The sequence below is a fragment of the Mizuhopecten yessoensis genome, unplaced genomic scaffold (genome assembly GCF_002113885.1).
Source record: "Mizuhopecten yessoensis strain PY_sf001 unplaced genomic scaffold, ASM211388v2 scaffold9685, whole genome shotgun sequence".
NCBI lineage: Eukaryota > Metazoa > Mollusca > Bivalvia > Pectinida > Pectinidae > Mizuhopecten > Mizuhopecten yessoensis.
Window position 1 is genome coordinate 193,538 of NW_018408171.1, and position 57,974 is coordinate 251,511.

At 36.9% G+C, this 57,974-nt stretch overlaps 3 protein-coding genes across 11 annotated transcripts in view; all 3 read left to right on the forward strand.

The window, feature by feature from the left end:
• The window catches only part of LOC110458673 (arachidonate 5-lipoxygenase-like), a 74,199-nt gene extending 67,979 nt beyond the window's left edge, over positions 1–6,220 (forward strand). For all 5 annotated transcript variants that reach the window (XM_021510509.1, XM_021510511.1, XM_021510512.1 and 2 more), the window contains exons 8-15: positions 308–425; positions 770–862; positions 1,912–1,972; positions 2,217–2,322; positions 2,947–3,038; positions 3,672–3,845; positions 5,131–5,294; positions 5,593–6,220. In XM_021510509.1, coding sequence (XP_021366184.1) covers positions 308–425; positions 770–862; positions 1,912–1,972; positions 2,217–2,322; positions 2,947–3,038; positions 3,672–3,845; positions 5,131–5,294; positions 5,593–5,707 — 923 coding nt within the window. In that variant the 3' untranslated portion in view covers positions 5,708–6,220. The remainder of the gene's footprint in view (positions 1–307; positions 426–769; positions 863–1,911; positions 1,973–2,216; positions 2,323–2,946; positions 3,039–3,671; positions 3,846–5,130; positions 5,295–5,592) is intronic.
• Positions 6,221–14,154: 7,934 nt separating this feature from the next.
• Positions 14,155–44,894, forward strand: LOC110458678 (arachidonate 5-lipoxygenase-like). 4 transcript variants are annotated; one of them, XM_021510523.1, is made up of 17 exons: positions 14,155–14,368; positions 21,248–21,447; positions 29,028–29,519; positions 29,883–29,927; positions 30,476–30,604; positions 32,198–32,295; positions 33,177–33,312; positions 33,624–33,719; positions 37,293–37,389; positions 37,709–37,826; positions 39,339–39,431; positions 39,755–39,815; positions 40,024–40,129; positions 41,233–41,324; positions 41,873–42,046; positions 42,859–43,022; positions 43,345–44,894. In XM_021510523.1, exons 3-17 carry the CDS (start codon positions 29,058–29,060, stop codon positions 43,457–43,459), a joined length of 1,986 nt encoding a protein of 661 aa, XP_021366198.1. In that variant the 5' UTR covers positions 14,155–14,368; positions 21,248–21,447; positions 29,028–29,057; the 3' UTR covers positions 43,460–44,894. The 4 variants fall into 4 exon arrangements, with proteins under 4 accessions (XP_021366198.1, XP_021366195.1, XP_021366197.1 ...); XM_021510524.1 differs by lacking the exon at positions 14,155–14,368 and adding an exon at positions 21,781–21,808 and having other exon boundaries at positions 21,428–21,447; XM_021510520.1 differs by lacking the exon at positions 21,248–21,447.
• A 9,066-nt stretch (positions 44,895–53,960) lies between these two features.
• LOC110458666 (allene oxide synthase-lipoxygenase protein-like) overlaps positions 53,961–57,974 on the forward strand; it is a 36,666-nt gene continuing 32,652 nt past the window's right edge. The window contains exons 1-2 of one of the 2 annotated variants that reach the window (XM_021510491.1): positions 53,961–54,133; positions 55,341–55,437. In XM_021510491.1, the coding sequence (XP_021366166.1) occupies positions 55,415–55,437 (23 nt within the window). In that variant the 5' untranslated portion in view covers positions 53,961–54,133; positions 55,341–55,414. The remainder of the gene's footprint in view (positions 54,134–55,340; positions 55,438–57,974) is intronic. The other variant, XM_021510492.1, reaches the window with a different exon arrangement.

Genomic DNA, 57,974 nt, shown 5'->3' on the forward strand with positions numbered 1-57,974 from the left:
TGGGGGGGGGGGGGGGGGGGGGGGGCACTTTCAGGATCACTAGGGATGACGGAGATTTGAGGGGGGATAAGCTAAGTACTCAGGAATATATTGGATGGTTGGATGGATGGGAAATTTAAATTGAACATATGATGGCAAAATCAATGTTTTTTTATTGCTGATCAGTAAACAATGAAACTTTGTGGTGATAGATGCAGACGGAACACATTTGATATGGTTTCTTAATCTGATGATATAACCCAAATTATCCCATGAAGGATTGTTGATAAATTATTTTTATTCAATATTTCCTCATTATTTGTTTTAGGGTTTACGCACCTGTTGATGGAGGGGGTGGTGGTGGTGACACACAGAAACATATCCCAGTCACACCCTCTGTTCAAACTTCTGGCTCCCCACTACCTGTACCTCATAGCCATCAACACGTAAGTACCAACCTGTTAAATGAGATTAAATCTATCTGATACATTTTATCCCCTAAGTCACATGACTATGTAGACAGGTGAGAGACCCTGTCTTATTGGACTTATATCTGTTCCAGTTTTCTGACATTAGTTTAACCACCCTGCCAAACCAATGTCCCTTATACTGTAAAATAATTAAGATAATCTCTATCCTGCATAAAAAAAAAACTATCCCATATATGTTTTGATCGGGATTGAAATGATATACATATACTGTCATGAAAAAACCATTCATTGTCTATTATGACTCTGGCTGTACTGATATTGTCTACGTGTACACTTATAGTTGAACCTGTTGTTTGTAGGCGAGGTCTGGAGTTACTGGTATCAGAAGGAGGCTGGGTGGATAAGACCATGAACATCGGCATCAAGGGCATGTTTGAACTCATCAGGCGTGGGTAGGTGATGCTTGTTAACATAATGAATACATCCCTAGTGACCATAAGCTCTGTAGTGACCTGAAGCTTTTAAGCCATGGTATGTGGGTACACAAGATGCGGTTCAAGTCTCTATGTTAAGGGCCTGTCGAACCTAGCGGATTTAGGTCGCCGGAGCTATACTTGAGCACAGATTTGGCCATTTTCCGGGGATCGATACTAGTAACCCAGCTCAACAGTATCACATCGCTAAGAGGGTAGTACATTGTCAGAACATTAAGCAACATTTAGCAACGTCCTGCCATGGTAGAAATTTTTGAACATCCTCAAACATTTCCGCTGTTACGCTGCCGGAGTGAGCAACAGGACTACAATGGTAGTACTCCCGTATGGCATCGTTGCTGTTGGTAGAGCAACAGCAGTGCCTTGTAATGGATTGGCGTCTCTCCGGTGGCCTCAATGTGTACTGTACTGGTAACAAAGTAGCACTGATGCGCCTCCGATGTACCAACGTCAGAAAAGTGGTATTCGGTAGCACTTCGGCTCTTACATCGGTAGGACAACAGAAGAACAACAATATTGCAACAGGATTGCCTGTACTACATCGGTTTTGATACGGTCATTTTTTTTTTCAAGTGCTATCTCGCCGGAGCTCTGCCGATTTTCTCGCCCTTGTTAATATTCTGCTCCAGTTTAGTCCCGGCGAGGTACATCGGTATTGTGAGATAGGTCCTTTAGGGGCAACTTGTGTCTGACAACTCCACAAACAGAAAGTTACTGTAAGGGTATTGTTATCTGGGAAGTCCTAGGTCGTGGAATGGTGTGTTTTTATCTGGTTAAATAAAATGTTGAAAAGAAGCTTTTGGAAAGAAATCTCAAGGCAGTTGACAGTTTTCTTGAAAATGGATAAACACCATAGCATTGCAAAAGTGGCATGTTACTTGAACTGATATCCAATAAAAGGATTAAGGCAATCATGTATTCAAATACCCAGGGGAAATATCAGTTATCTAGTTTATAATAAATGTGGATATAGTGTTGATAATCATACTTTTGATTGTTTTGTTAAGGATCAATGAGTGGAGGATGGACCAGCACGGCACCTTACCAGAGGACCTGAGGGCTCGCGGGGTAAGATCTTCGTCTCTCATGTCCATTATGAAACTTTGTAATGAAAAAACTTCATTGACCAAACCCCAGGCTTCAGTGTCATCAAACAGTTATTAACTCAATTCTACAATTTACTGCTCAATACAGTTAAAATTTCTCACGAAAATCAGTCTTTTGAAGGACAAACTACATATTGACATTATATTCACAGATTCCCCAGTTGATTTGAAGTAAAAGTATTGTTTATTTGTATCGTCTGTTACAGATGTTGAGTCCCAAAGTCTTGCCTGGTTACCATTTCCGTACTGATGCTCTGCCACTGTACTATGCAATCAATACATACGTCAAAAAATATGTAAAACTCTATTACGGTAAGTCAAATTATATCATACCAAACTCCTCAAATGATTTTGATGAATACTTTAGAACAATATGACAATATTTCCTTTATAATTATCCCCCTCAAAGGAGTCGGAGAAATTTACTAGAATCATGTTCTGTGCGCTGTCTGTCTGTCTGTCTGTCGACACGGCATTGTTTGCACTACACATTCTTCTCCTAAAATACTGCACCAATTGAAATGATACTAATACACACAACACTTTTATAGAAAGGATGCAAGGAAGTTGATGAAGTTGAGCTACCTCGCCCACCTAAAAAATATGCCTCTTTGTTTAAAATGTTGTTCACAATATACTCCTTCTAAAGTACAGCATTGATTTGAAAGATACTTGGTACACATAATATTGACATTAAGAGGATGTGAATAAAGTAAGCCGGTGAGGGCTTTAAGTCTGCCATTCTGGTAACAGTTCTAGATTGTTTAGTTTCTATAAATGTTATGATGATGGCATGTTTCTGTTGAAAAGTTGCCTAAACACTGGCATATGTTACAATCAGTACATGTGTACATAGGTGTAAACAGATGAAACTGATATAAATTTGTTTTTATTAACCTTTCATTAATTTGATACTTGACTCTGTGCCTGTAACAGACACACCGGAGAAGATCACCAGCGACTGGGAGATACAGAACTGGGCAGGCGAGCTGGTCAAACCACGTGAGGAGGGTGGCTGCGGACTGCTGGTCAGTACAATTCACTACTTTTTATTTGTTTACTGTGGTCAAAATATATTCATCATACATCCTGATACAGAGTTAGTCCATCCTTTTTGCCATAGTTATATTGCAAAAATAATTATATAGTTTTAGCCTGAATAGTCCAAATATAATCTACCAGCCAGATTATAACTTAACACTGTCACAAGATTTATTCTGACAGCCTGACCATCCCCTCTGTAGCCCTACATTGACCCTGTGCCCGGCCCTGTCACACCACCAGAGGTGTCCCAACATTCTCATTATGGTCTCATTTATACCTGTGTTGTACACAAACAGTGTACATACTAAACGTGTTCCAACATTTCAAGACTAACTGGTTCCTGAAGACCTTTGTCAAGATCGACTGGTCCCTTTTCCAGCTAGCTAGGGACCAGTCGATCTTGAAATGTTGTGACATGTTTAATACGTACATTGTTTGTGCATAAGCAAAACTTTGATATTGCTGTTACTTAATGTTATACACCTACAGGGCATTCCTGACAATGCTAAGAAATTGAGTACTCATGGGGTGAACCTACTGTTGTTATTTAATCTGCATGTTTTGCACCTAAAGGGTGTACCTACTACTGTGATTTTACTTATGTTTTACACCTATAGGGTGTTCCTGGTAATGGTAAGATTGAGAACCAGGAGCAGCTGATCGTCATACTGACCAGCATCATCTACACATGTAGTGTTGCCCATGCAGCCACCAACTTTCCACAGTATGATGAGTATGCTTTCCCACCAAACTACCCGGCCTCACTCGCTGGAAAACCACCCACAGACAAGGTAATTAAGTATACATCAATTTTTTTCTCCAAGCCAGTCAGAAACTGAAAAAAACATTATTCAAGCAGTTTTCAACAAAATTGTGAGATTATGTTTTTTTTAGCTCACCTGGTCCGAAGACCCATGGTGAGCTTATGCCATACCGCGTTGTCAGTCGTCTGTCGTCCGTCCGTCCATCCGTCAACTTTTCCTTTAAAACGCTACTAGTCCTGAACGGCCAAGTAGATTCTGACTAAATTTTGTCTGGAGCATCCTTAAGCCAAGGAGACTAAATTTTAGATAAATGGTGGGTTTGGCCCCCCAAGGGCCTGAGAAGTGGGGCCCAATAGGGGAAATAGAGGTAAAACCTTCAAAATCCTTCTTCTACCGTAGGGATTAAGGGATTTTATCCTAATTTAGTGTGGAGCATCCTTGGGCCAAGGGTACTCAATTTTGTATAAATGGTGGGTGTGGCGTCCCTTGGGGCAGATGGGTGGGACCGAATAGGGGAAATAGGTAAAACCTCCAAAATCCTTCTCCTACCGTAGGGATTAAGGGATTTTATCCTAATTTAGTCTGGAGCATCCTTGGGCCAAGGGGACTCAATTTTGTATAAATGGTGGGTGTTGCCCCCCTTGGGGCACAGGGCCGGGGCCGAATAGCGGAAACATAGCAAATTCTTTAAAATCTTTTTCTTCTGTAGGAATGAAAGGATTTGTTCCATATTTGGTAAGAAGCATCCTTGGGTAAAGGGAAAGCAATTTTGTATAAACCGTGGGTCTGGCCCCCCAGGGCCTGAAAGACGGGGCCAAATAGGGGAAACATAGCAAATTTTCTTCAAAATCCTTCTTCTTCTGTAGGAATGAAAGGGTTTAGTCCATATTCGGTGTGGAGCATCCTTGGATAAAGGGGAACCAATTGTGTAATAACGGTGGGTGTGCCCCCCCCCTGGGACCTGAGGGGCAGGGCCCAATAAGGGAAATAGAGGTAAAACCTTTATAATCCTTCTTCTACCATAGGAATTAAGGGTATTATCCTAATTTAGTCTGCAGCATCCTTGGGCAAAAGGGACCTGGTGCTCTGTTTGGAGTTTGTTCTTGCTATATCTCAAGTACTTGATAGATCTTTCTGAAATTTCATATGTACTTACAGCACCTACCATGGAGTGCTATATCTTTACTTCATACCAGTTATTTTAAACATATATTCTGGTGAGCGATACAGGCCCTCTGGGCCTCTTGTTTCTTAACTTCCAAGTAATCCATGAGTTGAGTGTTAATATTTTTATGAACATGTATATTTTCAGACCCCCCTAGAGGAGAAGGATATTTTGAAAGCCCTCCCTGACAAACCGACTACATTAGATGTGATGGTGGTTACTAAGATTCTCAGTGACAAAGGAACCAAGAGCCTGGGTGACTTTGAAGTCCAGTATATATTTGATCCACCAGCCAGACAAATTGTCAAAGAGTATGTTTTTTGTTTCTTTCATAACGTAGACCTGTAAAAACCCCATCAGTTATAATGTCCAGTGAGGAACTACAATGGTATAATAAAGTTGTGATTTTATGCCTATATCACGCTCTTCCTTAAGCAGTCGTTTAGGTCGGAGTAACTGTCCATGGATTTATTGTAATATTTTGTGATTTTGAGGATGGTATATTCTATGGTGTCTAAACAAAGAATGCTAGCTGTGTTAAGGTATGATATTTGTGTATAGATGCAATGTTTCGGACCTAATTCACCTGAGAAATTGTGTGTGTTGTAGGTTCCGTGAGGAACTGAAGGAGATCAGTAGACATGTGAAAGAGAAGAACAAGACGAGGAATCCGCCGTACGAGTGGCTTGACCCAGAAGTTGTCCCCAACTCCATCAGTATCTGATTGGTTCAGGGGAGACCACTCTTCCTCTTACCATGGGGAGATGCTAGAAAAAGCAATACTCAAAAGGCTGATCATTTGGTTTTGAACAGAAACAATTTCAAGAAACAGGAGGAGATAATTATCTGAATAGGAGTTGATTTTCTTCTTATTGATGCTGCTGTTGTCACCATGATAACTTGATATCATAGCTTTTCACTGTTGTACCTGCATCTTACCTTTTCTGTAAACCCTAAAACAATGGTACCGTGGAATGACTACATGCTAGTTTAAATATCATGTGATAAGTGACATATTTTATGATGAGCTTGATTAAGTACAAAATACATCCTGCTATGAGCTGTTGAGCTTAGGTAAAGTGTCATGAAATAAATTAGTATGATAATATGCCATTGAATGAACTATTTTGGGGGAGGATTGTAATGAACTAGGTGAAATGGGCAGCGATGATCTAAGGGAAGTGTAATGTAATTTGCCAGCTTAAGTGTTGTGTAATGAGTCAGGTAAAGTGTCATGTGATGACTCTGGTTTAATGTCATGTGATGAGAAAGTAAAGTGTCATGTGATGAGTCTGGTTTAATGTCATGTGATGAGAAAGGTAAAGTGTCATGTGATGAGTCTGGTTTAATGTCATGTGATGAGAAAGGCAAAGTGTCATATGCTGAGTCTGGTTTAATGTCATGTGATGAGAAAGGCGAAGTGTCATGTGATGAGTCTGGTTAAATGTCATGAGAAAGGTGAAGTGTCTTATGATAAGATAATTGAATTTCATTAGATAGGTCAGTTTGGAAATGTCATGTGATGAGACAGACAGGTCATATACAGATATGTGACCTGTCATGTGAAATGTGATGTGATTAGATAGATGATGTGTCATATAATACATGGAGTATGATATATCAAACGATTGTGTAGATGTTACGTGGTGTGACAGGTGATGTGATTGTGAAGCTAAATGAAATTTATGTATGTAGAAGTTTGGACAAGATATGACACAGAGATAATTGTCTGATGGAAAGCTTGACTACTGCTTGCTGTTTCCACCTAAACATTTACTTTATATATAAATTAGTTGTACTCCTACTTTTGAGGTACCAGAAGGCATTAAGTACTTGTTCATTCAGTAGAAAGTAGGGTTGTTATGACCACAATGCTTGTTTCTATACATAAATTCATTTGAACTATTCTATCAAAAATGGCTTCAAAGTATACTTATTTGTACAATTAAATTCATGTTATTCCTTTGATTTTCATTCATCTTTTTAACCTATCTGTCATTATCACTTGTTGCTGTTTTACTTGTGTTTGACGTTATGTACGTAATTATGATTTATTGGCCTTGTTAACTGATATTTTTACCACGTTTCTCATGCAGTTATAGTTCAGGACTTAATCACTAATAAGCTTTGTTCTGGCGTGATTCTGGGTTTTTCTGTAAATAAAATAGGAACACTATAACAAGTGTTTACTTGAATTAAAGTAAAACCTTAAAATCAAGGGAATAAAAAAAACGGTTTGGACTGGAAATAGTCTTGAATATACTTCAGAATGTAGAATATTCACTCTTACTCTCCTTCCAAATAACATAATGGTCTTTATTGAGAAATACACACTGGGTACCTATACAAAGCTGTACGATCGACCGTTAGAATCTCCCTTCTTATTCATGGTGGTGTTCTGCTGTGTATATCAGAAAAATGAAAAGGTTTTTAACTCCAGATAGCAATTCATAGGTTTAGATAGAAACATTGTTGAATGCTTCCTTAGAAATATACAAAGATCATTAATCGCTCCCAAAAATACTTGTTCTTGGGAGAATTCCAAAAGTGTATCTTGTAAAAAGAAGTGAAAGTGCATTTACATTCATCTGTTAGATTTGTTTGTGCTAACAGGGTATCAATTTAATTTTTCACTTATAAACTGTGACAACTTGTGTTTAATTTCATAATCATATTTATGTTTTCACCATTTCGTTTTAATGACTTTTTGATATGAATAATAAAATGTAGAAAATATCTGTTTTAAAGTTGGCACATTGATACCTCTTAATCTAAGAGAGATAACCTTGATGGAACTATTTTTGAAATGTACATTGCCATTGTTTTCCAACTTTGCTGAGATGTTAAAATAACTCTTATACTGACGTGGATTTCAGTAGTACACTTGTCTCAAAAACATTGTGACACTGCAGCCCACGGTACATTTTGTAATTAGTTCCAATTTGATTTAATTTCAAATTTTCTGCAAAACAAATAGATATGGTTAAGGGAAAAAAAATCAGAGCTTTTCTTGTTTCTCCTCAACTCTTTTCTTGAATAGTTAGTCATATATGTAGATAAATCAATAATTGTTGATATATATATGTATAATAAATGTACACTATCGTGGCACTCAGACCTTTTTAAGGTAAAAATAAATATTTACATATTTGATTAAGTCAAATATTAGTTATTATAAGACATCTTTATTTTTTCTAAAATATATATCTATGTTTTGTTAGTTTTTAGAAAGGTTATTTTGTTGAATATGGCTATATCTTTGTTAGTTAATATTTTATCTCTTTGTTACACATGTAAATACTATATTATCAATCCGCTACGGTTACTTCTCATTTTCTTTATTTGCATAATAAAAAACTGTGTATTTCTATGCTGCAACATTGATTAAATGTGTTCCAAATTTTACTGACGTGTCAAAATTCATAATATTAAAAACAGTAGATTACCATTTGATTATAAAATTTCATTTTTTCAATCTTAAAATTAAAATTAAAGCATAGCCAAATGTAAACCGAGTTGTGTTTGTGTGTTTATATGATTTAGTAGAGCAGTGTGTTTTTGTGTTGATACATTGTTTATCATGGCCTTTGAGCGTATAAATTGTTAAGTGTAGAAAAGAACTAATTATTTTAATATAGAAACTTGTTTAACATCCTTAACAAGCCTGGTGTACAAATTGTCCATTCACCATTATATGAATAATATATAAATATAAAATTTATTTATTTTACAACAAGTATGAAACAAGTTATGTCAACTTATATTAATCACTCTTGTTTTCCCGGATGTAAGCGTGTGGGGGTCTTAGTGTGGGAGAAAACCCACGTGATCGACCCCATATCTTTTCATGTCCGATCCGGAAAATCGAACCCCGGCCGCCTTGGTGAAAGGCAAGTGGACTATACACTGCACCACCCGACCATCCATGATATGAATAAATGTCTGAACTACTGAAAGTCATAAATAAAAAAGAATGTAAAATGAAGAAACAGAATGTGATTCATGAATTAAAACCAAAATATGCAAAAGCACCACTAATGAAGTGCAAAACTGCTGCTTATAAAATAAGCGTGAAATATGAAACATAATTGTATATTCCACTCTGGTTTTTCTTATGTATACAACTCCGTCTTTGCGTATTGCAGAGTTATCTTATCTTGGGAGCAGGTATTGATTGTTACATCACTTGTTTGGGAGAGTAACGTCATCACTTTTTGAGAAAACGACGTAATTTTCTCGCACAAACCAATGACGTAACAATCAATACCTGCTCCCAAGAGAAGATAACTCTGCAATACGCAAAGACGGAATAGCCTCCCCTTAATTTCGGTCTGGAAACATGAAAACATCGTATGTAGGGGAATCAGGGATATTACTATAAAGAAAAATCAAGTTCACTACCAGAAATTCTGAATCGTCCCGCTTATCGAATAGCTTAGTAGAAAGTAAGCCATTCCTGTTGGTACGATCGAGGGAAGCGGCTGAAGTAGTCTGCAGTGTCCTTGATTTCAGTCGATCGATGGTGTGACCAACACTTTTCTACTTATTTACAAGGACCAACTAATTAATTCTGTCAATAGAACGGACAATAAACTAGTTCAGCACATTGAATGGGTAGACTGCAGAACTGTTTAAAGAATATGCACGTGCAAAATTGTGACATCATGCGATAATTATTTAACGAGTTTTTCAGTGTTAAATGGTATGCACCCGTGACTAAAGGCTACTTTTTAATGCTAATGAAGATTGAGACTTAATCTGAATTACGCTCCGATATTAAAGCATGGTGTGCTTTACAGATACCGCCAAGTTAAAACAGATATATGGCGAGTTGTCTACCATAAAAGGCACTTCTGACGTCACACTGAACACTGTGTTAGGTTGGTGAACAAATCCAAGAAAGGTAAAGTTGACATCAAAGAGGCTTGCCGGTTGTTGCAGCATTACAGAGCAACGCTGTGCGAAAGCAATGATAAAGCATGATGGTCCATATATTGTTTCTGAGAGAGCTATACACATCACATTCTGAACAAGTGCTAGAAATTAAAGAAGCTTTGTGCCCATTAGATCCTTCAGTTGCTAACATCTGAACAAAAGGCCAAACGTTTGAAATGTGCTAAGGACATATTGAAAAAAATCATTAATTACGACTTAAGAAAGCTATCTGATTTACTTAAAGGGGAAGAGACATGGTCTATTAATTTTAACCCCAGAGGCTCATTAACAACAAACAATGGGTACCGAGAAATCAAGAAAGACTCATTAACACGAACAATGTGTACCGAGAGATCAAGGAAGACTCATTAACAACAAACAATGGGTATCATGAGATCAAGTAAGGCTCATTACCAGCAAACAATGAGTACCGAGAAATCAAGGAAGGCTCATTAACAACAAACAATGGGTATCGAGTGATCAAGGAAGGCTCATTAACAGCAAACAATGGGTACTGTGAGATCAAGGAAGACTCATTAGCAACAAACATTGGGTATCAAGAGATCAAGGAAGACTCATTAACAACAAACAATGGGTACCGAGAGATCAAGGAAGACTCATTAACAACAAACAATGGGTACTGAGAGATCAAGTAAGGCTGATAAACAACAAACAATGGGTACTGAGAGATCAAGTAAGGCTGACTAACAACAAACAATGGGTATCGAGAGATCAAGGAAGACTCATTAACAACAAACAATGGGTACCGAGAGATCAAGGAAGACTCATTAACAACAAACGATGGATATCGAGAGATCAAGGAAGGCTCATTAACAACAAAAAAATGGGTATCGAGAGATCAAGGAAGGCTCATTAACAGCAAACAAAGGGTACTGAGAGATCAAGTTAGGCTCATTAACAACAAACAATGGGTATCGAGGGATCAAGGAAGGCTGATTAACAACAAACAATGGGTACTGAGAGATCAAGTAAGGCTGATTAACAACAAACAATGGGTATCGAGAGATCAAGGAAGACTCATAAACAACAAACAATGGGTACCGAGAGATCAAGGAAGGCTCATGAACAACAAATAATTAGTACCGAAAGATCAAGTAAGGCTCATTAACACAAATAATGGGTACCGAGAGATCAAGTAAGGCTCATTAACAGCAAACAATGGGTACTGAGAGATCAAGGAAGGCTCATTAACAGCAAACAATGGGTACCGACAGATCAAGGAAGGCCAGTGATAATAAGACGTATGACCATTTTTTTCCACTCTCGAATTCAGTGCACGAGAGGGAAAACTATCAATGCAAAAATGTACAGAGACAAAGTTCTGAAGCATGTCGAAACATTCTAAACGAAAAAGCGTCTAAGAAAAGGGTTGAATGGCATCCAGCTTTTTCACGACAATACCTTATCCCACAAAAGCAATATTGTACAGGCATATTTGAAGCAATAGAAGGTAGCAACAGATTGACCACCATCCTTTTCACCAGAGCTAGGTTGTTCAGAACTCGTTAAGTCCATGTGGCTTCTGCCTGTTTTCTGTAAACGTAACGGAGTGTTCTGGGTAGTGCGCATGCTATGTCCATGGTCTCGACATGGAACTGAGAATGGCAATGAGACATTTGGATAATAGCTTGGTTGAACAACTAGACGAACCAGCAACGGAACGTTAGATTTGAGGATTCTTGTGAAATTTCGGAATCTATCAGTATCTTCAAATTCCCATTCCAATTGATAGTAGGAGCCCCTCGATGCTAAGGACCATTCAAGGGAAGTGTTTGTATCTTTGCACTATGGATAGTATTTGGCCAGTAGCTAGATGTCCGGTCGGACCATAGTTGTATGGGGGGTGTAGAGCAAAAACATGCTCAAGGAGGAGTTATTCAAAGGTCATCTTAATGCATCAGTTTTAGCGTTTGCATATAGTTAAAAAGAATAGAAGCAATGTGCTAAGGATAAGAATGTAAGACATATTTGGTGTACTGTTACATATACAGTACACTGGTATGCGATATCCAATCGACTTTTGATGTTGGCAAATGCCAGGAAAAACAGACCTATCAAAACATCAAGAACGGTAGACATACCGAAATAACAGGAACAGTGGACCTACCTAAACAAATCAAAGACATCACATGAGCCCTGCAAAAACAGATTTTGTGGAAAATGTTTTCTTATGTATGGCAACCCGTTGTGATGTCTTCTGTTAAATCCTAGGAAATCATGTACTAGTTATGAAGACCCGATAAGTCTTTAAATATGTCAGACACTGAAGTATTACCGGCCGGTAACCAGGTTATAATGACAAAACTGCCTCAGCGGTACAATAAAGGATAAAACATATCTGCAATATGGCTACAACTGGCCCCGAGACGAATTGTCATTTCGTTTAAATTTCCTCGCTATCTTTTCAGACTTTTCTTTAGTTTTATTACATAACATACAGCTTTTCTGATATCAAACTTTGGATCCTTATACAATTTCTTGGTTTTAATTGCTGAATATTCGTAACGCTCAACTATATACACTGTGTTAACTTCGATACCTGGTCACGTGAAAGGCGCCCGAACGTATTAGCTGGGTAATTTTCATTTCAGTTGCATTTACGAGTGAGTGAGTAAGTAATTGTTATATCATTTAAAGATATTTCGCTTATAGAGGTTCTGTCGGTGCAGTGGGTAATGATCTTGTAAGTGATTTCATTGACTACGAAAACAGTTTTGTATCCTTTTTTAATAATAAATAGAACTGGACAGACAGACATCTATTTCATTAAGAAAACACTGCAACAAACTTAATCACTCCTAATCACTCCGAACAAGAAACATCTTTTTCAATAAAATAAACACCAGAAACTTCATTGCATGTGATTATAAATCTGTATTTGTTTAAATATATATGAACAGTCACAGTGGCATTAAATACTACACGTTATTATTTCGGGTGGGAAAACCGATTTGTATTACTAGAGGAAATGGTAAATAAACATAAGAAGTGTGGAAATGTACTAATCGATGATATTAACAGGCATGTGTTGCATATATAGCTATAGATGATACTGCCTTTGACGAAATGAGCGATGTGTAACCTGTGTATTATCTAACATATCCTAATATCTTCCAGATTTCAGTGTTGGATTTATAGATCTAGGTACTGTAAAGCGCTTTAGAGTGGCTTATGTTACCTTGATAGGGTGCCATGTCAAATGTTGTATATTGTATATTATTTGGTTAAAGATCAAATTTAGACTCCATGTTAATGTATTACGCATGTACTTTTTGTGTTTGTGTAACAGTTTAGAATTATTATGCTTGTGACAAGAACTGTTTTATGTGTTGTTTTACAGTAATTACGCGGAGAGTCCTGACAATACATCAAACACCACGTCACATATCGCGCCTGGTGTTTTAATTACATTCTAATCACTCTCTTCGTATTATTTTTACAACTATGGCTTTGCTTCGTTGTCTACCATAGAATCTGCTAATGTAGAAATGTAAAAACAATTTATTTGGAATGAAAATGGCAAAAACATCAATCTAGAAAAAATGTTAACTTACACTGTTAATTTACTTGAACTATGCAATAACCCAGATCGACGGGAAATGGTAGTAGCAATACCGTAGAACTTCGTGTCAACATATTGTTCTAAAACTGTTACGGGGCGTGTCAGAGAAAAGAAAACAGAGGATATATAGTCTATTAGTCACTGTGAGCGCAGATTCATGGAAACATATTTTTCTCGCTTTTTCTAATTTAAGCAAAGCTGTTAAAAAACCCGGGAAAATTTCTCCAAACGTAATAAGAGTTGCCATATCCTAAGCAAAATCGCAAATATAAGAAACACTAAGGAACAACATTGTACGTGTGTTTTAGAATATCGCAAGAAGCATATTTCAAAACGTTTTAATTCAATGGAAGGAAGACTGTTGTCAGTGAACATTTTCATTTTGAATTTTCGACTGTCTGAAACATGATCTATTTAAAGTTTAATTGCAATTTCTGAAATGTTGATGTTTTCATTAGTATATGTTATTTTTATGATAAGAACTTAACACCTGTATTAGGATAAGGCAACCTTTTAAATGTTTGGTTTTAGTATAACTACGTGTTAAATACAAACAAACAACATCTCAGTCAAATGTCAATCGGATGTTATAAGTGTCGTATAATTGATGTGTGCAGTTTTGTATAATCTCATTGACATACCGGTCACGGAGTGGTGCAGGTAAACACGTCTCCATTTTGCTACCCTATTCACGTTCACGTGGAGCGTGACAGATATTTTGCTTTCTGATGTCCTTGATGTGTTTATAGGTAATATACGTCAATACCTGACGGTACACCAGCTACTTTTAGTTATAGCACCCGGCTCTCCTTTGATCTAGTGAAAAAATCAACGGCACCTCGGCACAAAACACGCCAGATTGAACAGGTGAGTGAATACAAATTTGCATTTTTATTAGCACGTGTTACGTCTAGGTAGAGTGATCTCCCATAGAAATCGGCAGATTGATGCAGTAAGAGTGATTTGGGATTAAGATTAATGCTGAAATGAACAATTGAATTGACTCTTTTGTATATTTAGTTTTGGTCGATTTGTGAAAACATTTTTTTTTTGTATGAACGACTGACAAATAAGAAGTGCAAACATGACTATGGAGTATATGATGTGTCACCTATTTGGTTTTAAGATATACATGACAAATTTACATGTTTTTCAGACAAACTGTCATCATTCATTTTATGTATAAGCGCCTACATTACTAGGCAAATAACTGTCGACAATAACCGTATTTTGATGTATTGTACAGATTCGGTAATATAACTGTAACTGAAGTCGTATATGACTTGAGTAAGGTACGTTAACAGAATGCCGGTATTATATAGTCAACTTAACCGTGGACAAAAACAGTGTTCATTGTTTCATGAATACTCTGAAATAATAACAAAAACCGCAAGTTCAAATTAAATGTGGTCACATCTCGAGGACATAACTCACACATGTCTAAACTGTTTACAATTACTACTGTACGATGTTATAAGTATGTTGTTAAGGTGATGGCCTCATTAACGGTTGCCTGGACCAGATTGTACAGCGCATGGTTTGCTTAATGATTCCTTCGGTAATGCTTTTAAAAATGTCTTTGAATTTACAAATCTCATTTAAAATGCCTTGTCACCACTGCTCCTTCTGAACCTAGATCTAGGCCATTTTAGTGATGAGTTTCGAAAAATGGAAATGAATCAGATTTTAAAATGGCGTTTACTATGTTGAATTAATCAAGCTTTAAACAGCTATCTTCCGGTGTTTGTCGGTCATTCAAAGTTGGAGTGTTTTATGTGGCACAGAATTACATTGTTGCACCATTAAGGATAACTGATTTTCTCCTGAAAAGAAAAAGAAGGTAAAATGATTCTCATAACATGATCTTGCTATCAAAAGGGAAAGAGAGGGCATTTCCATTTATAAGTAAGAAGTTGTATCTGATATACTGAATCCATTGTTATCAACCCTTTACTGAATCCATTGTTATCAACCCTATACTGAATCCATTGTTATCAACCCTATACTGAACCCATTGTTATCAACCCTATACTGAATCCATTGTAATCAACCCTATACTGAATCCATTGTTATCAACCCTATATTGAATCCATTGTTATCAACCCTATACTGAATCCATTGTTATCAACCCCATACTGAATCCATTGTTATCAACCCTATACTGAATCCATTGTTATCAACCCTATACTGAGTCCATTGTTATCAACCCTATACTGAATCCATTGTTATCAACTCTATACTGGGTCCATTGTTATCAACCCTATACTGAATCCATTGTTATCAACCCTATACTGAATCCATTGTTATCAACCCTATACTGAATCCATTGTTATCAACCCTATACTGAACCCATTGTTATCTTTGTTGTGCGTTATTAACAACGTGATTGGATAAATTCCATTCCATTCATCATTTTATCAATTTGATATTTGTTCTGTGGTTTCTAATGACCCCTAAAGACATTTTGAAATGTAAGAATTGGATGGAACCCTAATTCATTTCAAGATTACAGCGTATTTTGTTAGGTTTATGAAGTATAAAACTTCATTGGGTCTTGGGACAGATTTAATGAAACATACCAACATTTTGATTAATTCAAATGAAGATCAAAACTGTAATTTGCAAGAATCTGTTGTCACCTGATGTGTACCATCTGGGATTGTATAGGACCTTTCCACGTTTGTTTACCATCTGGGATTGTACAGGACCTTTCCACGTTTGCCGTAGTTTGGAACATTCGGCTTAGACTTGGAATTTGCCGTATTTCGATCTTTAGTACCACCGGTGAATCCTCAATGGTCATGGTGACCATAAGGTGCAGTAAAACATTCACTTTGTTTGACTTTCTACACTCAGAAACATTTCCAAATATTGTAATGGGTGCTTCGTTATTTTGAATTCGAGCACTTTCTTTTTAAAACAATACTTGCATTCAGAACTCAAGTATTATGAACAAGGATTCCAAATTATCTTGAGCAGGAAACACAAAATATTTGTAAATCATCTGCTATTTCTGTTGTATCTTGTGTTTAAGTTATAAGTGTTTCCGTCACCACATGTCGTACCTGTCATGCTTCCTTTCTTCCACCAAATCTAGGAATGTCTGTAGGTCGCCAACTGTCTGCGACACATCGAACAAATCCTTGAGCGCCCAGTGCAATATCATCTCGATCAATAAGTATTACAGAAACTATCACGTTCTGTGTGGCGAGAATTAGAAATCTCAACCCGAGCTGAATTTCAGAAATATTGCTCGAAGCTTTGCAGAGTGGTAAACTTCCAAACTGTGATCGTGCACTTGTTCTGTTTACAAACACAGAAATGATTGATTGTCTTTCTGTCACTTTGTCAAGATGGAGTGGTGAATCCTATACACGAAGCGTCATTATCAAGGGGATATGAAATATGTGACTAAATTGATGACGTGACTATGGCAACCTTATTTATTATGACGACATGATGGTGATATTAATGTAATAATAATCCGTGTAATCTGTCTTTTTTCCTAGGTAGACAAAGACAGGTAGAGTAAACGAACTAATTTTAGCCCACTCATATTTTACTGCATTATAGAAATTCAATCAGATAAGCGCATTGATGAATTGGCGCGCTTACAATATATGTAACAAAAACATTTATAGAAATAATCATTTATAATTGCAATCATAATGAACCTGAATAGTTTAAATGCTATTAACGCTAAAATACGATTGCCGCTAAAATATGTTCGCTTACAGTATAATTTCCCTAGTAAAAGTAACTGCACTGATATCAGTCGACCCTGTACAATGGTGTACACTCATAGTGCTACATACATCTAACCAGTAGGGGGTGAAGTCCTAACAACAAACACCAACAACCCGTGTCTAATTGCCAGTAAGAATTTAAACTCTGTACAAACATATTGATCCATGATTCTGACACGGAACTGTTACTACGGTTTGAAATCGAACTGGTTCCACTCAAGCAAATTCTGTTCACTGGAATGGAACGAGGCTGCTTTTAGTAATTGCTTTGACCCGTACACTACCAGTGTATTGACGTCCTTGTCGTTTGAAGAACTCGACTAGTTGCCTTGTACATTATTGATGAATAAATGGAATAGATATCACGTTCTTAAATCCTAGTACAAACACATAGAGGGACCAACTTTCAAACAGAAAAGAAATAATTGCCTTCTAATAATCAAAAAGGGTTATATACAAATAAAGCAAAACGAAAAACGTTTCAAAGCGAAGGTATATTAATTCATAATAAGTTTAAAAGTCAGTATAACGAAAAAAAGTATTCATAACGCACTAATTCGTTATAACGTCATTCCAGATTTGTGACAGCAATAACATGTCATGATAACGCCCCTTTCTTTGTGATATCAAGAATATGTCATGATAAGGCCCCTTTCTTTATGACAGCAAGAATATGTCATGATGACGCCCGGCCCTTTCTTTCTTATAACAAAAATATGTCATGATAACGCCCCTTTCTTTGTGATAGCAAGAATATGACATGATAACGCCCCATTCTTTATGATAGCAAGAATATGTCATGATAACGCCCATTTCTTTATGCTAGCAAGAATATGTCATGATAACGTCCCTTTCTTTGTGACAGCAAGAATATGACATGATAACGCCCTTTTCTTTGTGATAGCAAGAGCATGTCATGATAACGCCCCTTTCTTTGTGATAGGAAGAATATGTCATGATAACCCCCCTTTCTTTGTGATAGGAAGAATATGACATGATAACGTCTCTTTCTTTGGTATAGCAAGAATATGACATGATAACGCCCCTTTCTTTGTGATAGCAAGAATATGAGATGATAACGCCCTTTTCTTTGTGATAGCAAGAATATGTCATGATAACGCCCATTTCTTTATGCTAGCAAGAATATGTCATGATAACGTCCCTTTCTTTTTGATAGCAAGAATATGACATGATAACGCCCCTTTCTTTGTGATAGGAAGAATATGTCATGATAACGTCTCTTTCTTTGTGATAGCAAGAATATGACATGATAACGCCCCTTTCTTTGTGATAGCAAGAATATGTCATGATAACGCCCCTTTCTTTATGATAGCAAGAATATGTCATGATAACGTCCCTTTCTTTGTGATAGCAAGAATATGACATGATAACGCCCCTTTCTTTGTGATAGCAAGAATATGTCATGATAACGCCCCTTTCTTTATGATAGCAAGAATATGTCATGATAACGTCCCTTTCTTTGTGATAGCAAGAATATGACATGATAACGCCCCTTTCTTTGTGATAGCAAGAATATGTCATGATAACGCCCCTTTCTTTATGATAGCAAGAATATGTCATGATAACGTCCCTTTCTTTGTGATAGCAAGAATATGACATGATAACGCCCCTTTCTTTGTGATAGCAAGAATATGTCATGATAACGCCCCTTTCTTTGTGATAGGAAGAATATGTCATGATAACACCCCTTTCTTTGTGACAGCAAGAATATGTCATGATAACACCCCTTTCTTTGTGACAGGAAGAATATGTCACGATAACGCCCGGCCCTTTCTTTCTTATAACAAAAATATGTCATGATAACGCCCCTTTCTTTATGATAGCAAGAATATGTCATGATAACGTCCCTTTCTTTGTGAAAGCAAGAATATGTCATGATAACGCCCCTTTTTTTGTGATAGCAAGAATATGTCATGATAACGCCCCTTTCTTTGTGATAGCAAGAATATGACATGATAACGCCCCTTTCTTTGTGATAGCAAGAATATGTCATGATAACGCCCATTTCTTTATGCTAGCAAGAATATGTCATGATAACGTCCCTTTCTTTGTGATAGCAAGAATATGAAATGATAACGCCCCTTTCTTTGTGACAGCAAGACTATGTCATGATAAAGCCCTTTCTTTGTGACAGCAAGAATATGTCATGATGATGCCCCTTTCTTTGTGACAGCAAGAATATGTCATGATGACGCCCCTTTCTTTGTAATAGCAAGAATATGTCATGATAAAGTCCCTTTCTTTATGATAACAAGAATATGTCATGATAACGCCCCTTTCTTTGTAATAGCAAGAATATGAAATGATAACGCCCCTTTCTTTGTGATAGCAAGAATATGTCATGATAACGCCGCTTTCTTTTGTACTACATCAATTGAGAAAATGAATATTACATAGGAACTTCACACCGAAAGCAGTAACAGGCAGGTAAATACATCTGTCAACATAATTTTATGATAAAACAATACGTAGAGTGAATGTCACAAGACCAAACGTCAAGTGATAAAATGATGCTGTGAAAACTCTAGGTAAAATATTAAGATTGAAGAATCATTTCATATACATTGTTGTATAACCAAACATAAGGAGGCAACCAGACAGTAAATGATGAGATATGTGCATGAACATTAACAATACGTTCACCCCAGCAGTGTCATATGGCAGGCTGGTCCGCCTGTTAACGGATAGACTTGTTGCTGTATCTGGTTGATCCGTCTGTTAACGGAGAGACTTGTTGCTGTATCTGGTTGACTTTACCTGGGTTTTATGACTGTGATGTCTTTTCCTTTCCATCAAAACAGCAAAAATATAAACCTGTGATTGCCCAAGGCCATCAACCAGTCGGCCAAAAAATCACCATGAAAGCAGCCGTATAAGAATAAAAATAAAATGGAAATTTAATATCTAGTTGTTTTTATCTGGAAATGCGTTACATTTAAGCATTGGCCTGCTTTCATTTAGCACTCGTTTTGAATACCATCTGAAAGCAGATAAATACTTTTATTTACAATCTTAAAATCATTCATTTCCTTAAAATATTTAATCAATTTAGAAAAAAAGCACCATTAAGTTCACAGGTGAATATATCCTAAACGTGTGTTTAATAAATGAAACAGCCATCTTTCAGGGAGGGCCATATGAATCCAACGTTACAACTTAAACGTCATAATAATGATGATGTCAACAATTAGTCGACGACTTTCAATGTCAATTGGATTTGTTAGTCTTATATATAGTGGCTATAACAAAGCGTGAATAGATATACAACCGTAATCTAAACCGAGATTGTTTTGATCTCAGCAGTTACCGTTATCACAAGGTTTTGATATTTCAACAGGTGCTACACCATTTTATTTCTTCTCTGGTATATATATATAAACAACTGGCCTTTAGCGCTTTCATCTCTTCAATGAGATTTTTCAAGCTGTTTATTTGAAGCAGACAGTATGACGCCATCTTATTATGCATAAATAAAACAGGTTTTGAAGTAACTTTTTAACCGAGAGAGACAAAAGTTATGCTCGGCGATAACAGCGGCATTTTTTTGTGTGATGCCAGAAACTGCTGTTACGGCAGCGATACTTATCTCGTGACCTTGTTGCGTGACGTAGTGATGGATGACGGTAACTTAGTGCTTTTGTTGAAGGCTGCATGTTATATTTAGAAATACTTGTGCTAGGTTTAAAAGAGTTAAAATTAACTTCGCTTTTTTGGTCACGATTCCCAGGTCTGAGATGTGATACCTTTGAATCAAATATGTCTTGTGTGTTCTTGGGTATTGTGTTTTGAGAGGTGAGCACACTTACTAATGGAGATGTTTAAACGAATGCTAATTCAATGTTGTTAACATCACCAGCCCCCAGTGTTTCGGTATAAACGTGGCTAATGTTTCAGACTTATGTTAACAACATAATGATGGAGCAACAGATATTCTTTACTGTTTTTTTTTATTACAACTCCCCTTGTGCTGCGAAAATAGACCAACATAGTTCACAAAGACTGTTTGCCATTCAATTCGTCACTGATCAAACAACGTTAACGGAGCATGGAATCCCTGGGTATAAAAACGGTAAAAATAGAATCTATAACGTATGGCTGTACCCCTTGTGATCACTCCAGGTTATGTGAGTACTGAAGGTTAAAACGCCTCCTACAGCTGTCAGGACAGGACCAACACAGGTAACATAACAAATTACTTACTTAGTCTGGTAAAGGTCGGGATAACAATTTTATAATATGCTGAAACTGTCTCTGAATTTATTAATGATACTAATGGACAATAATACCAAATCATGTTTTGTGAAACATCATTTTAAATACAATTTGGTGTATGTTTTAACTCTTCCCTTTGCTTGTGTCCGATAAATAACACATATTCTGCCAGAATAAAAGGTATGGATAATAGTAAAACTATTGTAACTGATGAAATGTAATTGATACAAGTTTTGTATTTATGTGTTTATAAGAAAGATTTGTATTTCTCATCTACAGCGTAAAGTGTTTCAATTTCAGCCTGATCCACTGAATTAATACACATATGGTTGGTAAATAACGATGACAAACATATCTATATACATATACTAAATAGATGTAAAGCATAATTGTACAAAATACTAATACAGCTTATTCTATTATTTCTAGCTAGCCTTGTATTTAAATTAATTATTATAATAAACTACCTTTATAAGTACGTAGATATACAACACACATTATGTGTCCTTTCATTTGTTTTTTTTGACTGCTCAATTCTTTTAATATGTGTGGCTATCTTTTGTTGCTCCGTTGGCAAAAATATTCTTTATTTGTCGTCACATATTTGTCGTCACATATTATAATACACAATACGTGATTGTATTGTCTGACCTATCCCCCTTTAGTTTTGTATTGCATGTACCTTATATTTAACAGTCTCTATATAAGATTATTTGTAACGGTCTCCATTCATATTTGCTTGTTTATCATACAACGGGTATGTGAGCTATAATTAATGTGTTTGGTTGATAAGTCCATTCGAGCGATATTGGACACCTATGGATTTTTTTTACTTATATTTTGCCTAGAATTACCTACGACACTATCCTCTGTCAATACTGGCTTTATTGTACCGATAAAGGAGACTTACTGATAGATTAGTCGGTAAGAAAATAAACAACGTGTTAATTTACATTATTATAATTCAATCGTGCTTGTAACAAGCATTTGCGTTGGCTTAAAAATTTATGTTATCAGCCCATAACGTTGTAACGTCGCTTTGTATTGGCTTATACAGCCGCGCAATAATTTCTAAGAGAAAAGAGTCCATCAATAAAAGTGTATTTCCACAGGGATTGTGTATAGTAGATTAAAGTATAAGGATTAACTTGAATATATTTTTAATGTTATGGAGCTATAACACAAAAAAACGGAGTGTATTCTAAATAAACTGCGAAGCTGTTCATGATGAGAGTACACTCCGTGTTTTTGTGTTATAGCTCCATAACATGAAAAACATATTCAAGTTAATCCTGAAATAACGAAATGCCTTTGCTATCAAGTAGACTTCATTCAAGTATTCTGTGAGCGAAAAATGTCTATCTGCAATACAATGTCAATTTAATAGTCTATCACATGAACGTTTACCACTTAAAACATTCCACACATTTCATTCACTGGTGAAAAAACTATTTACCATAAAGTACAGCTGGGACAATTATATTACTACAGTGGCGTATATAAATCGAACTATCTATCCTAAAATGAGTCATTCCTGAACTTTGCCTTAAACCTCTTCTTTTAGCAAACTTGTGTAAAAAGTATGTTTTTCTACCAACGCATATAAGCAGGTAGCTGTATAAGTTATGATATTGATCCTAATGTACTGTATATCATGTGATTACTTTAGCTGTTTTAATTAATTACATATGGCAATTTGTATAAAGCTTTATCGATATATGCCCCCTCACTAAATAGTGTGTATATAACTGCCCTGGGGTGTTCACTGTGTAAGTGGTTTTTTCTACTGTGTTTGTGAATATGTGAGGGTTTCTATGGCGGCTCATAGTGGCTATATCTCCCGGTAGTAACCTTTGGTGTTACTGAATAGGAGCAACGTCTGCTGTTTGAATACGAGAGTTACTTCCCTTAAAGTTTCCAATTTTTGTGTGTGATATGTACATGTATGTATGTGACCCGTTTCAGTAATTGAAAATCAAACATGATTACAAGGTCAGAGGGCATATAACATTTTCTGACGAGAATCCCTTACCAATAACACAAGACATATACCATTTTTTTTAAGGCTTCTAATAGTTCATGCACTGGAACAATTGACTTTAATTACTTTTCATATCATTTCTATTAATAATTCGATAGACGATTATATTCTCGTTTTATAACACACTGACCTATATGTAAGAATACCGCTTACACTCACCACACGCATTACACTTCGCCTTCAACATGAACCAAGAATGTCATACGTCTTTTTAAGTATCGCAGTAACTTAAAGTGTTGACGAAAATGTTAAGTTGTCAGGTGCTTTATCTTAGATTATATGTTGTCATAGAATGTTTCGACCTGCGGTGTTGTCTGGATTACAGCTTTTCCCGTCTGTCCGTTTGGCGTGACTTTGAATTTCCAATTGACAAAATAAGATACCTGTATGGCCACAATGGGCCACCATAAATATATATATCTTTGATCATCATCATGGCGTATTGACTTGTCAGTAATGTTAATTATATTCATAACCCACTCTAATGTGTGTTACGCTAGAGTTGCTGTGGATAGACTCATTAACTGTACAGTCATGGTTGACTTTTCGACCTAAACATCACAAATATTCAGCGTTTAATCTACTTTAGACTTGTTCAAGTCCGTACATCTGATATATATTTTTTCCAGTCATTAACGAAGTTACACTGCAGAAGATTCTGTCAGTGCAACAATCATAGCATTTTATTATAAGTTATCAGTTAAGTATAAGTTATCAGTTAAGTATATGTTATCAGTTAATTATAAGTTATCAGTTAAGTATAAGTTATCAGTTAAGTATAAGTTATCAGTTAAGTATATGTTGTCAGTTAAGTATAAGTTATCAGTTAAGTATAAGTTATCAGTTAAGTATAGGGTTTTTTAATCAAACGAGAACGTTTTTATTACCTGCAGTGATACTTTTCACAAATGAATGAGACATATTGAAATGTTCAGTAATGTTCTTTAATATGGCGTCATGGAAGTCGGAGGTCATGAACTCGGGTGCCATCAAACAGTGTATAGAGATTGTAACTTAAAATCAACTGGAAAAGCTATACAATTTAATATTTGATGTTTCCCGTTGTAGAATCTTGTGGTAAACTACTGCAAGACTTATTCGTAAAAATAGTTCACGTATTCTGCTTCATTCGATACTATAAAAGGAAGTTTTTAACGAAAACCCCATGGACATCTTCAATGGTTCTTCATCGATCATTTATTAAGAGACGCTGTTTGGACTTTAACGACGTTATCAGTAGTACACATTATTCCTACCGAGACATTACATACAGATACACTAATGCATAAAGCTAAGGTTTTAAAACCCTCTTTATCTTAGGTCCTGTTACATGTATAGTTTGCACGTTTACACACATTACAAAACTAGTCAAACATTCATAAGTACAGTAAATGTTGGTTTTAGAATATATATCGTTAGAATTACTATAATCAGACCAATCTCGTGTTAGTCAGAACGGATGAGTCTAAATGTCGTATAATTTCAAAATGCCAGAATATTTCTGTTATAGATAATCATACAAAGGTGTGGGCGTAATGGTTGTTGTTATAACGTGTCTGCAATTGAAAAAAAATCTACTGTTTAAGATGCATAATGCATCATCCATTTTTTACAGATAATCCCCAGAGATAATTGGAAGTCGTTATCTCAAAATGCCATACATCAAAATCGTTGATAATTCAGTACCTTAGTACCTATCTATTCAGATGAGTTTTAATTTCTAGATCCATCTCATCTAAATATCTAAATACATTGATGTTTCATGTGTTGATCATGACGTTAAAATATATTTGGAATCTGTTTGTGATGTATATCTTAAACTGGTCACAATGTCTTTTCTCTGGTATACGTTTTGGGAATTGTTCTAATCTAATTATATGAAAAACTGATGCAGACGTAGAAGTATTTTTAGGTTATCGTTGTTAGTTCTATAGCACATTATTTACTGTTTATTAATTGTGTAATTAAGTTTTCTATTTCAGAATATTTCATTGTCTATTCTTACACAGAGCGGGACTTGGGCTCCAGACAAAGCTTATGGGAGCCCCCTCCTTTAACGATAAGCTAAGCATACTCATCATATTGATAGTCAACACTGACAAACGTACAGATAAAAACATCTGACATTTTTATGTTATTTTTGAACAAAATGGCTACCAGTTGTTGCAACTATATTACTAAACGAGGGTTGCAACAAATATAGGCAGCCACACATGTACTTCTAACCAGCTCTGTCAAATCGTCCATACAATTACACTCTGTCAAATCGTCCATACAATTACACTCTGCTGTGTCGGAATGAGTTAGACAGATGCCAAGCCGACAAGCATCCACCAATATCCATGAATATTCATATCAGTTAATTATCGGATAGCATTGTTAACAACAGACAGATAAGAAACTAATGTTTAAATTTGAAATAAGTTTCGGGGGAAAAACTAGTATTACAGTCAAATTCTTGATATTGGCACACCAAATAGTATACTGTTACGAAAATGATAATTTGCTATGTTGTTAAAATCGTATGGTTTGATTTACTCATACACATTAAATACTGGGATTTATTTCGTTTTAAAAGCAAATCTTTAAAAAAATTGATCGAAATTTGAAGCATCAATGCATAATGGGCCAAATATTGAATATAACGACTTGTTCTCCGTCCTGAAACCTGTTATAACACGTACTGCTTCAACCTGTTATAACACGTACTGCTTCAACCTGGTATAACACGTACTGCTTCAGCCTGTTATAACACGTCCTGCTTCAACCTGTTAGAACACGTACTGCTTCAACCTGTTATAACCCGTACTGCTTCAACCTGTTATAACACGTTCTGCTTCAGCCTGTTATAACACGTAATGCTTCAACCTGTTATAACACGTACTACTTCAACCTGTTATAACACGTACTGATTCAGCCTGTTATAACACGTACTGCTTCAGTCTGTTATAACACGTACTGCTTCAACATGTTATAACACGTACTGCTTCAACCTATATTAACACGTACTGCTTCAACCTGTTATAACCCGTACTGCTTCAACCTGTTATAACACGAACTGCTTCAGCCTGTTATAACACGTCCTGCTTCAACCTGTTAGAACACGTACTGCTTCAACCTGTTATAACAGGTTGAAGCAGTACGGGTTATAACAGGTTGAAGCAGTACGTGTTAATATAGGTTGAAGCAGTACGTGTTATAACACGTACTGCTTCAACCTGTTATAACGCGTACTGCTTCAGCCTGTTATAACATGTACTGCTTCAACCTGTTATAACACGTTCTGCTTCATCCTGTTATAACACGTACTGCTTCAACATGTTATAACACGTACTGCTTCAGCCCGTTATAACACGTACTGCTTCAACCTGTTATACCACGTACTGCTTCAGCCTGTTATAAAACGTACTGCTTCAACATGTCATAACACGTACTGCTTCAACCTGTTATAACACGTTCTGCTTCATCCTGTTATAACACGTACTGCTTCAAGTTCAATCGACTCCACACTGGCGGATGCTACATTATGGAGTCGATTGAACTTGAAGCAGTACGTGTTATAACAGGCTGAGGCAGTACGTGTTATAACAGGTTGAAGCAGGACGTGTTATAACAGGCTGAAGCAGTTCGTGTTATAACAGGTTGAAGCAGTACCTGCCATAACAGGCTGAAGCAGTACGTGTTATAACTGGTTGAAGCAGTACGTGTTATAACACGTACTGCTTCAACCAGTTATAACACGTACTGCTTCAGCCTGGTATAACACGTACTGCTTCAGCCTGTTATAACACGTACTGCTTCAAGTTCAATCGACTCCATAATGTAGCATCCGCCAGTGTGGACATTTTTTCTACACTGGATTAACAGAGTATTAATAAGTATATAAAATATCCTGTCGATTTTAATTCTTTTATGCTGAAAGGTATCTTAACTATTTCATAAGCTCTATCATAGATATAATTATGTGGTTAGACAGGGTTGTTAAAAATCCCTACGTGTTTCTGATCAACATTATTATTAGTCGCCAAATCATAAAGAATAAGTTGAACTGCAACATCATCTCAGATTAAGCCGGACTTGAAAGGGGAGGAACTCGGTTGTTTCTGAATTAGACAAAAATATGCTATTTCTCCAGACAAAGAATAATTTTCTCAGACCAGTGTTCAATTTGTCAGAAGATCCTTTTCTGCTTCCCTAAGCCAGGCTATATAGTGTGAGCGATGTAGTTTTGTGTGTATTTCATCTTATTTCTTTTTAAAATCCTATTACAGCATTTTATTTACTGTTTTGATAATCATTACAATAACACGAAATGTAACGACAAAAATACTAATACAAGTCTTTATCAAACCTTACTATATCAGACACACAAAAATGTGTTAATTTAAGTTGTTTTCCATATTTCTTTTTTTAAACCAATAGCCTATTTGGCTAGAAATGTTTATAGAAGACAGCAAAATGTATTGAATTAGGTTTACTGTATTTTAGTGTTTGTCAGTAATGTATAAGGATATCCGTATTATAAACTGTTATTATGTTACTTAGCGCCTAACTCCTTAGCAGGGTAAGCTATATCTCTACATGTTTTAGTAAAAGGTGCGGAAGTGGTATGTATCATCCTCGATATCCAGGGGTTACGCTCACATTCGCTCTCTACACCCCTGGCATATTTCATAGCAATATTAAAGGCACGAAGATAGCTGTTTGATTGGTCTCAGGGGAAAAAAACTGACCGATCCCTAGGCTGATACCTGCCCTTTGAAGATTACAAAAAGAGAGACGCCCGACTTCAAAGCCTGTCATTTTTTACCGTTACGTGACCGCGAAATTCTTTTGATGCATATTCCAGGGGTGTAGAGAGCGAAAGTGAGCGTAACCCCTGGATATCGAGGATGGGTGTGTATATGGGTTGTTGCTTATTTTTTTACTTCATGTGGCACTGTATGCATATGCACAATTTATGAGCTATAAAGCTTGATATAATAAATGATCTCGAACTTGTTGATTTATCAAATACGTTGCGCTATTATCTGGTTAGAATAGCATATTAATGGAAGGGTGATCATCATCAATTTTGAGACAAGGTTTACTTGTATAACTAAGTGGGCCGTCGTCAGCTGACCAAAGGTGTAAACATAGGTTTAAGGTTGCTTATATTATACATCCCAACAGAACCTGCTATTATGCGGACGTTGGATCTTCCGCCCCCTGTATATATTTACCTGTGTTTAAGAAGGTAAACATAGTTAGTTTTGTGATTGCTGTTACTGATATCTTTTCCTTAATAAAAACTTTAGTTTACACCCAGTAAACTTATGATAACATGCAATGTTTTTAATGGGAATTCTTTGGATCAAAGCCTACGAACATTTTAAAGAAAACTCTTTCAGATTTTTATTTTAGATTAGAGGTACTCAAGAAAAAATCCTTTCTGAATAAAGCGTTCGGAGAAATGTTCCACATTTTCAATTTTCTTATTAAGTTTTGTATGTTTTTATCTCTTCAGAATTTTTGGTAGGACCATTGAGAACCAAAAATGTCTGCCAATGCCGTATATGATATCTCCGTGAAGACAGGGGATAAGAAGAACGCAGGCACCGACGCAAACGTAGAGATTTGTCTTCATTGTGACGATGGAAACAAAACAGATACATACAACTTGGATAAATTTTTCAGAAACGACTTCGAACGGGGACAAATAGATTCGTTCACCGTGACAGGATGTAGGCTGAACAAAGTGAACTATATAGAATTATGGCGAGACACGGGAGGCATCTTGGATGACTGGTACGTGGACGTAATTGAGGTAGTTTGTTCCAAACAGATCTTCGTGTTTCCATTTTTCAGATGGATCAAACCCAACTACCACTACAAAGTGCGCCATCTTGATACGTCACTTCCGGCTGATGACCCTTTCAAGGAGCAGAGGGAGATGGAGCTAAAGGACGCACGAAAACAGTACGAGCTGACGGTAAAGGCACCAGGGCTTCCTCCACAGGTATAGAACACCGAGTACAGTGGAAATTGGGACACAGATCACTCCTCTGGAAAGTTAAATTAATGATTATCCACCCGACAGTCTCATAACACTTTCTATTTTCGTAAAATTTAATTCCAATCAAACATTTGAAATAAATCCACATCTGAAAGGAAAAGCCAAGCAATTCGTCTGTATGCGCTGAAATGGAGGTGAATATGAAGTAAGCTTTCTTTCTATGAATACTCATAGTCGTTTGCCTGCCTTATGCTTTCTGCTGTCATTATGATCCAATAACTACTTGTTACCTACATAACCCATTTTGACCATAAGGTACACTACACGATCGCTTAACTTAAACAACACTACATTTATTGCCCTTAGGTGAAGAACCTGCCTGAAGATGAACAGTTTTCTTTCGATTACATGGTAAGATGACATACTCAGTTAACTAATATAATATATAATACTATATTGACACAATAGTTAATTTAGTAGTTGTAAAATAAATGATACCCTTGTCGATTTTATATTCTTATGTCGAAAATATCTGATAAGAAAAAGGGTGTTATTTTTAATATTGCATTTATTAGTATTTTGTTCCAGAAAATGTCGTAACGTATCCAAATGATCATTAGAAAATTATGCACTGAATTTAGTTTGCAATAGCTGTACTTATTGTTTTATTTTAGCATATCAAATACAATACAAACCTGAATGAATTATGATATGTTGATTTTCGTTTGGATGAAGAGGCTTCAATGTATATGGTGTATCAATGTTTAAAATGTTTCCAATAGACTAAACAATAGACTATCCCTTACATTTTACTTTGTAATCGATGTATATACATACACCATCCTGGGCGATTTGTGTACACCGGCAAACAGAAACCTGTCCGAAATTACAGGAGGTCGTTAACGTAAGACGTCAATTAAGACATGTTCTGTTATATCACATATACTCCTGTCCAACAGTGGGATATCGGGAAGAGGAAGGCACAGGCTATCCTTACGAGCAAAATTATCAAGCTTACCAGTGATAACTGGAGGGACCTGGATGATCTGAAGAACGTTTACACCAAAGAAGTGTTTGTTATTCCCGACGTAAGTCGTCAAACCCTCATTGTTTGTCCTCCTCCACATTAATTGACAAACCCTTCATCGCGATAATTGACAAATCGCGATAATTGACAAACCCTTCATCGCGATAATTGACAAACCCTTCATCGCGATAATTGACAAACCATTCCCATGTATATATACAACTCCTTTCCCACGTAAATTAGATTGCTCTTAGTCTTAGTATTAAAACAAACTAGAAAGTGTATTCAAGTATTGCCCGATGCAGTGGTTCATATGTTGTAAATTTTACTAGGTTTTGAGCATAGCAGAGAGAAAATAACATAAAAACTTTCAACTTGAAAACAGATGTATTTTATCAACACGGTATGCCAAGCCACAGGCATATTATATAAACCCACCTACTTTACTGCAGGCTATATGTGTGCTACATTAGGCACAGTATTATTGCAACACAAATGGAAACAACAAAAAATGTAATTAACGTGCCATTTAGGTTGGGGAGAATAACACGATACAGATCCTATACAAATGTTCTGAGCGTTGATTGATTAACTTAGTAAATGTTAACAGTTATACAAAAAGAACAGTTTATGCGAGGTGCAGACAGACATGAATAACACAAAAATAGGGCAGAGACCTAGGCTTAACCAAACGAGACATGGTTGATACCGGCATGTTATACCATCAATTGAGCTATATATTTCTTTCTTTGGAATTTTGTGTTTTATTTCTTCAAAACCTGAAGTCATATAACGACGACACTCCAGGATGATTGTACCACTCTGTTGTCACTTTAAAGTACCGGCTCACTGAAATGTCACAACATGGACACAACATGCACTATATAGCTATCTTATTCTGGCAACGAACTTATCAGAGAAGCCTAGGTTCTCGAAAACAGGGTAAAATACGTTATTGAAGTCAACAGCTTTGTTTCAAGTGCAACACATCGAAATTGATTTCCCCCCGTCCTGTAAGCACGGGACATGGAAGAAAAACATTGATCATGGTTATTATCTTCCTCAAACCTTCAGCGGTGTACAGAGTTGTAGCTTTCACGTGCAAGTTTCAGTCATGTTTTTAAGTATATAGTTTCAGACATTTCTATCGAGAGTCTGTTACAATTTGAAAAATACATATTGATAGTTAGGGGGTAGATATAAATATGTTAACCCGCCATCACGAGTTCGGGACCCTTCTTTCCAATAATGTCAATATTTGAACTTTGAAAACTCAATGTTCCTTTTAAAATAATGCCATTATTCACCACGTCACAATCGAAGACGACGTTGCAAAGTGTTGTGATTACCAAATACAACGGTGGATGTAAGTCAGCCGCGGTTGGTTAACACTTCTATATAAAACCTCAGACGACATGTAAGCTGATAAACAGCGACAATACCAGTGATTTTATACGTTTAGGATATTCTCATTTGTAAACGTATGTATCTAAAGTAGCAAAAAATTAAAAGTTTAATTATATTTGGCGATATAGTCTTAATATTTAAACAATACACGTTGTATGAAGGAATTTCACAAGACCAATGTATGCTTTACACTGATTGTTTCTACCAGTGTAACACAGAGAAAAAATGTAATTGTTTCCGTTGTCAGAGTGTGGCGAATTGGACAGAGGATGAATATTTTGGCAACCAAAGAATAGCCAAGATAAACAATTGCGTTATAGAGTTGTGTACTGCCGTCCCAAAAAAGTGAGTAATACATTTCACTATCGATATGCACTAAAACTATACTGTCTTAAAGCGCTATGGAATTTATTTATTCCATCCCATGAATTAAGTTGCAAACGGATTGAAATTATATCTAGATTCCTAAGCATGCGGATGAGACATATTGGTACATTATAGCCAATTAATAATGCTATCTTTTTTCACAGTTCCATATTCATTTATATAGTTAATACATTGCCTGTCTCCTTATCGCTATTTTTTCCTTTAGCCGTAATTTGTTTTCGGTGGAGGTCGACTTTACTTCCGTTACACTAAGGTGCAACCACTCTAGCAAGTTTAAGCTTAATAGATAATGCTATCGGAATGACACTTAATGATACAATAGAGCTATATTGTGCAGATTTCATATCTATTTCCCCTAAACACTCCGGCTATTCTTCACATGCTAATACACATTCTTACTTAAAATAGTATGAATTTTGCCGTACTTTTTTAACACACTGAAATCTGTTGATTTTAAAAACTGTATCGAAATATATCAAAATAGGTCCTGTCTAGGTAAGACTACATTGATGAATATATTGAGTGTATGATCCAAACACACACTCACCTGAACAAGGTTTCCTTACCTTCATTTCACCAACGTGAGACACAGATATCTGTTCACACGTTATAGACGTTTTATTGATTTTCCTTCCGTTTAAAAGCCTCCAAGTTACTCGATCAGATACAATTATCAACATGTTTACAAGATAGTTCAAAACAAGTTAACGGTTACTCCATAACGGAATCCTTTAAAATATAATCTCTTTTACATATTCGTTACATTTTCTTATTGTAGACATGGTCCTCCTTTCTTTTTGTCAGATAACAAAAGCGTAAGGTTAAGGTTTATGTTACAGAATGGGCGTTACAGACGATATGGTAAAACAAAGCTTAGAGGGATTAACCTTAGCATCAGCTATACAAGCCAAACGTTTGTTCCTCGTTGATTATGAAATCTTGGATGGTCTTCCTTGCGGGAGAGAAGATAAAGTGGTAAAGCGGAAATATGATTTTTCCTTTTTGTTTGACAATAATGCTTTTCTGAGTACTTCTCAGTATATCCATCCCATGTACATATATATTGAAACCAGAAATGAATCATTTACAGAGCAAGTCGTTTCCTAAGAGATACATATTACTTAGTTGAATGAAGATTTTTATGTAATTATCGTTAACTGAAGAAAAGAAAAAAGAAAAAAAAAAGGAAAACTATATGCATGACGTTCACATGAAACCCCAAGATGAGATATACGCTCTTTAATAGTCGATTGTTTGTTCCTTTACATCGCCATTACTTTCTTCAGGTATGCGCTCCAATAGCCCTTTTCTTCCTGAATGGAAAACAGAAGTTGATGCCGATAGCTATACAGCTATTTCAGAAACCAGGAAAAGACAACCCTGTAAGTACAAGTAATATTTGGGCATCGACAATTAAGTTCATCCATATGACTAAATTTGGGGAAAAAAACCTTATCTACAATGTATATTCTACCCACTGTTAATTATATGTGTACACCGATAAACAAGCTCCTGTTAATAACGTGTGTATAAAGTCAAACGAGACCCCTACTCAATGATATATGTACAACGGAAAACAGGCCAGTGTCAATTATATGTGTAAACGTGAAAACAAACCTCCTGTCAATAACATGTGTACACCGGAAAACAAGCAACTGTCAATAACATGTGTACAACTGAAAACTATCCCACTGTCAATAACATGTGTACAACGGAAAACTATCCCACTGTCAATAACATGTGTATACGTAAAAACAAGCCCACTGTCAATAATATGTGTACAACGGAAAACAGGCCCCTGTCAATAATATGTGTACAACAGAAACCAAGCCCCTGTCAATAACATGTGTACATCGGAAATCAGGCCCCTATCAATAACATGTGTACACCGGAAAAACAAGCCCCTGTCAATAACATGTATACACCGAAAATCAAGCCCCTGTCAATAACATGTATACAGCGGAAATCAAGCCCCTGTCAATAACATGTGTACAGCGGAAATCAAGCCCCTGTCAATAACATGTGTACATCGGAAATCAAACCCCTATCAATAACATGTGTACACCGGAAAAACAAGCCCCTGTCAATAACATGTATACACCTGAAATCAAGCCCCTGTCAATAACATGTATACACCCGAAATCAAGCCCCTGTCAATAACATGTATAAACCGGAAATCAAGCCCCTGTCAATACCATGTATACACAGGAAATCAAGCCCCTGGCAATAACATGTATACACCGAAAATCAAGCACCTGTTAATAATATGTGTACACCGGAAAACAAGCCCCTGTCAAAAACAAGTGTACATCGGAAAACAGGCCCCTGTCAATAAAATGCGTACACCGGAAATCAAACCCCTGTCAATAACATGTTTACATCGGAAAACAAGCCCGTGTCAATAAAATGTGTACACCGGAATCCAAGCACCTGTCAATAATATGTGTATACGTGAAAACAAACCCCTGTCAGTAACATGTGTACACCGGAAATCAAGCCCCTGTCAATAACATGTATACACCGGAATCCAAGCACCTGTCAATAACATGTGTACACCGGAAAACAAGCCCCCTATCAATAGCATATGTACACCGGAAAACAAGCCCCTGTCAATAACATGTGTACACCGGAAAGCAAGACCCTGTCAATAATATGTGTATACATTAAAACAAACCCCTGTCAGTAACATGTGTACACCGGAAATTAAGCCCCTGTCAATAATATGTGTAAACGTGAAAACAAACCCCTGTCAGTAACATGTGTACATCGGAAATCAAGCCCCTGTCAATAATATGTGTATACGTGAAAACAAACCCCTGTCAGTAACATGTGTACACCGGAAATCAAGCCCCTGTCAATAACATGTGTACACAGGAATCCAAGCACCTGTCAATAATATGTGTATACGTGAAAACAAACCCCTGTCAGTAACATGTGTACACCGAAAATCAAGCCCCTGTCAATAATATGTGTATACCTGAAAACAAACCCCTTTCAGTAACATGTGTACACCGGAAATCAAGCCCCTGTCAATAATATGTATACACCGGAATCCAAGCACCTGTCAATAACATGCGTACACCGGAAAACAAACCCCTGTCAGTAACATGTGTACACCGAAAATCAAGCCCCTGTCAATAATATGTGTATACCTGAAAACAAACCCCTTTCAGTAACATGTGTACACCGGAAATCAAGCCCCTGTCAATAATATGTGTATACGTGAAAACAAGCCCCTGTCAATAACATGTGTACACCGGATATCAAGCCCCTGTCAATAACATGTGTACACCGGAATCCAAGCACCTGTCAATAATATGTGTTTACGTGAAAACAAACCCCTGTCAGTACCATGTGTACACCGGAAATCAAGCCCCTGTCAATAACATGTATACACCGGAATCCAAATACCTGTCAATAACATGTGTACACCGGAAAACAAGCCCCTGTCAATAGCATATGTACACCGGAAATCAAGCCCCTGCCAATAACATGCGTACACCGGAAAACAACCCCCTGTCATTAACATGTGTACACCCGAAATCAAGCCCCTGTCAATAACATGTATACACCGGAATCCAAGCACCTGTCAATAACATGTGTACACCGGAAAACAAGCCCCTGTCAATAGCATATGTACACCGGAAATCAAGCCCCTGCCAATAACATGCGTACACCGGAAAACAACCCCCTGTCATTAACATGTGTACACCCGAAATCAAGCCCCAGTCAATAATATGTGTACACCGGAAAACAAGCCCCTGTCAATAACATATGTACACCGGAAATCAAGCCCCTGCCAATAGCATGCGTACACCGGAAAACAACCCCCTGTCATTAACATGTGTACACCCGAAATCAAGCCACTGTCAATAACATGTGTACACCGGAAATCAAGCCCCTGTCAATAATATATGTATACATTAAAACAAACCCCTGTTAGTAACATGTGTACACCGGAAATCAAACCCCTGTCAATAATATTTGTACACCGGAAAACAACCCCCTGTCAATAACATGTGTACACCGGAAATCAAGCCCCTGTCAATAATATGTGTACACCGGAATCCAAGAACCTGTCAATAACATGTGTACACCGGAAAACAAGCCCCTGTCAATAACATGTGTACACCGGAATTCAAGCCCACTGTCAATAACATGTGTATACGTGAAAACAAACCCCTGTCAATAACATGTATACACCGGAAATCAAGCCCCTGTCAGAAACATGTGTAAACCGGAAATCAAGCCCCTGGCAATAATATGTGTATACGTGAAAACAACCCCCTGTCAGTAACATGTGCACGCCGTAAATCAAGCCCCTGTCAATAATATGTGTATACGTGAAAACAAACCCCTGTCAATAACATGTATACACCGGAATCCAAGCCCCTGTCAATAACATGTGTACACCGGAATCCAAGCCCCTGTCAATAACATGTGTACACCGGAAATCAAGCCCCTGTCAGTAACATGTGTAAACCGGAAATCAAGCCCCTGTCAATAATATGTGTATACGTGAAAACAACCCCCTGTTAATAACATGTTTACACCGGAATCCAAGCCCCTGTCAATAACATGTTTACACCGGAAATCAAGCCCACTGTCAATAACATGTGTATACGTGAAAACAAGCCAACTGTAAATAACATGTGTATACGTGAAAACAAGCCAACTGTCAATAACATGTGTACACCAGAAATCAAGCTCCTGTCAATAACTTGTGTACACAAGAAATCAAGCTCCTGTCAATAACTTGTGTATAAAGTGAAACGAGCCCTACTCAATACTTTGTCAATAATTTGTGTTCAAAGCCAAACACGCCCTACTCAATAACATGTATACATCGGAAAACAAGCCAAATCTTAAAACAATGATAACTTTGGTTTTTGTATTTATTTATAGTAGAGTATGTACGGTAGTTATATGTTACCGTGATGACATTTTTGTGGTAGGTGTTCCTTCCCACGGATCCCGAATACACTTGGCTCACAGCCAAACTGTGGTTCAATCATGCAGACAGCAGCTATCACCAGTCCTTCACCCATTTAGGTAAGGTACAGGGATCCCGACATGTCTGATTGATAAATACTGGACTGGCTTTAGTTTAAACTAATCGACTTGCTTTAGTCTGTTCAGAGGGATCGATGTGATACTTCGATAAAGGATGACAGAATGTTTTACTTAACTTTCCACTTGTGGCTCATTTCTCAGCAACGACTTTGAGTCTCGATTTTATCCATTGTGTTGATGGTACGGATTTTTTTTAATAAGGATCTCAACAGCATATGAGAAAATTTTATATTTGTCCATGTTTTTGTTATCAATGTTTTTTCTCTTTAAATTAAATGACTTTATGTATTTTGGGTAGGGGGAACTCATCTGAAAATGGAAGGCGTTGCAGTTTTAACTCACAGGAATCTGTCTCCGTCTCATCCGGTTTTCAAGTTACTGGCCCCTCACTTCCTCTACCTGCTGGCTTTAAATACGTAGGTGTATATGGTGTTGTATTTAGCCTAAGCTGTATATTTAGTGTATGTGTTGTATAGTTTGTCTTTTACATCGACGAAAGGTAATGTTAAACATCCTGAATCCGACTTTAATCGATTGTTTTTTCTGAAGAGACAATAGCAACAGATCATTTGATATTGAACTCAACTACCAGTCCAGTGTGTAATAAATGGAATGCTTCAAATAACATACTATCGCATATTAATTTAAACTCCTAAGTTTTTCGGAACTTGTCTAATATTTTACCAGCTCTGGAGAGGCATACTGTTCCAAAACCACAACCCATAGTGAAATGCCCGGTAATACATTGTCTGGTTAAACCAATATCCGTGTGACCTAGATTAAACAGTTAACTATATATATCTTACATTTAGCGTTGTTATAAGTAAACTTGACGTATAAACAGTAATATAAAATGACGTATACTTTAAAGGTCATTAATTGATCTGGGCCTTCGATGTCACATTTATACACTGTTAAATGTTATCTGGACATTTGTTAAGATTTTTAGCTCACCTGCCCGAAGGGCAAGTGAACTTATGCCATGGCGTAGCGTCCGTCGTCCGTCGTCCGTCGTCCGTCCGTCCGTCCGCCAACTTTTCCTTTAAAACGCTACTTGTCCTGAACGGCCCAGTAGATTTTGACCAAATTTGGTCAGAAGAATCTTTGGGGGAAGGGGGAACACATTTTGTATAAATTCTTTAAAGTCCTTCTTATTCTGTCGGAATGAAAGGAGTTGGCCATATTTTGTGTAGAGTATCCTTGGGTAAAGGGGAACAAATTTTGTATAAAAGGTGGGTGTGCCCCCCCCCCCCCCCCCCCCCCTGAGGGGCGGGCCCAATACGGGAAATAGAGGTAACCGTTAAACCTTTAAAATCCTTTTTCGCCCATCAGGATAAAGGGATTTTAACCTAATTTGGTCTGGAGCATCCTTGGGCCAAGGGGACTCAATTTTGTATAAGCAGTAGGTGTGGTTTCCCAGGGGGCAGAAGGGTGGGGCCTAATAGGAGAAATAGAGGTATAACCTTTAAAATCCTTCTTCGACCATCGGGATTAAGGGATTTTATCCTTATTTAGTCTGGAGCATCCTTGGGCCAAGGGGACTTAATTTTGTATAAACAGTGGGTATGCGCCCTAGGAGCATATGGGTGGGGCTCTGTTTGAAGTTTGTTCTCACTATATCTCAAGTACTGGATGGATCTTTCTGAAAATTCATAGGTACTTACAGCACCTACCATTGAGTGCTATATCTTTACTTCATACCAATTATTTTAATCACATTCAGGTGAATACAGGCCCTCTGGGACTCTTGTTTTATGTTTAGAATGCATACAAGCTACTTGTTTAAAGATGAATTTTAGAAAATGTGCTATATCATAGAATGGTACAGTGATAATTGATATAAACAGTACTGTTGACTTTATAATGGACAAGATTACTGTTTTTGATTTTAAAAGACATGTTAATTATTGTAAGTTTGTGTCTTGTAGACGTGCTCTGGCCAATCTTGTGTGTCCTGGTGGCTGGGCGGACAGGGCCATGTCCTCCGGAATTAAGGGCATGTTTGAAATCATTCGGCGAAAGTAAACACAGATTTATTCATCAAAACATAAACGTGACGTAATATGTTTAATACTGTCAGTCAGAGAAGTTTATCAACTGACAAAATATAGCCAAGATTAGAAATGAAAAGAATGAACTATTGACAAGCGCTGTACTCCAATGTTAAAATAGTAAAACCTTTTTATAATTGTCATATCAATTAATTAAATACTATAATTCCTTATTGTTAGCGCTTAAAGCATGTGTAGTAACTACAAATTAAAACTCATTATACATCAACATCTTAATATGGGAACTAATGAGTGTGTACCTGATGCTAATCCTTTAACCTTTATTCTGACAGAAATCTTCAGTGGAGGTTGGATGTAGACGGTTCGCTGCCAAAGGACCTGGAAAGAAGAGGGGTACGTGAAATTATGGGTTGATTATTTCAATTTGAATATTGTATTGTGGATGTCAAGTGTCTATATTTCACCAGTCATGTTGCCAGTAACAGTTGCATGAGAAACACATTAAACAGGGCAGATAGTTTGATATAGGGTATGTTAACAGTATCTTATTTATAACAGTGTTATTAATTTATATGTTTATGTATCCATTTATATATTTCAGTTATTGGGAGACAATGTGTTACCAGGATACTACTTTCGGGATGACGCACTGCCTGTGTACAACGCAATATTCAACTTTGTTGTAAAATACGTGAAATTATATTATGGTGAGGAGAAAAGCTATTATCAACATAGAAACAAACTGTTATCCTTTTCTGGCCTATTTGTGTTTTGTTTGTTTCATGTTAATCTGAATTTCTTTATGAAAGCCTAGCAAAGTCCTTAGACTTTGCATTCAGATAGATAGACGATGTGCTGTCTTCGAATAACAAGAAATGTATTGACACCGGTCGTATGTACCCTCCGGAGCTTGAAATAAACGACACTAACGACTCTTTTTCTTTAGCAGTTTGCTTCGATCTTTACTTTAGACTACAACATGACCAACATGGACGGCTTAAAACTAAGCTGTATGATAAGAGGACGACTTCAAATTTCCAATCGTGAACATCCACTTTCTTGATAGCAACATCCCCGTTTCCCCCACATGTTGCAGATGATTCGATACGCAAGAGCTTGTTCTGAATATCATTACTTATGTGACAGGTGTCGACTGCTGACGGACAAATTTAAAACACAGCATTTCCAAATATGCAGATTTAATAAGACTTTGGACACGTTTTATGGTCGCGTCATGATCTCATAGGGGAATGTTTTTTCTTCGTATGATATAAATGTCGATGTTTCTGCATATGTTTATTAGAGTGCATTGATGTTTTGATATCCCTATCCGAGTTTTACTTGGATTTGACCTAGATTTACATGGCGACTGTCGTCGATGAAGCAGAAGATACTTACACTTCCAGAACACCTGGTCTTATTCTCCCTGTACTTTGTCAATGGTCTCCATGTAAATCTTTCGTATGTTTCCATCTCCCCCTCGTTTTATCGGTTTTGAGTTCGAGTTATGGTTTGTGGACACTTCTGTATCCTCTTCTTGATTGACTTAACATAAAACTTTATGTAGGACATCGTTCAAATGTGATAACAGAAAAATCTATCGATGTGTTGCGTACTGTTACAAAATAAGTTTGAAAACATGTGATCAAATCAAATCAAAAACTATTAAAACATAATTAATACGTTCTTATGTTGATTAAGTATCTACTGTAATAAAGGTAGCATATTACCTGCACCGATTACGTCTATTGGGACAAATTAAAATGACCATTTAAATATAATGTTTATCCTGTTCTTGGTATGCTTAAAGATACTACGGCCAAGCTTGTAGGCGACACCGAGATTCAGGACTGGGCAGCGGAAACGGTTTTGTCCAAAGAAAAAGGAGGCCTGGGCATGCGTGTAAGCCAAGTTATACCGTGAACATGGTGTTATAATTGAGAATTACGTTAGCTACATATAGTTTTGTATTCTTTGAGGGGCCGCGGTGGCCAAGTGGTTAAGGCGTCTGACATTCTGCTACCACTATCCATCCACCAATGGGTCACGGGTTCGAGGCCTACGTGGGGCAGTAGCCAGATACTGGCCGTAGATCGGTTGTTTTTCTCCGGGAAAACCTGGCACGTCCTTAAATGACAATAGCTGTTAATAAGACGTAAAACACAAACAAACAAACCAAAGTATTCTTTGATATATGTCATCAATTATGTAATCAGGTCCAAACGAATATATATATATAATAAACCAAAATAATACATTTTACAATTTTCATATTGATATTATCAACATGATAATTCAGAGTAGCTAATGTTTCGTAATGATAACTGCCAATTTGGATATGTCAATGTGTCCCTTATATTGTAACTTGATGACAAAACTTCCTTCCTGCAAAATGTTCTAATACGTTATCTGGATCAATGGATGTTAATTACCGGGCGTTACCTTAATAGGGAGTTCCGGGGAATGGAACAATCACCACGATTGACCAGCTAGCTACAATTCTTACCAGCCATATTTACACGTGCAGCGTTGCTCATGCTGCATCCAATTTCCCACAGTATGACCAGTACGGGTTTCCTCCAGCCTACCCGGCTTCTATGAGGGGAGAACCACCCACAGACAAGGTAGGTTTCTGGCAAACATATGATGTCCCATACATACAATATATATATATACGTGTGTGCGTGACAGATATGCAAAGATCGCATTTGTACAATAAAAACAAGTAGTATGGACACTTTGCTAGAATGTGAATGGGTTGTGACTTATATCTTTTTATGATGCACTTTCTTCAGTGACATTCATTCGTATATGACGCTACTTTAAAGTTAATATTAACCCTCATGTCACTACGTAAAACATATAAAAATAACTTAATGATGAATCAATTAAATCGGACAATGTGGTCAGCAGAGATAACGATAATATCTCAATTTTATATGCAATACAAAACCAAAAGCATTCATCATGTTCTCAACATTTAATTTAATTATTAGAAACGTGTTGGAAAACTCAAGAGAATAGACTTTTACAACTGGTTTATAGCTCACCGATAACTCCATCACAGCATATTTCTAGACAATGACTATTTGAAGAGAAGTTATTTCTTGAATCAAGTTCAAAGAGGAATTTCTTCCTTTTAAACGAAAACGTTTATCTTCAATTATGTTTGTGCATACATGCATCCGAAATAGACTAGAATTAGACTAGAAATAGACTAGAATTAGACTAGAATTAGACTAGAATTAGACTAGGAACGATTAATTATTTATTTTTAGTTAACTCATTATTAAGCTTTTTTGAGCATTATCTAAACTCGTTACTTTATGAGTTGATGTTTTGTCCATCCATCTTGACGCAAGTTTTTAAGATTATTTTAGATAAATGCTGATACACATTTGGTACACTGTTGAGACTTTTATCGGTTGACTTACAGAAGGCCCTGACAGAGACAGCGGTGTTGGTAGCGCTCCCTGACAAAGCGACCACACTCGACATGATGGTTGTCACCTATATCCTGAGCGAGAGGACAACTAACTGTCTGGGGAACTTCGAGGTGCAATACGTGTACGACCCCCCGGCTGTAGCCATCATTGATGAGTAAGTTATATCGTATGTCTTTAGGAGGGTAGGGAACTAAACGATTATCCTGCGAGATTGTGTTTTTTTTCTATCGGACTGAATGCGTTATATGTTAAATATTTACAGTGGATGGAACTATAAAATACATATTTGAAAAGTTGACAGTGACCTGTTTTTTGCTTCGATTTGATAGAAAAAATTGAGAAAGATTATAGTAGAAATTAAAATACCTCCTTCAACGCTTGAGAACACTGTTTCTCTGCCAGGAGAACGGGGCGGCTTCCGATCATAGTATTAGAAGTTGATATGATATTAAACTACAAAACCATTCTACTTTCAGATTTAAAAATGAGCTGAAGGTTATATCTCGTCAAATCAGGGAAAAGAACAAGACTAGGGATCCTCCGTACCCGTGGTTAGATCCGGAAGAGATACCAAATGCCATCAGCATTTAAATGCTTTCAACTGAGTTTCTTTTATTGCACGAGTCATGACTCAACAAACAGCTGAAGTGTGCTGCACAAGTCGTGTGTAATTTTGTCCACGGACATGTACCTGAGCTACAAGGGGGGGTATCTTCATTATCCATGCATGCTGAACTACGGGTTAAACCATAACTTGATGACATCTATTTATATTTATATTCACCTTTTTATCAAAGTCTACACACTAAAACCTTGATATAACGCATTCTGTCTTATTTGACAAGTTCCTTACCGAAAATATATTTCAATATTTTAACATATTTCTTTCTTAGCAATTATTTATTCTCCCTCAAAGTAGCGTCAAGCCCTTTATAATTCAAAATCTGTGTTGGACAAATGGCGACAGTTTAACGAGGTTTTACTGTGCTGTTTACCGGTCCCAGATGTTTTGTAAATATAATATTTATTTTGTTTACATTGTAATGAATTCTCCAATGTTCATGATAATATGATAATATTAAGAATTGTTACCAATATGTCAAAATCGATCTCAGGCTTATAAACCTGTCCTTACACGTGCAATTGATAAGCAATATATTTTGTTATCATCATAACTATCATCAGACATCCAGATTATCTTGCCAATGTCTCTTATGAATCTGTGAATGTACAAGTGTATGCAATACAGGTACATTTTTTGTGCGTTCTATTTGTCATTGTACGTAAATGGTATGTTCCAGGAAGTTTTAAATATATATTTGTGAACCAAGCATGATCTAATTTGCTTATTATTTCTCTTTGTCTCCTTGATTTTTCTCCATTTTTGATATGTTTTATATAAACTTTGTGTTCACAATTCTGTCAAAATTATGATAAAAACACGAATGAATATTTATCCATCTATGAAGTGATTTAGATACCTTGGTACGAACGCGTACCAAAACTACATCTTAGTTTCTAAACATTGTTAATAATTCCAAGCTCGGGGGTTGATTTAAAACATACTACTATGTAGATCACTCTGTCAATAATAAGTGACTTTTAACTTCATAATGATAACCGATGCTGTCTATGTTAGAGAATGGGCCAACAGAAAAACGTTAAGACTGGACACACAATCACACAATGTCCGAAGGCGGCCAGACACATTTGAAGTAGTTAAACTGCCTCCTGTTTAACGATAATGTTGTGCATGGTCACATACGAAGCATGTTCGCTTCTTATCCTTACTGTGGTTAAATTTTGTATGACAATATTTAAGGTTTGTGTTTGTACTGGATAGACGACTAAACATATTTGAAGTATCACTAGTATGTTTACCTATTAACGGTACACTGTAGCATTTATGTTTTATGGCCATTGAGAGCTTATAACTTAGACAGTTTAACACGACCTGAAAAATGCATTAACTATGTAATATAAAAGTGTACCAAACGGTACAGAGACGAAGTATTATATTCTTCAAAACTGCCTAGCCGACTTTGTTGTGTTACGCATCCGATAAACGTTCCATTATAGTAACGTTAAACAAACTATGCTTTACCTTACTGTCAAATAATATTGATCCAATCACCATACAAGTATGGTTTATTATCTTCCTGGATTAAGTGTACGCTTTGTTGGAAATGTTGGTAATCCCTCTTTTACTCAAATAGACACTTTCTCGATAAAATATATTGAAGGGCTGGTCGGGGAAAAAAATACAAAATAAATGGGTCTAAATGCGTTCTCTGGCCTTCCAAAAGTTATACCACGGCAATATGATGGTCGAGTTCTGCTTGCAATGTCCAGCTTTGACCACTGAACTCTTGGGGAAGCCCCGCGTAAATTTAGCGCAGATCTATTTATAATATGTCAAGTGGTTGTTTCGAAAGGGAGGCAGTGAAGATAACAACAATAGCACGCCGTCATGTGCTATGTCGGACTCAACTAGCGGACAAGACAGCAATACTATACGTAAATAATTGTTTTAAAAGGTCATGTATGATGCAAGGGTTGTATTCCTACCTATATGTTGTAGTTATATATAACGGTATTGATACCTCGTGCCTGTCATGACTTTTGCATGCATCTTTTTCTTTCACCGCGATGTTTACAATTGGCCTTGTTGATGATGCGCGTGCGGTAAAATTACATCACTGATCTGGGTCAATTGAGAGTTTTAGACTGTCAGGTGACGGTTTAGGATTTCTTTAATATAATTATAATTTTTATTCTTAGAAAGTGAAGTTCAGCAAAATTTGAATTGGTATATTTCATAAGAAGGTATTTTAAACATGTGTATGCCATTTTGGCAAATATGACATTTTTCCCCCGACCAGCCCCTTTAACTAATCCATTTATCGTCATGAAATTAGATGACGTGCATTTGTATGGACTCCGATATATCTTACCTATATTGGACCCCAAATTGATTGTACATTTGTACCATTGACCTAAACAAACAACACTGTATTGCGCTACCATTTAATCGTTCAACTAAACCTGGTTAAAAGCTTTTAATCGCCATGCTTGAAGACAGATTTCAAATAACGTGATTTACCACCTTACCTGGATAACAAAGTCTTTTTATGACAGTGTTAACGTCTGCGTTAACGACAAAGTATACCCTGCTCGATCTGTATAATATAATAAAAAAGAATATTCAGCATTTGATATAACACCCTATTTAGCTGACATAAGCCACTCTAAAACGTTTTACAGTACCTAGATATACAATTAGCATATACATTAATCAATACAATTTTGAGGAATTCGCAGGTGCTGCCTTATTATGCGCTAACTAATAGATGCCACCTTGCTAATATCTCCCTGTGTGTATATGCCTGCGTGTGTGTAGGAGATGTAATGTGTTCTGTTTGTATTGGGACCGTGCTTCCAACGGCATCATTTATAGTGTCACCTCACTTGAATGCTACAACACAGATACCGCAACATCCACCCTACTCCACCTGGGTTGTTGGAGTTGCGTGGGCAAAAAAAAACTTCTTTGAATATCCATTAGTACGACGACTGCGTAGAAGGCCGAAGTTTTAACCACTCGACCAATATACCCAATACCAACCAAGGATCGTTAGATGCTTATCAGAAAGAGGCGAAATAAATACATCAATGCCTACAATACATTTAAACTATAACATAGGCCGAAGTCGTATCAAATACTTTTTTTTACACAATACCTATTAATACATATATACCGTGCATATTTCAGGAAAAAAAATCAACGCATGTGCTAACATTTTGGAAGAATATGTAACGAGGGCGATTTTTGTTGGTTTGTGTTTTACGTCCTATTAACAGCTTTGGTCATTTAAGGACGTGCCAGGTTTTTGTAGTGGAGGAAAACCGGATTTCCCGGGGAAAAACCACCGACCAACAGCAAATACTTGGCGACTGCCCCACGTAGGCCTCGAACCCGTGACCTAGATGTGGAGGGCTAGCGGTTGCAGAATGTCAGACGCCTAAACCACTTGGCCATATGCTTATTAAACAGACGACGAAATGATATACTGACGGCTACGCGGCCATATGCCTATTGCATAGACGACGACATGGTTCAAATCACGACTCTAAAACTCCTACAAAAATACTCCATGACTATAGAGAAACTACTGCTAGTACTGTGACTATAAAATATCTACGCTAACATAAAATTAACCTATTGCGGTTGCGAGACCCTATACCTACAGCTACTCCTACAGTAGAAAAGAGGTAAGCCAAACCAGTCTTGTCTAGACTTTTATTCTGACTGCCGAGGCACACAGGTACGATGGCCGACAAGAGCCTGGCAAAAAGATGTGAATTTTCATATCTTTTTGTACCATGGTACACTTTTATATGGTACACAAAGATATTAAAATTCAAATCTTTGTGTACCATGTAAAAGTGTACCATGGTACACAAAGATATGAAAGCAGTAATAACATCAACCCGTTGCTTTTGTATCTTTCTGTACCAAAATAACGGCCGAAAACAGCCATGGTACAGAAACATGTGAAACCGTCTGACGAAAAGGTTACCAAGTATGACAAATTACACCCTGATAAGGCTGTAATCACAGGGTTATCGTGTTATCGCACGGAATGTCTGTTATTTTTATTACACCAAATGAGCTACCAAACTATTACTTACTCATTTAAATTTAAATCAACTGTTCAATATCCTTTACCGAATTTATGAATGTTTTACGTTAAAAAGGAAGTCATTATGGATTATTATTCTAATACTTACATTTCTAATGTATTCTATCTGCTTCAACTTCTCAAATAAAAGAAACTCCAAATCAGTTGAAAGGGGACAATACATTTAATTACTTCGAAGGAAAGTCTACCGTTTTATATATTTTTGGGGGAAATACGATGATCTAGTTGTACGATTCTTTTATAATCTGGACATCTATCAAAACAAGGGAAATGACAGATATATTCAGATGTCCTTTATCCCTTTTGGAGACCCTGTCAAGGCCCCAATACTTACACAATTGCAACTAACTCTGTTTTTCATCAGAAGTGATTAATGAACTTCACGACTTGTTTCGACATTGTAATTAGGGCTTCACTATGCGGGGTCAGTTCTGGTCATAGTGTCCGATAACAACATTCCGATGCTATGGTGGTACACTTTTTTCATATCTATTTGTACCGTAGGTGGTACAAAAAGAAATGAAAAAAGTGTAACGCGGTACTAAAAGGAGAGAAGCTTTTATATCTTTTTGTACCGGGCAAAAGTGTACCACGGTACAGAAAGATATGAAAATTCAAATAATTTTGCCGGCTGATATCGGCTGTTGGAACATATACATGTGAAAGTAAAGAGTTTTTTTGTAAAGTTATAATCTTTATGTACCATGGTACACTTTAACATGGTACACAAAGATTTGAATTTTCATATCTTTATGTACCATGTTACACTTTTACATGGTACACACAGATTTGAATTTTCATATCTTTGTGTACCATATAAAAGTGTACCGTGGTACAAAAAGATATGAAAATTCCTATCTTTTTGTCAGGCTCTTGTCGGCCATCGTACACAGGTGCACGGTTAAAATAAACAAAACACGGCAATTACATGTAGCACGTGCAATAGTCGCGCCAAATTACTCGGAACATTTCCGCTGTTACATTGCTCAATTATAGAGTTCCGAACAGTATATGAACTTCCGGTATATCGATCATGATGACAGTCGTAAAATATAACTTTTAAAGGTTTACTTTGGGCCTGTTTCCAGTAATTTTAATTCTCCATAGGAGCCTGCCCCCGCATAGTTTCTTATCTAGCTCAACTACTGATTTTTTCTTTTCCGAAGAATAATTTTACACCTTTCCGACACCCAGATTTCATAATTTCAGTGAAAATGTATTTTTATAAAGTTGTCAATTTCAGCATCAAAGACATAAGTTCGTAAATAAAAGAAGGTTATCTCGAAATTGTAATTCGCAACATAGTATAAATTTCTTTTGATAAATATTTCCAAAACATCGTGTTTATTCATAAAACATAAAAAAAAATATTCTCGGATGAAAATGCACTTGCAGAGACACAATTATGAAGAAAAATGCCATAAAATTGCAATTTTCTCCCGTTATATAGTTTTGGATGCAAATTTCCATCAGAAAATCGGATAGAGCTTTACTTGTTTCATATGTGTACCAAAAATCAGCTAATTCCATGTGGTGGAACGTTCTCATATCGCCGCCTGAATGTGGTTGTAAATTGAAAGAAAAGGGGAAATGAGTAACAACCTTGTCTGAAACCCTATTATATAGCTTATTATATACAAACTTTTATATTGAATATCAGAGCGGATATTTTCATGACAGTTTTATGATGTGTAACGACTAAATAAACAGTATCGATATAAAGATTTACACTGAGGACACCCTGATACATGAATACTGTTCTATCTCAAGTTGTCCTCTTCTGAATTTTCTGATCGTGTGGCCTTGTACATTTATCCGTATCTTCTTGTCTTTGTCTATACGTTTACGGAATCATTGACTCGACGCTAGCTATTCTTGTCTCACTTTCCTTGTTTTATTGTCCCATCTCCAAAGCGTTGTGGCTCTGTCAGGGTTGGGACCCTGACTTGTCTCACTTTCTTTGTGCCTGCCGACCACGCCACATCGAATAGATAGATTATCCATATGAAATACTTTATTTTGTTCTAAGTAATCAATCAATTCTGCGCTTCTTGGAGGTATTGAATGTGATTTATTATATTGTCTTGTTATTTTGTGTAATTAGTTGTTCGTTATTTATCACACATTTTCGCATAATTGTACCAAACTACTAAGTATTAGCTGTTTACAGCAATCATCGGTGGCTTGCTATTTTGTTACTTTATCGACGCTTCATAAACCAATCGTTATTGTTTCAAGATGGAGGGTAAATGTGTTGGAGAAGGGTGTCAAGTATACTTCAAGAAACGTAGTGGCAATAAGAACAGAAGTGCACGCAATGTAAATAGTCCACAATATAAATGGCTCCTAGATACGCTGGTGCAACAAGGATTGATGTCAGCAAAGGAACAAGCACTTATTTGCCAGAAGTGCTACATGAAGTATCTTCGGAACAAAAATCAGCCTGAACCTGAACCCGAGCAGAACCAGGAAATAGAGGAAGAAGACGACTCCCCGTCCCATATCCTGCCGTTGCTGACCCTTCATGATCTTTTGAATGGATCATCTTCACACAAAAAATGCTGTCTCTGTCTTGTTACCTTTGCAAGAAATGGAACAAAATCATCAGTCTTACCAAAACGTGCAAGACATCACCTGATCTATTCACACAAACTGTGGTGTCCCACCTCATCCCGCGTCTGCTCCATTCACCTTATTGGTAACGACTTAGATCCGTCTACAGAGGTTGTCCTTGATGGTAGAGGTTCCTTGGAATCTCAGTTACCATCAAAATCGTCCGAAATCATTAATGACCTCCTAGAGGTGTCGCACGTCCTTTCACAGAACCAGTCTGCGTTTACAATAAGCTTTTCTTCTCTTGATGACTCGGCATGCATGGCCTGGACAGGTTGGTCCAAAGATCAGTTCCTCGAAATCCACTCGCACTGTTCCCCATATCTTTCATCTGGTATATATACCAAGACTACACACGATGCTCTATTACTGTTCTGGGTAAAACTGAAAACCGACATTTCCTGGAGTCAGTGTTCTTCTCTTTTTGGAATTTCCAAGTCAAGTGTGTCCAAAACTTTCCACTCCATAGTACAGGCATTAGACACATCGATAGTCCCACAATTTCTAGGTCCGGATCACTTGACAAGAGAACAGTTGCTCGGGCACAATACTGTCTTTTCAGAAGCATTTTTTGGAGATAAAGCCACTGCCATATTAGATGGCACCTATATTTATATCCAGAAAAGCTCCGACCACAAGCTCCAGAGAATGTCCTACTGTGGCCAGAAGAAGAGAAACTATCTCAAATTCATGAGCATCGCCTTACCAGATGGCTACATTCTGGACACAGTAGGACCATTCACTGGCAGCGAAAATGATGCTACAATTACAAAAAAAGTCATGGACAAGCTAGTTACTTGGCTACAACCAGACGACAACGTTGTCGTTGACCGAGGTTTTAGAGATGTCCTACCAGTTCTCGAAGCCTCTGGCCTCAATGCTAGCATGCCGTCATACCTGAAACCCGGTCAAAGTCAACATTCTGACGTCCAAGCAAATCTTGACAGAACTATCACCAAATCGAGGTGGATTGTGGAATCCTATCATGGTCGTCTGAAACACTGGACGTTCTTCCGAACGCAATTGGTGTCTAACAGCTTTATCAATGTCATCGAGGCTTTGCTTCGAACCGTCACAGCCTGTCTGAATGGTATTAGAGGACCGATCTACCAGAGATCTCCAGAGAGAGATGCCAAAGATAGGCTAATGGCTGAACGTATGAAGGACCGTTTGACAACACCGAATGGTTTAGCTCAGAGAGTCAAGACAGATCCGGATCTATCTAGACGGGCAAGGTCCGAGTTTGTCAAGATGGATGCATCTTCCGTACTGTTTCCCCGTCTCGATCTTGATTACTTGAGAACCATTACGTGTGGAACGTATCAGATATCTCTGGCTCCTGGTTACATCGCCGAACATTTAAGTGATGACGGAGACTATGAGGTGTGGCTTTACCAGCACTCCCCAGACCTTCTCCGATGTCAAATACATTCTCGACACAAAAGCCAAACGAAATATAACGTTTGGATACGGTTCACCGTTTCACCCGATGTTGAGGCCCCAATAAAGGACTACTACTGCCAGTGCCCAGTTGGAGAGAGAACGATGGGAATGTGTGCGCACATCTCCAGTATCTTGTACTACCTTGGGTATTACAGGACGCTGGAAAACCCTCGACCATTACAACCACAGGTAAAGAAATTCCGACAAAACTTGAAATAGTTTTCCATGCGGCAACGGAGTGCATATGTCGAAAGTATGTTTGGGGCTCGATATGAAAGATCCCCGTTACCATGTGACTAACCAAACTTATAAATATAGGTATTATACAATCGCCCGTAGCTATGAACACTCCCGTAAATGCGAAAACCAACCAAAATCATAAGGAACACGTTTTGTTTGTTGTTCTGTCTATTTGTCAGCCAATGTCTTCAACCACGGGGACTTGTGAAGTAGCCATCTTGGATTTTTTTTATGAAAAAGTGTTTCTCTCACTTTTTTTCATATCTGTGTACATATTCTCAACATACCGAGCAAATACTCTCGTTTTTTTGTTAATTATCTAAAGAAAGTCGAAAATCGGCAATTCAACCATAGGCTAATTCAACCCAACATTTGAAAATGTTCCACCACTTACATTTTGATGATTTTTCCTCTCATCAATAGCATATTACGTACTGTTTAATAGGATAAAAATTGGTTTGCATCCAACGCCCATAAAAGGGTGTATTATGTCGAAAGTATGTTTGGGGCTCGATATGAAAGATCCCCGTTAGCAAATACTTTGAGATTGTTTCTTCCATAAAACAGCCAAATGGCGCGATGGAAACATGATTTTTTGTCACAATCATGCCATGAATGTATTCTTTACGATGACCATCATTTGATTAGATTTTCATTAATATTTTACATAACATGCCCATTTTATCAACACTTAGACAGCTTCTGAAAGGTACAACTTTGAGGAGCCATAAAAAACAAACCAAGTGACCTAAATCTTTATACTTTATAGATTTGTGACCACAACGGCATGGGCAATGCACCACCAAATGGAAACCGGCCCTTACTAAACATTTACACCAAGAAGAGAGAGAGTGACAGTCGTACCAGGAAGTCAGTGATGCGGTTTGTCCCAAAGCAAACAGAAATAACCAAGATGTACACACAAGCCTCCACTAAATAGCTGTAACTTAAAGGTCATTTACTTTTTGAAGCTATGCACAGAAACCAGAATCCGAAAGAAAGGATATCCCAGACTCTACACGGTATGTTGTATGACACGCTATTTACATACCGCTCACCTTATTACGAAACGCTTTGGTAAGCGTGACATAATAGAAGGTTACCAGCTTACCCCGTTTTTGAATTAGTTACCAGAAGACGTGATCTAAATATCGTGGTTTTCTGGAGAGTTAACACCCATGTGATCACTGGGCTACTGATATTGGGTTAGTCTATATACAGTTATCAGTTTTCAACCACCATTCAGACATACAAATCCCTTCTATAAGTATCGATAACCCTTGGGCTTACTGTCAGTGGTCTGTTTTATATAACGAACAGCAGTCATACACTAGCAGTGCATTTGTGTACTGACAACATGCATATTCTAAAGTTTAAAACAAGGCTTTGTACGATAAAATGTAGATGTCCCACTTAAATGAACACGTTATGCTTAATATCACATATGGCAAAGAAATTAGAAGCGATTTCACTGTTCAGATTATATATCTGGTGTGACCAATATGACACTGAATTATTGACACCAGTTAGATACCTAAAAAATATAAAATACACCACAAATAATATTTGTTCGGTTCGCTCTGTTGTGGTAATTCGTTGTACCGTAATATAAGCATTTATGAATAAACAAAATATAGTCTTATATTCTGTAAAAAACAATTAAATACGACTGTTACGTTCATGGATTGAATTGATGACGTCAAATGCTTTGTAATGCTATTTGCATAGCTATTCAGTCAGTATTATTCACAATGTTTTGTATCAGACAAATACAAAATAAATTATGCGTAAATTTCTATGCAAACCCTTACTGTACCATCTTCTCAATTGATGACCAATGTTTGGTGGAAAATAGAAACACGGAAGCACATCTATATTTGGATGATAACCTGTATATACAGGTGTATTGATGATTTTTTTTATATATTTTTTATTTATTTTTTATTGATGAATTTCATATAAGTTTAATAAGGTCACTGGATGAAAGCACATTTTATTGCTCAAGTATAATTTACTTTTAGTACTGACATCTCTATAGAGGCTGTCTTCGCCCACACTATATTTACATAACATAACAGAGGCGGCCCCTTGCTAATCAACATATCCGTTGTAATGTTAGAGGTTGAGCTTCCTGACTGAGTGTGAACAGAGCTAGCTATCGTAGGGGAAGTATACATGTATAACTCGCCACACTACAACACTATCATACCAATTGTTGTGAGGCTGTCTCGGTCTGGAGTTTGTGTTTCGTTTCCTTAGGAAGAGGGTAAGTGTTTTGATATACTGGTGTCGCAGTACTGATTCGATCTGACCCTATGCTCAACATTTGTTCAATATACAATGCGATATCATACGTTTACAGGTACAATGTCTGCGCTAGACCTGTGCTTTATGTAGTACAACACGGAAAAATAACTTGCTTAGTTGGACATGGTTGGGTTGTTTCGGTCAATTCTCCAACAAGAAAATTTCCTCAAAAATGCATGCCACTCTCACCATGTTCAATAACTCGATATGTCATTCATACACGTACATTCATTCATACATTTATTAATAATTAATACAATGCAATATAGATATGTAAAACATATAATGCATACCTAGGTGTATATTTAAATCGTTATACACTAGAAGGCTATAACAAGCCATGCCCTTATTTTCTCTGAGAATTCAATAGGTTGTTATTAACGTTTGTCAACGATGTGCGTATTTGTTTGGTATTCTGACATCTATACAAAGTCCAACCATGCGATTCATGAGCTTGGTGTGTATTCACGCCCACCAACCGTGAAGAAAATACCTTCCAGCCAGGATAGGGAAACAACTAACAGGTGACGTTTGATAGTGACGTTCGGTACCTGATTGCGCAATGGCACACCTCTAACCTCCAAGAAACGGGTACAATAGACAGTAAATAACAGTATCACAACTAAATATACCCTGACAGCTGACAGAAAATAACAGTATCAACTAAGTATACCCCGACAGCTGACAGAAAATAACAGTATCAACTAAGTATTCCCCGACAGCTGACAGAAAATAACAGTAACAAATAAGTATTCCCCGACAGCTGACAGAAAATAACAGTATCTACACTGACAGCTGACAGAAAATAACAGTATCAACTAAATATACCCTGACAGCTGACAGAAAATAACAGTAACAACTAAATATACCCTGATAGCTGACAGAAAATAACAGTATCAACTAAGTAACCCTGACAGCTGACAGAAAATAACAGTATCAACTAAATATACCCTGACAGCTGACAGAAAATAACAGTATCAACTAAGTATTCCCTGACAACTGACAGAAAATAACAGTATCAACTAAATATACCCTGACAGCTGACAGAAAATAACAGTATCAACTAAATATACCCCGACAGCTGACAGAAAATAACAGTATCAACTAAATATACCCTGACAGCTCTTTTTCAACATGTTTACCTTTTTTAATGAACTGTTTTTAAGACGGCAGACGTTTTAGCTGTGTAGGATATGATCCGTGATGTACCTGTGTTGACTTGAAGCCTAGCTGGTCATCCATGCATTTGACCTACTTTCCAAGGTACAGTCACTGTTCAAGCATATGCAACTATAACCCGGCTGTAGCCAGAATAACACGTTACTAAAATTGTTAAACATCAACAACTAACATATTTTTTTCTCATTAAGCATTGAACTGTCAACAGCAAACAACATAATGCGCGCTAGAGCATTATGATTCGTTTGCTTGCAAAGCTGTGTCATTCAAATAGATCATAAATACCATACAAAAACAGTTCAATACTTATATTTACGTTTTCTCTGCCTCTTATGTTCTTTTTTTAACTTATAATTTATATTTAAAATTAAAAATGCCCGCCTTATCGACAGTCCACACAATTTCGTTCAATAATTTGAACAGCGTATTGTCGCGTGCTGATTGGCAAACAAAGTAGTACTTTGAAATTTTAACAAACACTTCAATTTTATTCCACAATTCAGTATCAATACAATTGCGTATGATATGTCTATAGGGTGATTTTAGTTTATCAATAGAACTCTGAGCTGAAAGTTAGATTTGAAATTGTTTCGATTTTTCCCCGGAACAAATTTCGCGCATGGACAAATACAGTGAACACCGTAAATCCGACCTTGCCCTCCACGAGGGAGTTATTTTTGGAAGTTAATTCGAACTTTTCTCTTTGCTCATTTTGTGAAGAATCCAGGCGTGAATTTATTTGTTGATTGTATGGGAACCTGACAACAGTCGGTAGATTCTATAACAGCCTCGTTATTTGACATGTCGTCAGAAACTGAGGAACCGTGGATGCGAGACGCGTGAAACTGATAGCGTTTGAAGTGAGTGATCTTGCGACGGAGCACAGGTTCGTTACAAATGTCTGAAATGTTTATGTGTGCTGTGACTCATATCAGTAGGTCTGTAACATATGTGTCAGTAGGTCTATAGAATATGTGTATTTCAGACATTTGTAACGAACCCCTGTTGATCAGTGCAGTGTAACAGACGATATTTCTGATAAATTGCATGAGCGTTAAAATTGTTTCCATTGCCGGCATTGGTGATTTCAAACGATGTGCATTTTGTCCGATATTGCAGACCTTGGTCTTGTTTTCGTTGTAACAAAAGTGTTTTTTATTTTATTTTTTATTTTGCACATAAATTTACAATGACATTGTCAAATCTCACAATGCCCAGCGATCTTTCAGCAGCCGTCATGTTATATTGGATATTGTAGTTCCGGTCAGTGTTGTATTAATACGCCAAGAATTGTGTCTCGTGATGCATGGTAATTAAAGTCCCATCAACGACACAGCTTTCAAAGAGGCTCTATAGTGACAATGCCATGCAAATGTAAATATATTACAATGGAGGATAATTCTTTTTTGGCATTACCAAATTTGTAAACGCAATATCATGTGTACGTGTGTTACGTTCCTTCACGAAAAGGACTACGTACATGTAGCATAATGTATCTTTCCACTTTAACATATCCATGTATAGTATTTTGCATTGTATAGGCTATATTGAAAGTTATATTCCCACTCGCATATCATTACATTATGTAGTTAGTTTCATATACAAATAACCTTCATTCAAATTTACTTTTTATCACATCGTTCGTTACGGTAGGATTCACAAAAGGAAAACTATTTCCAGCTTGAAGTATCCACTCTTCCAATGTTAGGAATTGGTTCCTGCATATTCAAAGTTTCCATGAAATGAAAGTGATAAGAGAAACATAATGAATTTAAGATTCACAAAGAAATAGAATTCCCCCAACGAGTGATGGTTGGTTCGCATATTTATCTAACTCGAGTTACTTAATTTTCAAAATGTATAAACACATGAGGTTTACCGAGTGTCTTTACAACTTGAAAGTTAACCAACGAGAGTTAGATTAACATGATAATAGGCCATCATGAGTTTGGGACCGTTCTTCTCCTACAAAGTTCTGATATTAAATCTAGAAAACTATTGGTTTCTCTTCGGAATACATCATTCCTCTTTACCATCTGAAAAACGATGAGCTATGACGTCATTTATATAGCGCCCTATACAATTTGTAAAATTACTCTGAAACGCAAACAACATATGGATAATAGTATGAGTTATAACTCTTAAACAAAAAAGGCTGACAATCACCATTATACATTTAGCAAGAACATAATCATCTCAATGTGCACATACATAAATTAATTAAGGGTGCTATGCATATGACGTCTGTGCAAAGACCATGAAATGCAGACGAGAGGATGTGAGTCTTTATGTCCTTAAAATGAACAGGTGAAATGTTTACCAGCTCCTAGCCGATTTCTACAACGAGTCGGAAGAAAGGACACCTATCATTGTTGTGGGAGTGAGGAGTCATATAATGGAAACCTAAAGTGGTAATGGGAGTGAGGAAACCCTATATTGGTTGTGGGAGTGAGGAAACCGAAAGTGGTAATGGGAGTGAGGAAACATATAATGGTAATGGGAGTGAGGAAACATATAATGGTTGTGGGAGTGAGGAAACCTAAAGTGGTAATGGGAGTGAGGAAACATATAATGGTTATGGGAGTGAGGAAACATATAATGGTTGTGGGAGTGAGGAAACC

Coding starts and splice junctions, on each gene's coding strand:
- LOC110458678 (XM_021510523.1), top strand. CDS start 29,058: ATGTCTGCCAATGCCGTATATGATATCTCCGTGAAGACAGGGGATAAG. Junction 39,816..40,023: donor AGGACCTGGAAAGAAGAGGG/GTACGTGAAATT, acceptor TATATATTTCAG/TTATTGGGAGACAATGTGTT. Junction 40,130..41,232: donor ATACGTGAAATTATATTATG/GTGAGGAGAAAA, acceptor GTATGCTTAAAG/ATACTACGGCCAAGCTTGTA.